The sequence below is a fragment of the Apteryx rowi genome, unplaced genomic scaffold (genome assembly GCF_003343035.1).
Source record: "Apteryx rowi isolate R43461 unplaced genomic scaffold, aptRow1 scaffold_275, whole genome shotgun sequence".
Classification (NCBI taxonomy): domain Eukaryota; kingdom Metazoa; phylum Chordata; class Aves; order Apterygiformes; family Apterygidae; genus Apteryx; species Apteryx rowi.
Genome location: NW_020449141.1, coordinates 1,154,285 through 1,208,505, shown reverse-complemented (window position 1 = coordinate 1,208,505; position 54,221 = coordinate 1,154,285). Strand labels below are relative to the sequence as shown.

Here is a 54,221-nt window from a genome sequence, read left to right as displayed (position 1 = left end):
CACCACATGTTCGTGCTGGAGCAGGAGGAGTACAAGAAGGAAGGAATTGAATGGGAGTTCATAGACTTTGGGATGGATCTGGCTGCCTGCATTGAGCTCATTGAGAAGGTATCACTCTAATTCAAAATGTCTGATATTTTCAAGAATTCATTACTTTTATATATGCATAATGTAGGTCAAAAGCGTACATATACATATGATATTATGAAAGTATTGTTTTAGATTCTTTTACAATTTGCTTTGCTGATCATAAATTGATTCTAGAAGAATCCTGTTTTGAAAAAGACTGAGAGCTTTTATATTGTCCCACTCAGAAAGCTTGTTCTTTGTCTGTGATTCTTTCTGCCTTTTCACCTCTCCTTCCTCCTTTCTTCTTCTCTTCTATGTGCTGCTATTTCTTCCAGCCCATGGGCATCTTTTCCATCCTGGAAGAGGAGTGCATGTTCCCCAAGGCAACTGACACCTCTTTCAAGAACAAGCTCTATGACCAGCATCTGGGCAAGTCCAATAACTTCCAGAAGCCCAAGCCTGCCAAAGGCAAGGCTGAGGCCCACTTCTCCCTGGTGCACTATGCTGGCACAGTGGACTACAACATCACTGGTTGGCTTGAGAAGAACAAGGACCCGCTGAATGAAACTGTTGTGGGGCTGTACCAGAAATCATCCATGAAGACACTGGCTTTACTCTTTGCCTCTGTTGGAGGAGAGGCAGGTCTGTTCTCTAAAATTCATATTTTCATCTTTTTTTTTTTTTTTAATGACTCTTTCAGAGCCATGAATATGAGCTGGAGTAGGTGGTTTCTCAACATGTTCTTAAGAGACTGCATACTGTGAAGAGTCTCAAATAGCTTGAATTTATTAAAAAAGGAAAAGATCAAATGTATCTCAGACCAGTGAGCCATGATAAGTCCTAGGATTCCAGTCAGTGCATACCTTTGAACCTCTGTATCCAGAAAACAAGTTTCTCTCTTCCTTTAGAATGAATGTTGACTCTGTGTCCCACTGCATCCTAGGTTCTTCGCTTAGCATGAGTAATACGTATGAGCAAGCTTCTTACAGTCTCACAGAGAAAAAGTTTGCAACTCAAAGTTGTAATACCATCTGTTTTTGGTATTCTTCAGAGAGTGGTGGCGGTGGCAAGAAGGGGGGCAAGAAGAAAGGTTCTTCTTTCCAAACTGTCTCAGCTCTTTTCAGGGTAAGTTCATTATCCCTCTGTATCCTGTAACAAAAACATCTTTTCAGTTATTCATAAAAGGGATGACTCCAAGTCAGCTGAGGCCAATGAGACGATACCTGTTGACTTAATCTTTCCTTTTTGAAAAGAGCACTTCAGAGTCAGACTCTAGTTTCATTTACTCACAAGTACTTTGGTAGGACCAAGCTCTTGCCCAATTTCCCCCTCCCCTAGGAGGGATCTGGCTGCCTGCCTGAGGGAATATCTAGTCTGGATCTGCACATAAATTTGATATGGAAAGCTAAGCTGATATGGAAACGCCAAGGCCAGCTACCTTCCCACCGATGGACAGGGCTTAAGGCAGATGGAGAAGCATCTGTTTGGGTTCCTGTAGCATCTAGCTACTGCCTGGCATTCTGGACAGGTTTTTAAATTGCATGGAAGGGATACCTCTCTAAACAGCCTTGCCACTGCTCCAAACCAGGGCTAACCCGAGAGCGGTTAGGTCCTACCCAATAAAAGTAACTGTTAAAATCGGTGCTAGTTCCTGGGTTTGCTGTTTAAAAGCACTTCCAGCAAAGTGTGCTCTAGGGCCTACCCCTTGTGCCTTTTCTCTGAGAGCTGTGACCCCCTTTCTCACCCAGCAGTAGCTCTTTCTTGTCTTCCTCTGCTCAGCCTTTGTCATATATATCTTCACAAGTTGCACCTAATTCTATTAAATACCTCTCTCTTGGCCCTCCCTGTAAACTTTGCATTCCTAACAAAATTAAGTATCTCGTGCAGAGTGAGAGTCTGGTGACTGAGGATAATCATCTTCCATTGAGAATTCTGTCTTTTGGTGCCTCAAATCTCTGGTGACCTTTTTCCATGAGAGTCATCTGAGTGGATAGGTCCGTCTGCCTCATGAGAACACATTACACAGTTTCTTTCATGCTCATCTGGTAGTGTAGCTACAGAGGTAACATTTGATAATAATAATAATAAAAAAAAGAAACTTTGCCTATGATCCCACAGGAGAACCTAAACAAGCTGATGACCAATCTACGGAGCACTCACCCCCATTTTGTGCGTTGCATCATCCCCAATGAAACAAAAACACCCGGTAAGAAGACAAAGTAGAGGGAGATCTTGCTGTGATGCAGTCATTATTCTTTGTGCTTTTTAGTAAAGTATCAAATAATTGTCTCATTCTTTTAGGTGCCATGGAGCATGAACTGGTGCTTCACCAGCTGCGTTGTAATGGTGTGCTAGAAGGAATCAGAATTTGCAGGAAGGGATTCCCCAGCAGAATCCTCTATGCAGACTTTAAACAGAGGTCAGAGCCCTTTCTGCTCTCCATCCTGTGTTTACTACATAAGTTACAAATCTTACCTGTTTTAACATTTGTGGCTATTTTATAATTCTGTAATTTTGTAATTAAAACTGAAAGAAGGACCAAATTGCAGGAAGGTATAACCAAAGATAGCATGTGTGGCTGACAAAGGAGAAACTGTTGAGAAATGAAGGGATACGTCAGGTGCCCTCACTAATTTTTGCTCACCACACAACTGAACCTTGCCAATGTCTCTGACTAGGGAAGCACACTGGAGCTACACAAGCCAGTACTTCCAAGATTTAAAAAAAAAGGGGGGAGGGGGGAACCTGAGATATGGCTACAAAAAATCTCATACACAAATTACATACTCAGCTAGAGTGTTCTGTATATGCTGCTAGTGTCAGTGGAAGATCATTTCTTGCTACATGTACAGTGGCAATGTTCCTGTCTAGCAATTTTCTGTTCAAGAATGAAAGCATAGCTTAAGACAAAAAGATATCAGAATGAAATGCCTGGATATCAGTATCATCTTTTCATCTACTATTGTTCAGCTAAACGCAGTGAAAGCTTCCTTAATTTTGTTATTAGAATTCATTTCACTAAGAATGTCATCTATAAACATGGGATGGAAGTCCAAGTTCCTCAGCTTCATGCTGCTGCAAAGAATGCTGCTAATTTCACTAGCTTGTATAAGCTTATGACTTTAGACTTAGTCTCTGTTAATTCATACCTCCTTTCATTCCACAGATACAAGGTGCTTAATGCAAGTGCTATCCCAGAGGGACAGTTCATTGACAGCAAGAAGGCTTCTGAGAAGCTCCTTGGCTCCATTGATGTGGACCACACCCAGTACAAATTTGGTCACACCAAGGTACAATCACTCCTTGACTCACGTACTGTGGGTCTGTGCTTTGCACCACCTGACAGTGACATGCTGTGATATTTCCTTTCTCAAGGTATTCTTCAAAGCTGGGCTGCTGGGACTCCTGGAGGAGATGAGAGATGAGAAGCTGGCACAGCTCATCACTCGCACACAAGCCATTTGCCGGGGGTACCTGATGAGAGTGGAGTTCAAGAAAATGATGGAGAGAAGGTTGATATTTACAGTATTTGGCCTGTTGAGCCAATCCTCATCACACACCAAGGACATGAACAAAAGTGAAGATGAGCTGCTTCTCACTGAACTTCCATTTCTTTCTCATTAACTCAGTTTACCAGTATATGTGTGTTTGGGAGTATAAACTGGCACTAGAAGAAGGAGTATAATACCCTGYTTTAGGAAAAAAGATGGCAATCTTCAACTTATATCTCCTTTTGTGCTACTTTGTGCTAAATTCTGTAAATGGCTAAATTCTTTATATATGTCCAAAAATCAGATACCTAGTCTTAATTATTTTAGACTCCCCTTATAGTCAAAGGGGAGAAATGCACACTTCTGAAACAGAAGTATATCCTCTTCTCTTGGATAACAGCCATGAAATGCACCAAATCACCTTCTGGAGATGTTCCTTTTCTTCAGCCATAAAAGTGAGATAAGACCATCTCTACATCACACTAGGGAGTTCTGTTGAAAGATTTCTTAATAAGTTTTGAAATGCCATGCTCTATTGAGCTTCTCACCTTTTCTGGGAGATGAGCTTGTATTCTCAAGCATTATGCTTTACTAACACAGCTGGACCACTTTTCAGACCTGAGCTACTACATACACTTCATTCATTAGCTCTGTATCAGCTAACCTGCATTCTTTGAAGGAGCCTTCATTATACTGCCTGAACTTGCCTGATAAAGCATCTGTTTCTGCAGATGGTGTACAAACGTGGTGAAAATTTAGTGTAGGATTGAATCTCAAAGAGTTTGATATGCATACTGAGAAGGTTGAAAATATATGTTGACTTTCCTTAAGCTTTCTTAGAACCAATTAGGTTTTGACTCAATAACACTTAGTTTTTATTTAGTATTATATGAGTGAGCCTATTTCATCTCCTGGGGCTACCTGGATAATGAAATTCTGTTAGAAAATTGATAAGATTTATAGAACCTGACATTTGGACTTATCTTTGAAAAAAATCACATAACTGCATACACACATACACACACATATATACATATATGTTCAACTATGTACAACTATTATATATAGAACTGTATATATATATTCATATATATAGTTAAACATATGTTTTAATGTTTCAGGGAGTCCATCTTCTGCATCCAGTACAATGTTCGTTCATTCATGAACGTCAAGCACTGGCCCTGGATGAAGTTGTTCTTCAAAATCAAGCCCTTGCTGAAGAGTGCAGAATCTGAGAAGGAAATGGCCAACATGAAGGAAGAGTTTGAGAAAACCAAAGAAGAGCTTGCAAAGTCTGAGGCAAAGAGGAAGGAGCTGGAGGAGAAAATGGTGTCCCTCCTGCAGGAGAAAAATGATCTGCAGCTCCAAGTGCAGGCTGTAAGCATTGCTAATGTTTTTGACTCATAATGCCCTGTGTAAAATAATCCCAAGTATCCCAATAAGAGATATCTTATCGCAAAAGAATATTTATTTAAACACCATATATATAATTTATAAAATATGACAGAAAACCACACTGAAAAGCCAAGGTGAAATGTATAAATATTAACAAATTTGCAATGAGTTTTAACAGCTAATCCCTTAGGCTTTTAAATCAAGGGTGAGTAATTGATTTCCAGTTAGTAAATTGTACAGCTTACAGTATCATATTTTTAATCATACATGGCAACTTACAGTAGCAACCATGATATCTTTATACAATCTTATTTACTGTATAATTTTGATATATTATCATCTGATCAATGGACATAGTCTGGGGGTCCTATTAACACTTTGATTTAGAGAATCACAAATAAATTCATGCGGAGTAAGAGGGGCTGAGAGTGGGTGCCAGTTCTCTAGCATTTCTTGGGAAGAACAGTGATGAAAGTGGAGGCATCTTCTTTTTCCCTGGAGATAAAATGGGGGCAACAAGGATCCCCTTAGGACTATCCTCACCAGYAAGGATTAGGATTTATCTGACTTGCTTTTGATGCCTGTAATACAAATACCTCCATCTGAGTTAGTAGCCTTAGGTTCTTTTCATATTCAGCAAAAAGAAATGTGACCTTTGAGAATATGATAGAGCTCTTCCAAAAATCTGTTCTTTGCTAAAACCATGTGGAAAGGAACTAGCAGTACGTGGAGAATAATGGTTAGTTCTCCAATTTCAAAGTTTGCATCTTAGGATGTCTGTAAATTCAGTCAATTGATACTGCACTGGTAATACACCAGCCTTCTTTCCAAACTGTTTTTATTCACCAGAAAAGCTATATACCTGTCTGGTCAATGGCTGCCTTTGAAACAGGATCTTAGGGCAACAAACTAGGGTATAAACTAAAGACTTTTATTAAAGATGAGTTCATGCTCAGTAAATCATCCTGTGACAGTTGCAATAAGCATCTCTCAGCAGAATATTGGAATATTTAGCTCTCAGGATTTAGACTTTGGCTGTTAAAAAATCTGCTTACATGGACTTCCAATAACTTCTATGCCAGTCTACAGTCCAGTGAAATCCAACATTAATAAAAAGATGAAAAAATACAAGGCATTGTCTATTTTCAGGCACTGTCTTCAAAGCAAAGTTATTTTTGAGTTGCATGAACAGTGAAAAAGCTTTAAAAAAAAACTGCTCAGAGTCTACATTTACAGTGTGATGCTTAAAAATATATATACCTTTAACTTCAGGCAAGAGGCGTTCCAAGACAAGTAGATACTCCTATGATAAAGAGCTTTAACTAAAAGTGTCATTGCAAAGCTACCTTGAAAATAATAGTTCCTTCTTTGAAAATCAGGAGGAAAAATAATTATGAGGCAGACATAAGAAGAACAGAATTATGTAAAGCATTCTATTAAATGTATCTTGTGTAGGAAGCTGATGGTTTGGCTGATGCTGAGGAACGATGTGACCAGCTGATCAAAACCAAAATCCAGCTCGAAGCCAAAATCAAGGAGCTGACAGAGAGAGCAGAAGATGAAGAAGAGATGAACGCCGAGCTGACAGCCAAGAAGAGGAAACTGGAGGATGAATGCTCAGAGCTGAAGAAAGATATTGATGACCTGGAGTTAACACTGGCTAAGGTTGAGAAGGAAAAGCATGCCACCGAAAACAAGGTACAACAGAGAACTTGTCACTCACACTCCAGAAATCAACRCTGKGCTGGTACAGCACGTTTGTAGCTACTTCCTTTAATTGCCACCTGCTCCCTTCTTCTCACAGGTCAAAAACCTCACTGAGGAGATGGCGGCCCTGGACGAGAACATTGCCAAGCTGACAAAAGAGAAGAAAGCCCTCCAAGAGGCCCACCAGCAGACACTGGATGACCTGCAGGTAGAAGAGGACAAAGTCAATACACTGACCAAAGCTAAAACCAAGCTGGAGCAGCAAGTGGACGATGTAAGCACACACACACACACACACACACACACATTCAACAAGAACAGGACAGTTGTGGAGGTAGACCTGGCAGGCAGAGCATTCATGATCTTCTTCTGTTTAGCTTGAAGGGTCCCTGGAGCAAGAGAAGAAACTGCGCATGGACCTTGAGAGAGCCAAGAGGAAACTCGAGGGAGACCTGAAGCTGGCCCACGACAGCATAATGGATTTGGAAAATGATAAGCAGCAGCTGGATGAGAAACTGAAGAAGTAAGTGTGGTTGTGGGGAACCCTTTGTGCTGTGCATGTTCACACTTGTTTTTCTTTGGGCTCTAACACAGTTTGCTTTGCACAAAGGAAAGACTTTGAAATCAGCCAGATCCAGAGCAAGATYGAGGATGAGCAAGCCCTGGGCATGCAATCCCAGAAGAAGATCAAGGAGCTGCAGGCGAGTCTTTGTTCTGTCCCTTCCCTCATTCTGAAAGAGGTTGGGTAGGAGCAGGGCGTGGGTGTGAATGGTGCCTAATGTTCCCCAGGCCCGTATTGAGGAACTGGAGGAGGAAATCGAGGCMGARCGKRCCTCTCGGGCCAAAGCAGARAAGCAKMGRKCTGACCTCTCCAGGGAGCTAGAGGAGATCAGTGAGCGCCTGGAAGAAGCAGGGGGAGCTACGGCAGCTCAGATTGATATGAACAAGAAGCGTGAGGCAGAATTTCAGAAGATGCGCCGGGACCTCGAGGAGGCCACTCTGCAGCATGAAGCCACAGCTGCCGCCCTGCGGAAGAAGCATGCGGACAGCACGGCCGAGCTTGGGGAGCAAATCGACAACCTTCAGCGCGTCAAGCAGAAGCTGGAGAAGGAGAAGAGTGAGCTGAAGATGGAGATTGACGATTTGGCCAGTAACATGGAGTCCGTCTCCAAAGCCAAGGTACTGCAATATTTCTTCAGAGCAATTTGAACATAATGAAGTATTCATATTTTAATATATTTAAATTAATCACATTTTAAAATAAAAGAGTTACACTTTACAACATTTTTACCTATTTCAGGATTAGTACAATACTATGCGGTTGTGTTTGGTGAGAGCTATATCTGAAGCACCTAGCCTAAGGAACTAAAGGGTTCGCATTGTTTGGTTCAGAATAGTATATTGAAAGATACTGAAGTTATCAGTTTTTTGGTTTATTCTAAAATAGAAATTACTTCAATTATACCCTTTCCTTTTTCCTTCCTATTGTTCTTTTCCTCCTTTAAACACTTTAATGACATAGTCAGTAAGTCCCAAACAGAAATTTTAAAAAATTCCCCATGATACAGCATGTCAGCATCCATGTTCTCTATTTCAAAAACTAGGTATGAACATTAATTAATTATGCAAATATTAAAATTAGGGACTGAAATTTTATAGTAAGACACATCAGTCTTCTGAGACATTTGACTTATATATTCCTAAATCATTGCCTTTTTATTTTCTTCTCATTCTCAGTAACTCCGTGTATTGAAAAAACAATCATTTAGTATTTTTCATTCTGTTCTTCATGCACATAGGCCAATCTGGAGAAGATGTGTCGCACTCTGGAAGATCAGCTAAGTGAGATTAAGACAAAGGAGGAGGAGCACCAGTGCACAATTAATGACATGAGTGCTCAGAGAGCGCGGCTACAAACAGAGGCTGGTAAGATATTTATGTTTTTTAAGAGAACAATGTAAATGACATGGGGCTAAAAAAGACCTGTGATCAAAAAGGGGTCACAAAGACTTGGGGGTCCTGGAGTACAAGTTGAACATGAGCCAGCAGTGTGCCCTTGCAGCGAAAAAAGCCAACAGCATCCTGGACTGCATTAGGAAGAGTGTTGCCAGCAGGCTGAGGGAGGTTATCCTTCCCCTCTACTTGCTGCTGGTGAGACCACAGCTGGAGTGCTGTGTCCAATTCTGAGCGTCCCAGTACAAAAGAGACAAAGATCTACTGGAGTGAGCACAGCACAGGGACACAAAGATGATTAAGGGGTTGGAGCATCTATCCTAATCCCAGCTGAGAGACCTGGGATTGTTTAGGCTAGAGAAAAGAAGACCCAGGAGGGCACCTTAATCAGTGTGTATAAATACATGATGGGAGGGAGTAAAGAAGATAGATAGAGCCAAACTCTTCTCAGTAGTATCCACTGACAGGACAAGAGGCAATGGGCACAAACTGAAATACAGGAAATTCCATTTAAACATAAGAAAAATAAAATTACTGCAAGGGTGGTCAAACACTGGAACAGGTAGCCCACAGAGGTTGTAGAGTCCCTATCCTTGGTGATATTCAAAACACAACTGGGCACAGTCCCGGGCAACCTTCTCTAGATGATCTCCAGAGGTGACTTTCAACCTCAATAGTTCTGTGATTCTATGAAATGCAATACCTGGGGACATGCACCATGTGGTACTCATGCTGTAAGCTCGATGTTTCAGGAAACCACTGGACTTAGTGCAAACATACAGTATGATTGCTCAGATATCAAAGAAGGGGCATGATATTTGTCATTCCCTGCCTCTAAGATGAAATTCTCCACAGTACTTAGAGGATCTCAATGGGTATCACTGACTAAGATTCAATAAAGGAAAGAAAACCTCAAAATACTTTTCATGTGCATTTCGTTATTAGGGTTATCACTTTAAATCGGTCTCATAAAGGTTCTCTTACTTATTTGGACCTTTTCAGGTGAATATTCACGCCAGGTGGAGGAGAAAGATGCTCTGATTTCTCAGCTGTCAAGAGGCAAGCAGGCATTCACCCAACAGATTGAGGAACTCAAGAGGCATTTAGAGGAAGAAATAAAGGTGAGGACGCTTCCCAAAATCTGTCTTTGGGGCACTATTCCTCCTGCCTAAGTGATGCCTCAGCCACTGTAAAATGGAGTTACAGAACCACCACCATGAGAGCCAGGAAAAGCCCCACTTAGGTAATTCAGTGCAAGCCTTCTCATGGTGGCTTTGCTCCCTGTTCCCGCCAGTCTATCCATTAACTCTTTTGCAAGTTCACAGCTCTTCCTTTCCCATCCAGTGGACTGTCCTCATTCCCACAGGAGAATAATCCAGTGCCTGATAACATTTCAGTCAGGGCATTTCCCAGGATACAGCTACTCCTTGTCCCAATCCCATTGTCCCCCCAGGCCAAGAATGCCCTGGCCCACGCCTTGCAATCCGCTCGCCATGACTGTGACTTGCTCCGGGAACAATATGAAGAGGAGCAGGAAGCCAAGGGTGAGCTGCAGCGCGCCCTGTCCAAGGCCAACAGTGAAGTGGCCCAGTGGAGAACCAAATACGAGACGGATGCCATTCAGCGCACGGAGGAACTGGAGGAGGCCAAGTACGTGGGGAAGATGGGGAAGGCTAGCAGAGGCTAACAAGGGAGTCGGAAGAGACCACTGAGATACTGTCAGGAAGAAGCCAGCGCTGTGCTTTGGGGTGGGGTGGCAGGAAGAGGGAAAACACATCCCACAGACGATGTGGGCTGGCAAAAGCAACAAAGCCCATGAGACGGAGGATGGCAGAGAGAGGCCATGCAGGGTGTGCACAGGGGGCAGAGGCATTGCTAGAGCCACTTGGGATTTGGGCCTGGGAATACGATGATTGCCTGGGAGAGGTCCTGTGCTGTGTGTGAAAGGGGATCTCGCATTGCCAAGTGGCCAAGCGTGCTGCTGTGAAAAACACACCCAGCTGCACACCACAGGCTCCCCTGCGCTTCCTCACTGGGAGCTGTGCTTACCATCTCCCAGGAAGAAGCTGGCRCAGCGTCTGCAGGATGCAGAGGAACACGTCGAAGCTGTGAACTCCAAATGTGCTTCCCTGGAAAAGACAAAGCAGCGGCTGCAGAATGAAGTGGAGGACCTGATGATTGATGTGGAAAGRTCRAAYGCTGCCTGYGCAGCTCTGGACAAGAAGCAGAAGAATTTCGACAAGGTAACCTGGGCTCCAGCCTTGTGCTGTGGGGACAGAGCATCCCCTCATGGTTGCCACGTCCATACTCAGGCCCTCTTGCTCTTCAGATCCTGGCAGAGTGGAAGCAGAAGTATGAGGAAACGCAGGCTGAGCTGGAAGCCTCCCAGAAGGAGTCTCGCTCTCTCAGCACGGAGCTGTTTAAGATGAAGAATGCCTACGAGGAGTCCTTGGACCACCTGGAGACGCTGAAGCGGGAGAACAAGAACTTGCAGCGTAAGTCCCGGSCRCTCTGCTCCTCACAGGCCTTTCTTGCAAGCTTCTCTAGCCACCACATCAAATGGCTCCATGCCTGCAGTGCTGCGAGGGTGCGTGTCACCTTCCTGTGGCAGGACGTTTCTGCTGCTGCTCAGTGCCTGACCCTGCCATTTGTCCCTGTCCCTACAGAGGAGATTGCTGACCTGACGGAGCAGATTGCAGAGGGAGGAAAGGCCATTCATGAGCTGGAGAAAGTGAAGAAGCAGATTGAGCAGGAGAAATCTGAAATCCAGGCTGCTCTGGAGGAAGCTGAGGTACACAGCATTATTTATTGATCTCTTAAAAGTCTTGGACCTGTATCTCATTATAAACACTGTGAAATTATTCCCACAGACAAAAGGAAAAGAGATTGTGTAGGAAAGTGTAAAGATATTATCTGAAACACACCACTTCTCTCTACTTGCTGTAATGAAGACTACTCTCTCAATTGCTATGGTATTTAATGTTCAACATCTGTCATGTAACAAATACTGAGTTCTCATTTATTCTTGTTCAGGCCTCCCTGGAACATGAGGAGGGGAAGATCGTTCGCATTCAACTTGAGTTGAACCAGGTGAAGTCTGAAGTTGACAGGAAGATAGCAGAAAAAGATGAGGAAATCGACCAGCTGAAGAGAAACCATCTCCGAGTTGTGGAGTCCATGCAGAGCACCCTGGATGCTGAGATCAGGAGCAGGAATGATGCCCTGAGACTGAAGAAAAAGATGGAGGGAGACCTGAATGAAATAGAGATCCAGCTGAGCCATGCGAATCGCCAGGCAGCAGAGGCACAAAAGAACCTGAGGAACACACAGGCAGTGCTGAAGGTCCATTGAACAAAAGATGCACATGGAGAAATGTCTTAGCTGACATTTTCATTGCAAAAGGGTTCTGAGACAGCTTATAATTTCTCTCACTTGCTCTACAGGATACCCAGATACACTTGGATGATGCTCTCAGGGCACAGGAGGACCTGAAGGAGCAGGTGGCCATGGTGGAGCGCAGAGCAAACATTATGCAGACTGAAATTGAGGAGCTACGGGCAGCCCTGGAACAGACAGAGAGGGGAAGAAAGGTGGCTGAGCAGGAGCTGATGGATGCAAGTGAGCGTGTGCAGCTCCTGCATACCCAGGTGAGGTGACTTGGTGAGAAATGTCAGTACTGGTTAGCAGGAGAACATTTTATATGATTTACTCTAGTCAGTGCTGGAGGCTCAGCTTGTAAGACAAGATTAACCTTTTCTGAAGTAACCATTATGATACTAAAAGAGATGTTTATTGAAAATGTTGGTATCCTGATTCTGTGCTGAATTTGAGCAGTATGATGATGATGAAAGTTGATGACCATCCAAACTAGCAAACACAGGACTGCTTTTGAACTCCCAGGTCTGGGTGTGTGTGCTGCCTATGTTCCCAGGTTGTATTGGATGCAACTCAGGCTTCTATCATCTTTGCATCCTACCTTAATCTCCAGCGACAACACACTTAGTCGCAGGACCAGATTTGATTAGTGGCATCCCCCAAATAGTATGTAATCTGAGCAGTCAGGGACTAAAACTCTGAAAGTACAGCAGCATTCATTCCTTTGTCATTCGAGATGTAACATCAGGGAAGCCTCATATTCCTTTAAAAATGTGCTTCCTTTAAAAATGTGCTCAAGAGAGTGGGGCTGAATTTCTGGATCTATGGTAGCTACATGTCATAACTAACAATCAAGTGCCTACATCTATGGAAAGTGTCTGGTTTTACATAATAAAAACATGCTGGAAGCAAACCATCCCATCTACATTACAAACTTTTTTCAGTGTAATAAGAGTGAGTTAGTGCTTCCTTTTTTATGCTAARGAGAAAGCATTTCTCTAATTTCCCTCACTATTTTTATTCCTTTACTTATCCAGTCTGGGTTGATGAGATTTGTTACAGCTTAAGGGAAAAGTACTCCCTCTCAGATTAATGGCATTAATTGTTCGAGAAATAAAGCATTGCTCCCCAATGATAATAAACTTTACAAAAAAATCTGTGGTATCAATTTTTCACAGAAATATATCTGAAATAACTCAAATTCATGTAATATTCTTAATTTGATGAGCTAACAAACACAAATGTGTGATGCTGTTTGCACAGAACACCAGTTTGATCAACACCAAGAAGAAGCTGGAAATGGACATTTCCCAAATTCAGAGTGAAATGGAGGAGACAATCCAGGAAGCCCGCAATGCTGAAGAGAAGGCCAAGAAGGCCATCACAGATGTGAGYTGTGGGCTCCTTGCATTGCTAGTGGTGGATGGCTGCTACCCCAGCATGTCTCCCATCCCCAAACTGGCGCTGTTCCTTTGYTCTCCAGGCAGCCATGATGGCAGAAGAGCTGAAGAAGGAGCAGGACACCAGTGCCCACCTGGAGAGGATGAAGAAGAACTTGGAGCAGACGGTGAAGGACCTGCAGCACCGTCTGGATGAGGCTGAGCAGCTGGCCCTGAAAGGAGGCAAGAAGCAAATCCAGAAGCTGGAGGCCAGGGTGCGTAGGGCTGGTGTTTGTGCATCAGGGAGCATGTYTCATGGGAAGCCATAGAAAAGCTCCAAGCATGGCCTTCTCATTGCAGGTGCRGGAGCTGGAAGGGGAAGTTGATTCTGAGCAGAAGCGCAGCGCTGAAGCTGTGAAGGGTGTGCGCAAATACGAGAGAAGAGTGAAGGAGCTGACCTACCAGGTAAAGCAGGAATCCGCATCGTACTGATGCCCTTCACAGAGAAAGCCAAAATGTAGCCCTGTGCTTAGGGATTTTTTTCTGTCCTTCTCAATCAGTTACACAGTTAGCAAGTTGACAGTGAGGAATCACGGAACATAAGAAACTGCTTTTCCTGTCATGTTAGGAGGATCCAACTTATCACCTCTGTTCTACTGGGCAGCAATACCCTACAAGGAATTTTACTCTCTATTTCATGTAGAGGGTATTTAAAGAGGAAGGGCACAGAATTGTTTCTCTTGCTTGTCGTTCTCTTTAGTCTGAGGAAGACAGGAAGAATGTTCTCAGGCTCCAGGACCTGGTGGACAAGCTGCAAATGAAAGTGAAGTCCTACAAGAGACAAGCTGAGGAGGCTGTAAGTATCCCTGTGAGCCAGGTCAGCCTTCTTCTGGCAGAGGTGGAATTCTGTGTTGGTGTTTTCCTCTGTCCAGCTCTGTTTGAACCCTCGACTTTTTTGTCATCTTCTGGCTGTGCTTTATGGACCAGCTCAGCAATGTGGAGAATACATTTTCTCTGACCATTGTTGAATCACTGGGAAAAGTAAGGAAGGCTCAGAACAACACCTGTGGGAGCAGGTCTCTTCTTCCTTTCTTTCACTTCCTTTATTTCATATCTATTTTACTCTYAGAGAAAGAACATTGCCTTCAAATATTGTAAAACAATTTTATGACAGTAAATCACTGGGAAGTGATTTAATGGAAATAACTGTAATTAGATATAATTATTGAATATTTTTAAAGAGCTTTAGCACTTTATACTCAGGGGAAGATTCCTGTCAAGTATTGTTAAACGTCTAAACACTTGGTATCTATTTAAGCTATTTGTTTGGATTCCCTCTAGAATTGCTGGAGAGGAGAACCTGCTAACCTGCACTCTGATTTCTTTTTTTCACTATGCAAAGACAAAATACCACAGCATGTCCAGTGAAGCACAAATTATTCAAAAACATTCAGGGGGGTTGGACTAGATGATCTCCAGAGGTCCCTTCCAACCTCAGTGATTCTGTGATTCAAAAACCTATTTGAAATTAGTTTTAATGAGCCTTCTAAAGTAGAAACCAGCAAGGATTTGATCATCTTCGTTTAGTTTCCAGATACACTGAGCATGATAAGTGTCATTCTGCATCTTCACATTCTATTATTAAATCTCATGTACATCAACCTAGTGTAGGATAATTGGTTTTTGGTTTTCATGAATCTCTTCCTATCCCCAGGAGGAGCTGTCCAATGTCAATCTCACAAAGTTTCGCAAGATCCAACACGAGTTGGAGGAAGCTGAGGAGCGGGCTGACATTGCAGAGTCGCAGGTCAACAAGCTCCGAGCAAAAAGCCGGGAAATTGGCAAAAAGACAGAAAGTGAAGAGTAAACGCCTCCAGTAGTGGAAAGTGAATGAGAAATTGCACAAAATGTGAAATTCTATCACTTTGATTTGTAATTACTGTTTAGTCCTTCATCAATCTCTAGATAATTAATGTCTAAATAATAAAAATTGTAGAGATCTTTCCATAGAAATAATGAGAAGTAACTGCTGTATTTTTATCATTATCCTGAATTCTTATTAACATTTACATTTTTTTCCTCCTTATTTAGATTAGTTAAATTAAAAATCTTTCCTCAGATATTTTTAGCATTTGGACCAATGTTTAAGTGGTCTAATCATGCCTCCTGTTTCTTTGGATTCTATCTTTGGGATATCTTTGGGAATCTATGGGATTTCACCTGRGAGTTTCTCAAGGGAGAAAATTGTTATTTCTTTGCAACTGAATGTAATCAACCCTCATAACTTGTGCTTTATGAAGACACTAGATTTTTAACTCAAAAGTTCCAGCTAAAGAATAAGAATTTATTACATTTTTCTAGTAATCCATTCTAAATATTCATTATTCTACTAAATTATGTATCTCATTTGCAATTGGTCTTTTTTCAGGTTAAATGTCTTCAATCCTGTATGCCTTTTTGAAATGGAATTTAGAGGACATTTAACTCTGAAATGAGATCTGCTGCTACTTTTTGTTCAGGAAAGTGATGGGGAAACCAACATTCCAAGTACAGCAAAACCAGTTGTCTCATGTAGTCCTTCATAGCCTATATTCTGTTCCTGAAAGCCCCCTGGATTTTCTAAAATGGGTAGGCAGGCATCTGGCTCCAAGGTAATCCAAAGAATTTTGCCTAGCTTGGCATCACTCAAAATGTGGGTTTTCATCCAGTGCAGACTACAGCACATATCATAGATTCCATGGTAACCTTTCTGAAAAACAAGAACAAAGGAGGTGGAAGTACCCGCCTTCTGTGTTATAATCTAATACTTAGAGCACTTGTCCCTCCACAGTCTGAAGAGATTTGAACACTGAGATACTCTCAGCGGAATGTCATATCCACCTGGCAATAGGATAGTTGGAGGAGCCAAATCATCCACCATTCCTGTTGAAGATGCACTGCTATGCCTTCAGGAATTAAATAAAAAAATAAATAAATATCTACAAAGAAAGATGATAATAGAGAGAATACTCATCTGGGAGAAGGATGACTGCAGTTGATAGACCCCTAAGCACTACTGAATACTGAGCTGGCACTTCACTAGTGTCACCACAGGCCTATCCAAGTCCTTTTTCCTAGTTGTTAGGAACCTGATGGTTTGTCAGTGTTCCAAAGCACCCAAGAAATTCAATTATGATCATTTTGAGCTGGGCCATACTCTAAACCATTCTTCCTCATCTCTCCCACTTTCTCAGGTCTACTGTCATCTTCTTCCTTTCATATTCTAATGTTAATTGAAGAAAGAGGCTGTGGTGTTATCTGCTGTGTGTTCTGATGGAGTCCAGAGCGGAAGGCTATGATAAACAACACAGTGTAGACACTTTCCTCACAAAATGGTTCTGTTTGTAGGTTCTTCATTTGGTTTCTTCTGAGAACATTCATCTTGCCCACAATGTATCTGCCACCTGCCACTGAGACACCACTCACTCAGACCAATTTTATAGCCATTGTACTTCTTAGTGAACACAGGTTAGACTAAACAATGCTTCATGTCTCAGAATATATCATCGTTTATTTTATCCTGAATGGTTTGTCAGTCACTCATAATCCTCCCATTTCCTCTTATAATAAAATAAAGTTTCTTATGGTTAGGAAAACTAAAGCTTTATGGTTAAGAAAGCCAGAATCACAGCTGGTCTTCAGTCCAACGCAGCCACTTGTTTTCCACAGGTCTGATGCTTGCACATGCAAGTGCTGATGTCATGCACATCAAAGAGAGTGTTCAGTGACTGAGAGCTAGCCAGCACTTTTCCCCTCATTTTTCTTTTTACTAAACATCATTCAGACCAAACTTGAGGATGGAAATACTAAATTCTTCATAAGCTTTCCAAGGTCATTAGATACATGCATGTATGTGTGCACACCTATGAAACATCCTCTATATATATTTATAAAAAAGTACATAGTGTATGCAATTTACATATACCTATATATGTATGTAGCCCCCCCACACACACACACACCTATAGATATGTATAAAGCTTCTGAAACCTTTTTTTCAACAGCAACCTGGTAAGATGAAGATGTATGATTATCACCATTTCGTTACTGGTATGTAATAAAGGTCAAAAGTCAATTAAGGCCACTATTTTTAGCGCTCAACTTGAATGTTTTGATAAGGATTTTACAGTTTTAAAGGACAACTTCCACTGACTGCAGTCCTAGCTGAGTGCTCAGCACAGCTCCAGTCCAATCCCAGACTCACATGCCCAACAGCTCAGAAATTAAGCCTGTGTGATTAATCTTGTGGAAAGTACTACTGCCTCTACCTTAAGGAGAAGTTAGTCTATAGCCAAGGTCTTTTTGGAGGAAGAAAAATGATGTGACAAACCAGTATGCAGTCTTGATAGTATGTGGACAGTTCTGTTTCCACATAATCAGCAGAAACAAAAGCAGCAGAAAGTGTCCCTGCTCTGAAATCTGCCAAATGACTGTCCATGATTTTGGGGGGTCCAAAGCTCTTTTGCCTTCCTACCTGCTCACTTTCTATGCAACTTCATGATATGTTTACTCTTCTGAACTTGTCTACACTCTTGGGGAGTGGAAAAACATGGGCAGAGCAGAAATAAGTGGTAATGGCCTCAGAAGGATGACAGAGTAGTATTGTATTTATCTTTAGATAGGTCCAAGCCATGCTTCTAGATACAGTTATTAAAGAAACTGAAGTTTCCTCCAGCTGACCTGCTATATGCAGGAAGCAATGCTCTGGAGGTGTGGTCAGGGTCTCCCTGCCCAGCCTTCCTGAAGAGGTTCAGTCCTGCCTCCTCTCCCTCTAACTCCATCCGTTGACAATTCCAGCAAGGATAGCAAGTTCCTGCATAGCTGTAGTGCTTGGGAAGGCAGTCTTCTCAATAGACTCAGAGACCAGGATGTAGACCAGGATGGGCAAGCAGAGAACTCCCAAAGGGCCTGTAGGTCCTGCTCCAGTCTCCTGGCCTTCTACTCTGGCATTTTCCCATGGAACTAACCAAGAGTCCGTGCACTTCTGCTTGGTTTCCCCAGTCTGGTCAAGAATGCCTTATTCTCCTCATTTCATGAATGATAACACACACAAGCTTTGAACCTAGGAAAGATCCTGTCCTTCAGGTGAAGCAGGCAGGGACAGACAGAGTCTGGACAGACAGAAGGTCCAACAGGCAGAATCAGTGGGTCCCAACAATGGTTCCAGAAAGGCAAAGCCTATCTAGAGTGGACTGACATCATCCAAAGTGCCTGGAATTTGGCCCAATTCCTACCTTGGTACTTATTCAATAGGCATGGGTGTCTACACATCCCACGCAGAGCATATGACCACCCCAAGAGACCAAGAAACAGAGGCTATGCCCTGCATGTACAGGCAACCTCTCTGAAGTACTCATTGCAACAACACTCTGCTGTCTGCTGCACGTCACTCTGCTGTTCTCGCCAGTCCAGATGATGCTACTCTTGTCTCCATGCCACACTGCTATATGAATGCCTTCCTTATCTTTTCTTCAGGGTAGGACCAGGCAAGCTCTTATTATTGGTAGCATCAAGCTGAATGTACGGTAGACTTGATCCACAAGCTCTGGGATCTGTGTCAGCTCATTACAGAAACCCGGACTGACAGTTCAGGCCCATTGTATCAACCTAACAGGGTAGCTCAGCCGTTAGGGAGAGTTTATAAGCTGACTGAAAGTAGCTGTCTGTGAGACAGACACCACCTCATTGCCCACGGACATCAGCTGGTGTGGTCCATGTTGTGCTACATCATGGCAGGTATGGTGAACCTCCTCCAACTGTAGAGCACCACAGGTCATATGTACACTTCAACTTGGCCTATCTGTATGACTGTGAGTAGGCAAACCCTAAAGAACAGGCTGAGTGACAGTTTCCCCCTCTGTTTGCCTGTCACACCAGTACAAGGACAATGGTGAGCTAAGCCAACCAGAGTAGTTGTAATAGATCTGGTCAATTCAGATTCTGTAAGGTATTGGGCCACCCAGTGACACCACTGGCACCAGACAAATAGTGAAAGGTGTCACCTAGTTTATCTGGCATTCACAAATGGCACAGCAACAGTCCAGTGAGGCCTCAGGCGCTATGCTAAAAGCACCCAAAAATATGCCACGTTTGACTCTTCCTTGACCCCCTCCAAGCGCATGTGTAACTCACCCTCTCCCTTCCTCTGCTCTCTCAAAACCATGTGATCTTTACCACAGCAGTGTGTGATCTGCTCTAGCTCCATCCCTTTTTCAGTGCTCACTCACAAAGTGTGTCCACAGGGAAACGCTGCCAATGATAGTTGAGCTCCTACACCCACATCAGACCAGTTCTGCCCTCCTTGTATCAGGGAGATCCTCAAGGCCCACAGACCCAGTCGCCACTATGGGGCCCCACACAAGCCAATACTGGGGTCTGCCCACACCCTCACATYAGGCCCTGATGTGAGTATCCCCAGGAGGATACTGTCTAATACCCCATGAAAAGACCATGCAATGTCCTACCATGCCTGTTACTTGGCCTTGGCCTTGCTGCAGCCAAGTCTTAAAACACAATGACAATAATGAAAAACATCTCTAGTGTGGGCAAGTATTTCCAACATCAAACATTAAACAAGCTGTGTTCCAGTTAGAACTGTTCCCTTACAATTGTCATATCTCAGCTAAGTCTGAAAGAAATCAAAAGCAGTAACTGGAAAATGCTCAGCACTACACATACTTTTAAGAAAAAAGAGAAAATAAGGCTTCAGTCTGGCTCAGCCATGACAATGTCTCTGCCTGGCTGACTTCTGTTGAAACTCTTCAGACGCCAGGCTGCGGCTAAGGTTCTCACCCACGTGGTACCATGGTACCATGGACTGTAGAGACAGGGATTGACTGAGAGGCTGATCACATCTCTGGAATAGCTGACACCAACAAAATCTTGGAGCAGGACAATCACAGGAATGAAGCCAAAAATGTCCTGTTTGCGCCTCTCCAGCTCCCATTGTGCTGCCCTGTTTGGCAGATGCTAAGCTGTTTGCCCAGAGCAAGACCAGCCTGTTTGTAGCCACCATCTGAGTGGACTAGGTTTGCTGAATTGCTGTCACAAGAGCATCCAGGGCACTCTGTCTTCCCGAACTTCTTCAAATGTCCTTGGCTGGGAAGAAGGAGAAGAAAGCTAAAAAGAGTTGGTGCAGGATGTTCCTTGTCAGATATGGGGGAAAAAGGACTACAGAGAGGTTGTTTTTTCCTTTTTAAAATCTAGAGAAATACCACACAGTTGCCAAATATATCATCGTTTTTTATACCCATCCTCCCAGATATTTTTCTATCAAGGAGAGCAAGCAACATTTGAGGTAGCTGGATTCAACCTGTGAGCCAAAAGGATGCCTTGGAGAGTAGCTTTAGACTAGATGACTGGCCAGGGAGTGGTGAATAACTACCAAAAGAGCAGAGTCCTGTGGTTGGGCCAGGCGATATGTGCACTTCTGCAGCTGGCTGCTGTCAAAACCACAGGAGAAAGGTTTAGGCAGCTGTGGGCATGAGGAAGGCAATCATCTGTGTGGGWTGTTGGAAGGTCACTTCTCCATTCAGTCTTTGCTGCTTACTTTGAATGGGAGACAGCACAGCACAATGTTGATGTCCAGATGTAGAACACATTTTACAAGAAGCAGTGGAGTTCCTAGTACTAGGCAAGATCCCTCTGACACTGTGATATCATTCCTCAGTGCATAACTGTCTTAAACTAATGATAGCTGTTTCATAGCCTGCTAGCATTTTTTTTTTAATAGAGAATGATGGCAAGCGTGCATGGGGCATGACCTAGGGAGTGGTATGAAGGTATATCAGGAGTGCGAAGCCACAAGGCTTGTTGACGTGGTATTGGAGGGCTGTGCTGGACCCTAATGCAATCTCATCCATACAGCCTATAAACAGAAGCYGATGGAGTGATCTTTCCCCCAAGATGCTCCTGAGATTTGTTTCAGATTAAGCCAGTTCAACCACTCAGAGATCATTCCCAGAGACACTCATGTTTGCTGTGATGATTAATCTGGCTATCCCCTTCCTAGATCACTTCCAAGAACCATGAAGAAAACACCAGCTGGTTCTCCCCGTCCACATATTTTTTAACAATTCAGACAATTTTGCTATGTTTGTGGGATATGACTTCCATTTACAAAAGCTGTTTTCCTCAGCATGTTATATTTACCTGTGTGTCCTTAAATTCTATTCATTATTACAATTTCTCCTATTTTTCCCAGTATAGACACTAAGTTTATTCGTCCACAGTTCCTTGAAACAGTTTTTAAAAAACTGGCACTCTATTGGCCAACTTCCAGACCTCCAATAGTAAGGAAGTTTTAGTAAGACCTCCACCATCAGTACTTCAGCTGTTTCATCCCTGCACCCTTTTGGAAATCTTGAGTAAATCCCATCTGGTCCTGGCCACCTGTTACTGTTCATTTTGTCTATCGGGCAACAGACAGGACTTAAAACCATCATAATTTTATTAGCTGAGCAATTCTGGCATGGAAATCAAGCCAGTTTGTCCCAACACCATTTTGTTTGTCTGCTGCTGCTAGATAATACCCCAAGCGAACAATATAATTTGCTCACATACAAGGAGACAGTGAGGCCAGCTGTAAGCATGAGCAAGCAAGGATCTCTGTTGTTTCAATTGCTTCTACTTCTGCTTCTGCTTTTGCTGCCAGAGTTGCCCGGGAAAAAAGGCTAAAGGAGTTTGTTACCTTCATAACACCAAGGTACAAATGATGGCCAGGCGATGAGGGAAGTAGAAGACTGGAAGTAGAAGACAGGGCATTCTAGGCGAAGTAGCCCCACAGTGCACAGGGTGGTAAGTAGTTCTTGTCAGTAACTTTAACAGAAGATGGATTAGTGTCAACCTTGTGACTGTTGAAACAGCCTGAAGATATGATTATATCACAGCTTTATACTGGAAAAAGGCAGAGTGGTAAATTTAGGTTAGATACCATATTTCCCCCAAGATGTGGAAAATATATCATCAACCATTTTACGGTGCTCAGCAGTTACCTGAAAGACATCTTTAATGCCCATGCTCCACTATTCCAGCACCAGCTCTTCTAGGCTTAAGATAGTTATGACAGCTGTGAAAAAAGCTTGCAAGTATATTTTTAGAAAGGAATCCCTCAAAGATTATCATTAATTCCATTTGGCCTTGATACAGCATTGAACTCATGCCCAGCAATACAGAAATTCAGCATGAGCTGTCATACACTTTTGACAGGTTTAGATAAACTTTCTTTTCCCTTTGCATAACTTACCTTTATGTTTCATTAAAAAAGAGTTCTATTTAAAGTCAGATTGACAAAGTGAATTGTTAGCACCGCATTTTCAAAGCTCAGTACATTTGCTTCTGTTAAATGCAGGAACCCTTGCTGTGTTCAAAAAACATAACGTGCAGATACATCTTTCCAGGAATTTGCATCTATTCTGCCATCACTGATCATCTGAGCCTAAAAATAATTCTGTCTAATATGTGAAAAGCCTGAGAAGAGCTATAGAGGAATTCTCATTCTTTTGCCCATGGACTGGAAGACTGTGTGAAAAAGCCTACAATAAACAGGACATTACCAAATGAAACTGTGGGGTTACCATGGCATTAAAATTACAGTGAGAGTCATGTCACGGTTCTGCATCCTGGGGATGGTGTTCCTTTTGCTCTTCTTCCCCAGAACTAGTCCCACAGAACTTCGCAACACATTATTTACAGCACCAAGGACAAGGTTTACCCCATAATGAACAATAATAATGTATATTATGAAGCATCTTCCCTGTGGCTTTCAGAGCCCTGCATAAACAATTACAGATACGATCAAAATTTATATAATTACTAGTGCAGATGAATTATTTTAAAGGCCAGGCAAGTTTGCATCACTGAAGATGTAATGGAAGAATCCTACATGAAGGTTGAAGTCATGGGAAAAATATATATTCAGAAGCTGTTTAAATTGTTGGAACACAATGACTAGTTAGTTGCCTCTCCTCTGCTTGCATTCTTTTGGGTGTACTGCAATAACAGCAATACAACAACCTGTTAATATGCAGTGATAAAACATCTGAAATGTGGTTAGCATGAGAAGCAAATATGTATCAGCATAAAAATTCAAGAAATGGGAGTTGAAAAGGAAATGTAAGAACAGCTACACTGGGTCAGACCAAAATGTCCATCTCCCCCACTGGTATCAGACAACTGAAGATATATATCCACCCATTAATCAGTGTTTTGGGACTTAGTATAGGCAGGCTTACTACACAGAGTAACTTGTGGTAGGACAATTATCTTCATAAGCATTCAGTGGAAAAATTACTGGGTAGCTCATACAATCAAAGCTATTTAGTGCTATGAACAGGTGCACCCTGCACTAGTTACAAGGAACTGAGGAGTCCTGCTGGAAGCACAGGGAAGAAGAAAACAAACAATTACTCTTTTATCCAGAAAGAGCGATAAATTCCTAAGATAATCAAATGCACAAATGGTACAGGTACTGTCTGTTGCACAATATCTAACCTGTCAGCTACCAAGACAGCCTTGCATTTACATTTTACTTATTGCTTGACAAAGAAAGAATTATGTGAACTCATAATGATGTTGTCTGCATGGTGATGCCTTGATTGATCAATCTATGTAAATAGTAAACCATGCAGTTGAATCAGCTGGTAAAAGAAAAGTTCAGGAACTGATGCAATAACTGTGTGCGGCACTTTTCTTGACAGAGAAGTTGCTGTAAAAGACTCCAGCCCTACTTATGCTTTTAATGACTTCCGGCATATATCACATGTGAACATAAATACTATGAACCACAACCCACTGCTCAAGATGAACGATAGATTCATCATATCAATATCTTTTTCCTTATGGTGGTGCAACTGCTTATGTAACTTGCTGCATAACTATACTTAGAGAACCTACCTGGTATGTTTACTTGATTTGAATTAAAATGTGCTTTCAAGAAGTCCCTCAAAGACCTGAAAGGTGCAGATCCCATAGCAGGTAGATTTTGCTGAGAGAGCTCACTCTTGTGTGGACTGTTTCAGTATTGTGCTGCTTTGGAAGGACATATCTGAGTTGCTGATAATTTCCACCCCTTTATCTTTTTTAGCATGACAGCTCATCAGGCAGCCTATGAAGTAGCGGCAGTTTAAAAGACTTCTTTAAGTTGCTAGCCTGTATGTTAGCTTGCCCAGGGAAGATCATTTTGTTTACATTACTTTCTGCACATGTTATTTCCAGATGCTCTTGAATTATCCACGTGGGTCCTTCTCCTTGTACCAACCCAATATCATCTATTTGACTTGGGCTTCTTTTACTAGATCAGTGCTGAAAACATAAAATAAAACTGAGCATAAAGCCTTTCTCCAAAATATTTCTACTAGGCAAATCCCTAACTGAATGTCTGGTACTTACCAGTACATATTAATTGTCTTTTAATGATTCATAACCAGTTTTACTCTATATAATATGGCCATGCTAAAAGGCACTTTGTAAGTGAAATTCTTTGAAACATCCTATCAAGTACTTATCTATCTAGCTAATATTATGCTATTAATTATTTTCTTTATTATACTTTATATTCCTTTATTAGCTAATTTTGTCACTGATCTCAAAAATGCTTTTATATTAGGTTCATATGACACACAGGTTTGACTCAGAATTGTCATTAATTCTATATGGATGATGATTGTCTCCCACAATTTGTTTCAGTGCTTGGCAGAGAAAGAATTTAGATGATGTCTCTCTGCTTGGTATTAAAATACAGAAAACAGAAAGAGGTCAAGAACACCTCCACATAGAAATTATGGGTGAGAGCCAAACTGCTTAATTTAGGAAACTTATTTGTGACTAAATTTTTAGATGTCTAATGAAATTGTCTAAAGTAAGTGGCTATGTGTATGTGGCTATGAGAAGGATGTGGCTAGGTAGCAGTGAATAGCAGATAAAGATACAAGAGACAGGGCTTTGGAAGACTTCTAGCTTGACATCTTATTTGCCTAACTTGAGCCTCCCCTTAAAGGCTTTCAAAGACATTCATGCCGGTCTACATAAGGAACTTTCTTTATTAGGACTTCTTTAGTGGATACTTTAATGCAGAAGTTAGGTGTCTAATGCTGATTAGTCCTCTTCTTCCTTTTAGCCATTCTGCATGACCACTGTCTGGATAAATAATATACACTACAAATGCACAGACTCTCTGCAACTTTTTGAATTCCTCCAGAGAAACTCCAGCCATGAGTTCAGATGCAGAGATGGTAATTCTGGAGAGGCTGCTCCCTATCTACAGAAGCCTGAGAAGGAGAGAACTGAAGCCCAGAATCGCCCATTTGGTGCTAAGGCAAACTGCTTTGTAGTGGATGAAAAACGAATGTATGTGAAAGGTATCATCCAGAGTAGAGATGGTGGCAAAGTCACAGTTAAAACATATGATGATACAGTGAGTAATACTAGACTTTACTCATCACATATGCTCATCCAGCTCAGAAAGTTCCCCTACTTCGATTTCTTTTTCTCTTTTTCCTTCTGGTTTTGTCAGRCTGTGACAGTAAAGGATGACAAAGTCTTTCCTATGAACTCACCCAAATTTGATAAAATTGAAGACATGGTAATGATGACCCACCTCCATGAACCTGCTGTGCTGTACAGTCTCAAAGTGCGTTATGCAGCCTGGATGATCTACGTAAGTACAGGCAAAAATCTTCCTGTGGGTAGCTAGGAAAAAACACTATTCTAAGCCAAGTGGAAGCCAGCTTGCTGTCTCCTGTCCTTACAGACATACTCGGGTCTCTTCTGCATCACTGTCAACCCCTATGAGTGGCTGGCTACTGAGCTAAAAAGCGCCAGGAGGCCCCTCCACACATCTTCTCCATCTCTGACAATGCCTATCAGCTCATGTTAACTGGTGAGTCATTTAGCAAGAATAGGGAACCCTAATATATGAGAGCTGGCTGCTTTGTCAAGTGACAGTTGATAGATTAGGCCATATTAGGATTTGCATATCTCTCAGGATGAAGGGAGCCAGAATTGCGGCTGCCTGCTTCAGCAGTAAATGCGCAGAGCACAGTAGTAGTCACTGAGGCAGTTATGACTTTACAGACTCATTCCATCACAGATGAAGGCAGACACACCTACACTTGAGTACCCCGCTACCCAGCTTCCATCTCTCTTAACACTAGTGGAACTCTACTTAAAGATGCAATTTCTTAATACAGAGAAGTCCTGAGCCTCAGTTTCTCTCCAGTTCTCATTTACATAACAGAATTTTTTACCAGAAAAAGAAAGTTAATATAAGATAGCAGAATTTTTCTCAATTATGACTGTCCTTCTGTCTATCTATCTCATTAGTATTCTATGAGGTCTGCCATCCCCACAGCATCTGAGTGGCTGCTAAGTGTAAAGAGATGGTTAGTTCCCAGTGGCACATGATTGTATTACAACTCCTTATTTGACTCCTGTTGGTGGGGGAAATGCAGTGGCTCTGGACTCTAGAATGGTTGCGTTCCTTGCCAACTGTGCTGAAATTAGAGTAATTCTAATTGCATCAGGCAGTGATTTCCACAGACTTATTCTTGTCTGTGGTCCCTCTAACTGCCTTGATGGACAGCATAAGAAAATAGACAGACTTGGGACAGCTGGGACCACTTGCCTGAGGACAACAAAAGTAACCTCAGAAGGGATTCTTTAAAGGAAGAAAGCACATATCCTGATACCCCTTTCTGCTGAGCAGCCCAGCTGCTGCAAACTGAACCCACTGGTGCATTTGCAAGGTGTGGACTTCATTCTATAGCACAGAACAAACAACAAACATGCTCATGGCACAAGTGTCTGTCACCATAGTCTGTGAGAAGGTATGTACATCAAAGATGGTGCTTTTGTCAGCATGTTATTTGAGTATCCAAGGGCAGCGGAACCTAAGGAGATTCCAAGGCTGAAGATTTTTTCACACTCTGAGGCAGCTGTCTTTGACTGATGGGTTGTTATGGAGAAGGCAAGTCCATCACAGGCACCCTTCTCCTTCCATCAGCACCATTTCATAATCTGCTTGGCTCAGCTTTCACCAGCTGCTCACTATGCTAGATCTGATGTCAGCAACATTTTGAGACAGCTGAGAGATGTACTGACCATGTGTGATTAAGGAAAATCACCAGACTCTTAGATGAACAGCAACCTGTTTTATCTTCTTCCRTGTTTATTCATAGAATACTTTATTTCTTTAGTATTCACAATCTCTATAGCAATACTATGTGCCTTTTCATAAGAACACAACATAAAACACCTCAGGTTACAGTTCTGTCTAGCCCAGCATCCTGTCTCAGACACAGGCTGAAAGTAGATGCCAGACAAAAGTATAAGAACAAGGAAGTGTGTTACAGTATGTTCCCAAAACACTTTCTCAGGCTCCAGCAATTTGGGGCTCAGGACTTCCCAACTGATAGGTGACGCCTCTGTATTCTTCTCTGCTTCCTCTGTTGAGATTCAGTTTGATTCTCTCCCATTTTTTTTCCCATCAGTCTTTCTAGACCACTACTTCATCTTGGCATTTGAATCATTCTTGTTTCTTCTATGTCATCTGCTAAATGAGGTAACCCAGCCTGCAGACAAGACTCCAGATATAACACATGTATAGATTTGCCATATCTTCCAGGCTGTTCTCCATTCATGGTGCCTCCTTCTGAGGTCCTTGACCACATCTGCGCACTGAAAGGAGGTTTGGTGGAGTCAGCTGCACTGATACACACATCTCTTCTTAAATGAGGAATTTCATTTAGAAAGCTGAAAAATACATGTGAGATGGCATTACTCTGGGTTTTTTGGTTATGTTTTTTTCAATTTTTATATTGAACTTCATATGCTACTATGTGGTATTTATTTTATAGGGTTCAATCTTCCTCTCTAGACTAATTTAAACCCTTTGCACTACTTGCAGACAATGTAGGGAATCATTCTCCCTTTCCATTCCAAGATGTTAAAGGACACACTGAATAGCATGAACAAAGATGCAATAAGTTGAGGTCTGCTGCTGACCTTTCATATGGATAAAAACTGATAATCTTTCTCTTGTTTTTTGTTTTTCATCTCTGGCTTAGAAACTATCCCTGGCAACACCCTCATGTCCTGACTACTTAGGCTYAGTCATGACTTTGCTAGAAGCCTTTAAAAAAGGTTCACCGTATCATTCCAAAAAAAAGCACATTGTGACTCTGCCTTGTGCAGCCTTCCTGTACTGTAATGCACAGAAAAGAAAAAAAAAAATGCAGAAGCTGCTTTCCTCCCATATTTTTTCAGTTAACAAGGGTGATGCAACATAGGTTTGAGGAACTTTATATGTCCATCTTTCCTTCTGCAGCCATGTATCCAAAAAACTCCAAGCATTGCTGCTCTCTGCTTTTTTCATGTTTGCGATGTGATTTTGAGACTTCATCCATGCGCCAGTCTTCTTTTTAAAACCTCTCTGGGGATGTATTTCTGTATTCTGAAAGGATTCTGTTTGAATGTAACTGCAAAGATTTACATTCTCTCTTGCTAGGTGCTTCTTGCTTAAGGTTGTACCTCTCTCTGAGATTGTCTCGTGCCTGAGGAATCTCCATGAAAATCCCAGAATTTCCATATTTTCTTTTGTTGCCTTTGTGAGCAGCGGAATGGGGATAAGGAAGCTGGTCCCTGATACAGATTTCAAATTCCCTGAACTCCACAGTAATGATTATACATGTAATATACAATATATGCTAGCAGGTACAAGAAGGGAGCAAAATATAGATCTGTCTTTCAGCGTTTCCCCCCCTGAAATCAATGGCTATATAAACAAGTGATGGCCGACGAGTGCTTAAAAACTCTGCTAAATTGAAGGTTGAAATCATGTATGAAGTATAAAAGCGATCTATGTGTAATACGTCCTTTGAAATATTCATTTTTAACCGGTAGTGAGGTTTGATGAGAAGCTTCTCCTGTGACTAGGGAACCCTGGAGAATCAAATCACCCAGGCCAACCCACTGCTCGAGGCCTTTGGCAATGCCAAGACTGTGCGAAATGACGACTCCTGACGCTTTGTGAGTTCATTTCAGATTTGTTGGAATGCAGGCATCTAATATTTCTCATGTCATATTCACTGATCACTATAACCAATGGGTCGATTTGTACTACTTGATAGGGAAAATTAATCCGGATTCACTTTGGAACAACAGGCAAACTGGCTTCCGTGGGCATTGAAACCTGTCGGTTGGAGCAAGTCAGTGCATGTGCTTTGTGCTTTAATGGCCTCAGGTTCCCCAGAAGACGAATGCCATTTCTCTTTTCATTAGACCTTCTGGAGAAATCCAGAGTGACCTTTCAGCTAGCCAGTGAAAGGAGCTATCATATTTTTTACCAGATAATGTGCAGTAAGAAGCCGGAGCTCATTGGTGAGTGCCACTGGTGCGGGACTTAGCAGAGTGCTTTCTGTTTGTGCCGTGACCTGCCCCATGGCTATACTGGTACCAGTAAAGAGCACCGTATACTCGCAGATCTGCTTCTTATACCGACCCTTACAACCTCCCCTATGTAAGTCAAGGAGAAGTCACCGTTGCCAGCATCAACGACAGCGAGGAGCTGCTGGCGACCGATGCGAGCACGGAGGAGTCCCGGCGGGACTAGTGGCCCGGGGCAAGCCTTAGCCCTGCCTGCCTTCGCCTCGGCTCCCGGCGCCTCCTTCCCTTCCCCGCCCGCAGCCCCCGCACCGCGCCGCCACGCGCGGCCTCTGGAGCCCCGCAGCGGCCGCGGCCGCTCACTGCGGGCGGCGCCGCGCCGGAGATGCTCCAGCGGTGACACGCGCTCGGCGTCCTGCAGGCACGCAGAAAGAGAGAGGAGCAGCCTGCCGGAGACAAACCTCGTTTTCCCCTCACAGCACATGCCGGTGCCTGCTATAACTCACTGTTTCAGGCCTTGCACTCCACTACCTTCCCTGACTTCTCTTTTTCTGCCGCAGAGTGCTGTGGACATCCTGTGCCCATCACATATACAAATGCAAATCCAAAGCATATACACCCAAACATCTTCCTTCTGAGAAGCATACAAGTATCTGCTCCCAGCACTATCATTCATGCCCAGGACCCAGTGACTCCATTCAGCTATCCCTCATGCACATTCACCAATTAATATTCATCACATTCACCAATTAATATTAATATTAATATCCATTTGATCCTTTGTTCACATGAGCCTCACCTTTTCTCGCTCACCCTGTTGCTCCACCAGATGGCAGCATCTACAGCCAACACCTTCATTTCCAGTTAGGGCCTGCTGCCATACGTAACCCCCAAAATCCACACTTCTTGCTAAGTGTGCACAGATTTTGTGTCCTATGCAATACAGACTAGTTAGAATCATGATTCTATTTCAGAGGATGGAATCATAAGGATACCTACATTGATCTAGCACTGAAGTTTCTCTTGTAGTGAGAGGAAAGAAGTAAACACTTCTAGGATGCAAATCTTCTGCTTGTAAGGTAGGCAACGCCTGTGTACGATTCTGAGACAACTTGAAAATAGTACAGCTGTTCTGAAGTGCCAAATTATTGCCATTTACACTCCATATAATGTGACAAATAATCTGATCCATCATGAACATCTATTGGAGCCAGCACAGCTGTTGTTGGTTATCAATTATCTATGCACACTCCTGAGGATCCATCAAGCCAAATTCACATTGGCAATTGGAACTTGATGGCTTGTAACAGACAGACACAACAGCATCAGACCTGTGAACAGGGTACTGAAACCCACCTTCTCCATTCCTCTCTTGATTTCACTGTTTTACATTCCAAATGGGGTAAGGCAAAGATGATTAAACCAATTGATTACAGTGCATATAATTAGCCTTTCATTCAATTCAAAGATGCACCTAAACAGTATTGTCCAATTGCCACATTCATGGGTTGTGGCTTGAACAACAGAGATTAGTCACAGTCATTCAGTCTGCTTGATTACTATAGTGACAAGTGACATATTAAGAACCTGTGCAGCACAGACTATAGTCACTGAAACAAACCACAAACCACAGGCACAGTGACATTATATTCACTTTCTCACTCCCCACCACTTCCTTTCTTCATGTATTCTTATTTCTTCCAGCCCATGGGCATCTTCTCCATCCTGGAAGAGGAGTGCATGTTCCCCAAGGCAACTGACACCTCTTTCAAGAACAAGCTCTGTGACCAGCATCTGGGCAAGTCCAACAACTTCCAGAAGCCCAAACCTGTGTCTGCTGTGTTCAGAGTATGTGAGTTTCCTCTTAAAACTTAGTCACACCTTCTTGACTGAATGAAATGATGAACAAAACCTGAATGAAAACACAAAAGCTGTATGGCTCTGAGCTCAAAACCCTACATTTTGCTCTATCACAGGAAAATCTAAACAAGCTGATGACTAACCTGAGAAGCACCCATTCTCACTTTGTGCGTTGCCTGATTGCTAATGAGAGTAAGACACCTGGTAAGTCTGTCATTATACTCTGGAGACAGGGGGCTGACAAGAAATGGGCTGTTTAGCTTCTGCACCAATCTCTTCCAGAACAGTTCCCTTTGCATGGGAAATTCCCCCAGGGTTTGGCCTGTGGGGCAGTGCCCTAGTGAACCTTCTTGTATTGTTCATCCCGGCTGCAAAATTTTGGAACATTACAGAGTCCACAGCACTTACACATTCTACCCAGCCCTCCAACGTGTGTGCAGAGCTGAAGCAGATAAAGATGCTATTGATTAGAGCTGATTAAACAGTCTGTTGTGAGTAATGATCTCATTAAGCTCTTTAGCCTACTTATGAATGTCTAATAAGAACCTATTTTTAAGGACCACTGTGTCATTCAGAACTGTTGGGTTCAGCTCAAGACTTACATTTTCTATGTATTTGTTGTTAGGCTCTGACTCACTGAGATGGATGGCTGTCACAGAAATGATGTTGTATTGTTCATAGCATTCCTTTTATAAGCTGCTGGGTGCTGCTTGAACCTGAAAAGCATTTTGATATAAAGTTAATTTTGTTCCTTTACTTAATTAAACATTAAACTCTCATGAAGACTTTTGTCTCCAAGAAGAGTCAAGTTTTGGAGGGCTTTTATATGGCTGTTAAGTTACACTACCTGGGGAGAGATTTGTCTGTGTAGGTTTTAGGAGTCTAATCATTATGAGGTCTGATATTGGTGGAATGATAAGGCATGGTGAATGTAACAGAAGGACAAGTAAACTAGAGCTTAACATCTATTTAATCTGCTGAGGAAACAAAAGACCTATTTCAGAATGTTTTCTTACTTTCTCACTTATGTCTCCCTGTGTAACCTTGAAGACCACAAGCCAGGATTTAAGCAACACACATGTATCACATTCACATCTCAGCTATTCATCTAAACTTATTTTATATTCAATGGCAAGAAACAGGCATTTTAAAGTATGACTCATCTGGCCCCTTTTACACATCTATCTTAGGATGAGATGAATCACATCCTAGAAGAAACTGTTTCACTCTGGCTGCAAATGAAACTCAAATGGAAATGTCCACTTTGCATATCCCTAAAGTGAAAAGAGAGGAATCCCAATGGGTTCTTGATAGTCGAAAAGGTGTAAGGGAAGAATTAAGGAAACCTCCTCAAATAGACAAGCACATTTGAATGGATGATTTCACCAGATACGGCTGTCATTTTAATGTTCAGGGGTCTGTTTTGACAAAGATGACTCAGAAGGAATCTGACTTTTGCCTTTTAAAAGAAAGTGAAAGTAGCAGTGTGTGAGCAAAGTTAAGGATTGTGAAGTAAAGGAAGAGAACCTGGACATTTTCTGATTTTCGCTGGTTTTAGGCTGTTTATGCTCAGTTTTTCTAACAATTCCTTCAGGTACACATTTGCTGAATAAGCTGAAAAGGTAAAGTTAATGATAAGGGGCCATTCTGCACAAATTAATGTCTCTAGCTGCTGACAGAAATTTCTACATGATAAATTGATTCCAAGAGTATTATATTCTACCAGTTTTACTTTGTTTGCAAAACATGGGATTAAGACTTAGAAATACAGCTATTTTATCCAATGGATATTTCAGGAGGAGAAAGACAATTGTTCCATTTTAATCAGCTGTCTTTTGCATGAAGTTAAAAGGAGAACTTAAAGCAGACATCATCCAGCTCATCCACTCCTGTGTTGAAACCTATTTAGCTATCAAAAGCTAATAAAACTTGAGGCTAGTCAATAAATGCATGGCAGACCCAAAGGTAAAATCTTAGATACCATGAATAGTTGATTGTCTAGATGGTATTATATCCTACCTTGTGCCTCCTCTGCCTACAACCAATGAGAATGCTAAAACTATCAAGGATTTTTCAGTTTGTCTCCTAGAGAACTTTCTTGCCATTTTTGAGTAATGTGGCCCTTTACCTTTGGACATGGGATATTTACAAGCTCTGTCAGTCCATCATTCTGAGTGGTAAAGCTCAACTGGTTGAAGCAGGTCTCTGCAACTTCTTTGAGTAGAAGACATGTCCTGTCTTCACTTTCTGTATTATTTCCAGACAAAATGCTCCATCTTTAATTAAGAGCTGGTTGAATTTCAGCAAAGAGGGAGGTGATTCTTGAATGCCAATACATTTGAGGACTATTTGGCAAAAAAAAAAAAGAGTGAGAGTTATGACAAATATATCTTGTTTAAGATGAAATGGACCATTTCTTGGTGATGCATCAGCTGCAGTGCAATGCGGTTCTAAAAGGCATTTGGATTTGCAGGAAGGGGTTTCCAAGCAGAATCCTGTATGCAGACTTTAAGCAATGGTGGGTATTTAGTTATTATTTTCTGTTACATTAAGGTAAGGTCTCAGGCCACAAGCTAAGACTTCTCTGGTGACACAGTGGAGAGACACCCCCCGAATCAGATTGGTTTAGTGGCATTTGAAGGAACCAGGTCATAAATACTGTCTTAGTTCACTCCAGTCTTCTCCCTCTTTGGTCAGACCAGAGGTTTCGTGTTTCAACAAAATCTGTATAATTTCTAAATGGTAGTCAAATCCTGATGATTCAAAGGGATGCAAAGTGCTTCTAATGTARTATATAAAGTGTCATTATAGATTGCTCTTTGTAAGTCTCACTGAGTATAGATACAAAAATTATACACATGCCAGCATTGCCTTCTTACAGTGCACTAAGCACTCTGAAATCCAAGGCTTTTCTAGTGCTATGACACTGGCCTGCATCTTGTGCCTCGCCTTATCTGTAAAATGGAGATGAAGAAACTGGCTCATATGAGCTCATTTGCTATAAAGTACTGTATCAGAACTGGGTGTTCTTAAATATAACAACAGCATCTTCCACGCTGACTTGACAAAAAAAGCTCTTCCCCAGCAAGAAAACACAGCCTACCTGCTTTCTCCTTTCCTTTTTATTTTAGCAAAAAAACCCCAGTATTATTCATTTTGTGACAAGAGTACTCAGACTTTGAGGAAGGGGATTCTTGGACTCAGGACCTCCCTGAAAATTCCTCTCCACTTGATGTTTAATTCAGCAAGGCATTAGCTGGTCTCAGTTGTTAAATCATAATTTGATATGAGAGGTGAAGGGATCTCTCCATAATGACCATGCTACAGAACCAAGAAATACTTTACAATTCAAAGTAAATGTGCTGAAGTTCAACAGGAACTTCAATGGAAATTTATTATACAGAATAAATTCATTGTGTCATTACAAGTATCTAGATTTTATATATATTCTTTCAATGTAGGTTTAAGGAGAGTAAGAAGTGCTTCAGTATACAAAGTCACCCATGCTCATTGCTGTATCTGACGAAACCCCTTTAGAAGGATTAGATGGTCCTGCGCACGAGACAGGATTACCTTAATCATTATATTACCTTGCAAAATGCTAATATTACTGTTAGCAGTTTCAGAATAATACTATGCCATTTTTAGCTTGAGCTCAAGAATTCAGCTGTAGGACTTGTGGGCAGGCAGTTCTGCAAGATCAGTTGGAATACAGCTGATTTTTGTTGGTTGTTTTAATTCCTCTTCTACTTTAATCTGAGTGGCCTTCCTCTGATCAATGAAACTAGACGAGAAGAAAAGGCTGACATGTTCTCACTATGTTCTTCCTAATTCCTGGACCTGCAAACACTCTTAAGTATGCACATTAAGTTTGTATGTAACAATATACTATGTTATTGCACAGCCAACAGATTCCACTAGAGAGTAGACATGTCCCCTTGTCATCAAATTCTGTTCAGCCAAGACTGTCTGTATTTCAGGAGGCATATTCGGTTGCTTTCAGACAGCTCAGCTTCCCATAGCACTGTGTTATGATATATGCTTGCTGCTATTCTTCTCACCCTGTTTGGAACCAGTGCTTTGCAACCTGTCTTACCAGAGCTACAAGATTCTTAACGCCTCAGCCATTCCAGAAGGCCAATTCCTTGACAGCAAAAAGGCTTTGGAAAAGCTGCTTTCCTCCATTGATGTTGACCACAACCAGTACAGATTTGGCCACACACCCTTTGGAAGAGTGGATATAATTAATGGCAAAAATTACTGTTCACTGAAAGTATTTCTTGCGTATGAAATCAGCCTTCACGATGATTAGGAAACAAAGTACAACACTTGTAAGAAAGAGTATAGAAACCTTGTGTGGCTCTGGGGGTATGTGTGAGGGGTAGCTCTGTCAGCCCTGGGGACACCACACTACCTGAATGATCCAGTGTGGCTGTCTGCTACTAGAACTAGTGCTGGCCATTTCTCCTGCCAGGTGAACTCACTGCATGTTAGGCATGCTCAGACATGAGTCAGGGACTTAGGCACACGTATGTCTAGCTTCCATATCAAAAGTAGTGTTTGATGGGATATTGATTCTTTGATCAGCACAGCTAAGGCAACAGTATCTCTGGATACAAGCCCAAGTGCCAAGAAGCAAGCACTACTATAATGGACATCACCATGTATGGTTCTCCAGTCGTCCATAACTCAGTTCACAGAACAAATCTTGAGACTGAGCATTGAGACACAGAAGGGTAGAGCACAGCAAAGAGACAGTAGTTGTACTATGTTGAAAGTTAACTCCTTGTTTTAATAACTATTGGTGAGACAGAGCTTCCACAACCTACTTTGGAAAAGTCCTCAAGCAACATTGCAGTAGCATGATTACAGCACACATAAAGTGACTTGTCTGAATCAAAGGAACACTGAGGATATGAACAGCAACCCAAAATTTCTCTAGCTGCTAAACCTTTACTCTGCAGGGGATTTTCCACGACTGTCTTGTACTACCCTGCATCAGCTTCCAATGGCTGTGTATCTGCCTAGCCCTCAAACTACTTAAACCTCTTTCATGTTCTAGGTTTTCTTCAAGGCAGGTCTCCCAGGACTCCTAGAACAGATGAGAGATGAGAAGCTTGTAAGCCTCGTCACTCACACACAAACTATGTGCAGAGGGTACCTCATGAGAATTGAATTTAAAAAGATGAATGAAATAAGGTAATATAGGAACATACTAACAGTTGTATTGTGTCACAGGAAAAGTCCAGCAATGCAGTATCCTGTCTCAGGCAAAAAAACTGTCCTTAGGAAAGATCCTTAGAAAGACTATGGGAAACAGGGCAAGTACAAACAAATACTTTACCTAGCTATAGCCTCCCAACTTCTGGAAATGGCAGTTTAGACATTTACTGTTTGGATGCTGCATTTAGATCATGATATTTAACATTTAACAAGGAACTTTTCCTCCAGGAATACACTTAATTCCTTTTAGAACCAGTTTCAGCCTTTAAAGAACCCTGTGACAGTTAACCAGCTGAACAATGTGCTAAGGTTTGTCTGTTTTAAACATGTTGCCTGATAGTTTCATTGGATTAAAATAGTCCATTTTTGTAAGGAATGACATATAATCCCTCTCCCTTCCTGTAATTTTCTTTTACGGCCCCATCATCTAAGATGAACAACTCTAGCTTGTATAGAGAAGGTATTCCATACTTTTGACCATCCTGGATACCCTTCCAATTTCTTTTCTGTTCCTTTGAGATGGGATTATCCATGCAAAATTTAGAGTGTAGGAGTGGCAGCACTGGGCCAGCTCAGCAAACTGACTCCAGCAGTGTCCACAGGTGAAAGCTTTAGGGAGAGCAAGGATGGTATAAACATATAGGATACTCTGCCAGCCAGCTGCTTTTATCTGCAATACCATGCAGTATATACTTAGCTAAGGGGCTTCCTGCACCAGGGATAGTTTCTAAGAATTCAATAACCCTCATTGGATTTCTCTGAAATGAATTTGTCTAATCTCCCCTTGAACTATGGGCATCCACAAAACCCTTTGGCATTCAATAGAATAATAAGATTTCATTTTTGTTTTCAGTTTCCGTCTTAATAATTCCTAATATTATAGTTACTGTTTTGACTGACTCTTAAGCATCAAGCTACTGTTTCCACAGCATTATCTACAGCAGCTCCCAGATATATAATCCCAGCAGCAGTAGTTCAAGAAAATCAGTTTTCACTCTGGTTTTCACCTGAGCACTTGCTCTTTCTTCTCACTGAAGAGATTCCCAGGCAACATGCCACAAATATTTGTCTGTTTTGGAGTATTTCTCCCTCTTATATCCAGATATAGTTATTGTCAGTGCTATGAACCAGTCATTCAGCCCTCAAGGGCTTAGAAGCCACCTTTTTTTAAAAAAGCAAGGGAAATGAGACAAAAAATCACCTGCAAAAATTCCTTAAGCAAAATGCTGATGCTCTGTGGCTGAAAACTAGAGTCTGTTTCCAGCCCAAGCTTCACCAGCCTCATAGACTGTGTCTTAATGTCTTTTCAGAGAATCCACTTATATCATCCAGTACAATATTCGTGCATTTATGAATGTCAAGCACTGGCCCTGGATGAAGCTGTATTTCAAGATGAAGCCCTTGCTGAAGAGTGCAGAATCTGAGAAGAAGATAGCCAGCATGAAGGAGGAGTTTGAGAAAACCAGGGAAGAACTTGAAAAATCTGAGATAAAGAGGAAGGAGCTAGAGGGGAAAAATGGTGACCTTGCTGCAAGAGAAAAATGACCTGCAGCTTCTGATGCAGTCTGTGAGTAATCTCCATTTTCAAATTTACTCTACTTCCACTTCTTCTGCAGCTCTTTCCCTTCTCTTTTCCACTCTCCTATGTAAAGAAACATGTAATGGGGCCAGATTCTCCACTGCTTTGTATCTGGTCTTGTCATTTACACCTAAGCAAAACGAGTACAAAGTAGATATAAAACAATACCACCAGTATGAACAAAGGAAATTCTCTCTGGACTGCACTGTAAACCCACATCACCATTAAGCAATTACCAATGGAAAAATCAAATGTGCCACAGTAGATACAATGTGCTTCTAACTGTAGTCTCAGAATTTGGATAAAATACAGGCTGTTTCCACATCTGCTGACTGTTATAATATGGAACCAGGAGTAGGGCTGTTTTTCTGTCAGCACATCAGCTTAAGCTCAACCAGTTTTCCGAGTTTCTTTGTATCCTTCCTAGTATGTAATGTCCTGTTCTCCAGAGCCCCCTTAGTCAAGGATTATTTCAGGCTTCTTTAATCCCTTCATGGATGATAAGCCAGAAAACCAAGAAGCTCAGGTTTAACTAAGTTAACTAACTTTCAGGTTAGGATACCTTTCAAAGTACTTGATAGTTTCAGATCTTAAAGCATAAAATAACACCAGAGATATGATCACTGCCTTCAGAGCATTGTCAGACTCTTCCTTGATTCCCCGGTTTCTCACTGTTTCAGTGCTGGCAGAGTCCTTCCTGTCTTCTCTCTTTCTTGAAAGTCACATTTTGCTATGGAATTTTCTATCTACCCTGCTGAAGAGTTATTCACTCCTCATCTTCTACATGTTTGTCCTCAGATAATATGCACCCACCAGCCATGGTTTTCACTGCTCTACAGGCTTCATTCAGCACTTGAGAGAGAATTAAACAGATGGTCCTACATTACTGCAGTGATGGCTTTCAGCCACTACTCTTCTGGGAGGCAACAGATACCTTTTCTGGTATTCTGCCCAGAATACATCACGGTAATGTTACTTTGGGCAAAATTGTGTGTGTGTTGATCACATTGCTCAAAATATTAGTTATTGAGGAAGTTGCAGGCTAAATTTAGGTTGCGCAGTCGTGCTTTGCCACTAGCCTGACTCTGTCTTGGCTGAGAGAGAGGTTAGAGAATGATGAGAGCCAGGTCAGTTCCATGTAAATGAAGTGGAAGAGGAGAAATTTGGGGAGATACAGTCTGACCTGTCTCAGTAGAGCTAGAGGAGCTTATTAAAGACACAGAATCATCCAGCACTCTGTGAAAGATGACTTAGAAATGCTATTAGTTTTATAAACCTACCTCTAAGCTCATGCCTCCATGAAGTCCATTGCTCTGCCCACCTACTGTTTAGCTCACTGATTCTCTGCAGGCTCCTTATTATGACTTCACACTCTTGAGTTTTCTACTGCATACTCAAATCCATCTAAACACCTGAAGCATGGGCTTATTGTCCACTTTCCTAAGCCATGACCCAGCAGGGCATTTTCCTCATGAGCACATCCCATGCATTACCATCGTTTGCCTAGAAATTGTGCCCTTAGCTGTGCCATCCATTTCCTGCAGATGGTGCTTTAACAACATATGTTGCCTTTTATCACTTTTATGATAAATATAACATGCCTTCAATATGTTCTGACAGGAGAGTGAAAATCTAGCTGATGCTGAAGAGAGATGTGAAGGACTCATTAAAAGTAAAATCCAGCTGGAAGCTAAAATTAAAGAACTAAGTGAAAGAGTAGAGGTTGAAGAGGAGATGAATGCTGAACTGACAGCAAAGAAGAGGAAACTGGAGGATGAGTGCTCTGAGCTGAAGAAAGATATTGATGATCTTGAACTGACTCTGGCCAAAGTGGAAAAGAAGAAACATGTAACACAGAATAAGGTGACAGAGGAATCAGGGAAGTATTCTTCTCTGGGTTCCCCAGACAGCTTTCAGTTCTGTGAAATGACTCCTAAGTGCTCTGAAAGGAAGTGCCCAAAGGATAGGAAAGACATATTGCCAATTAATTACATGAGATAGATTTTTTTTTGTTAAAATTATAGCTTTCTGATAGGAAAAATATATTTCCTGTGACATATAGTTCAAAAAGAGTTAACAGGTTGTTGAGGTGCTTGATAGAATTTGCCTATTTGACTATTTGCAGCCATAAGGAACCTGTCTCCTGTGGATAATGGAGGACTAGTGTGATTGTGAGTTACTCAGCACAGAATGGCTGTTTTTCCTTCCTCTCTTGCATTAACAAAAACTGATTTTGCAGATGTCAAACAGTTTCTTATGATTCTTTTGTATTTAAGAAGCCCAGGTCTCAACTAGAATGGACACCCTTTCCTTCCATTGACTTGACTATTTGATGGGAGTTCCTTCCCACTTCTCAGGATCAGACTCTTAAGTTTAGGTAGGAGAGTCTAAATCAGATGATCATTAACTCATTTATCTCCCAGTAAAAGCACAGGTCTCTTGTTTAGATATATCTAAACAATCAATATGAAGAGACAGAATTCAAATATATATGTTAGAATTCAAAACCCCAGATCTGTGGTGACAGTGTTCAGTCCTGCCATGGAAAAAACATTAGAAGACATGTAATTATACCTTGAGGTTCCCTTCATTATCATCACTGGGAAAAATACTGAACCCTAAGTTTGTAATCATGGATATGTTGGGTATTTCTATACTGTTTACAGGAAACCTAGTTGGTGCTGGGTGTTAGGATGAGGGAGTGTCTTTTCAGCTATTAGGGCCATAGGGCTAAAGCACATAATAGGGTGGACTTTCCTTATTCACAGTCTCAGGCATTCCCATCCAAACAAGACAAGCAGGAAGCAAGGGTCAGGCAGACTAATGCAGAGAGCCTGATGCGTTTGAGATAAGGCTGCTGGTGTACAATGCTCCATGAAGTACAAGAAATAAGTTCCCAAGATAAAGCCAACAGAGATGCTATGTCCTGCAGCCCAGTTAAGAGTTCTTGCTCTACATTTGTGATTAACCTGTTCCAAGGGCAGAGGCTTCTTTGGCATGTTATCATGTTCCTTCCACTTTTATGAAAACCTTAACATAGCTGTAGCCATGTTTGGCAGTTGATAATATCTTTTGAAACAATCTCACTTGCACAGAGCTCACAGCTGTGTACCTAGCACATATATCACATGCAGAAAATGCATTTTTTGAGCAAGAGCAACCCAGAGGGCTTTAGTGAATCCCACTGTGGAAGAGCTTGCAGCGGCAGGTGCAGATACAGCACACATTCCACTACAGCATCCAGCAGGATAGGACTGGGAATCAAGAACAACTAAAGCAAGAATTCCTACCATTGCAGGACCAGAGAGGTATGACTGTCAGGCATGACACTAGTTGCTACCCTCATGATGAATGATACAGACCTTCTGCAGAAAGTGCTTTGGCTACACCCCATTCTCTGCATCCCTCATAGTATGGATACTGCCTGTCTATTAGGTTAAGAATCTTACTGAAGAGATGGCAGCTCTGGATGAAAATATTTCTAAACTCACCAAGGAGAAAATGGCCCTTCAAGAGGCCCACCAGTGGACACTGGATGACCTGCAAGCTGAGGAGGACAAAGTCAGCACACTCACCAAAACCAAGACCAAACTGGAGCAGCAAGTGGATGATGTCAGAGAAAGTTTTTGGGTGGCGCAGGTGGATGCTCTGACAGATTAGGAGAGACTAGAAACCTGTGGTTGGGAGTGTGAACAACATCTAAAGCAGCTAAGCCAGCTCTAATAATTTCATCCAATAAATCATTTCCATTTGACTGGGTATTGGGGAATACAGTACATCTTTCATCTTTCCCTGGCTATTCAAACTATGGCTGTGCTTCTTCATCAGTGGGTATGTCACCATTCTAACTTTGGTGCCCAGTTTTAACCAATTAGTTGGAGCAGTATGTCTGTGGCAGTTTGAAGCTTGCTGCAGACTGATTCATGGTCTCTTCTTACGCTGCAGTGTGGATATACACTTGGAAGTTAGAGACACTGAGGATTTGTCAGTATTTTGCAGTCTATATGCTATGAACTGCAGCCACTTGAAAATTTTAATTTCTGTATTTTTCAGAAACTTGCACTTGGACTTCACACTGCCAAGCAGTGGCCAGCTTCATATCCAAAACCAAACCATAATGGTGTCTCTGATCCTGCAGCAAGAGGTGACTATTGTGGGGATGGATTGTTTTCCCTGTTTATAAATTTCCAAATCTAGTTAGATTTTTAGATCAAGAATAGTTACTTTCAATATATATTTATGTGGTTTAGCTTGAAGGGTTTCTGGAACAAGAGAAGAAACTGCAAATGGACCTTGAAAGAACAAGGAGAAAACTGGAGAGGGATCTGAAGATGTCTCAGGATTCCATCATGGATCTGGAAAATGATAAGCAACAGATGGATGACAGGCTGAAGAAGTATAGCACTGACTTTTTATGCTCTGAATTCTAAAATTCAGATTTTGTCTTAACCATATTGAATTTTCATTCTTGTTCTTTATTGGAAGGGATTTTGAAATCAGTCAGTTGCAAAGTAAAATTGAGGATAAGCAGGCTCAAAGTTCTCAGCTGCAAAAAAAAATTAAGTAGCTTCAGGCAAAGTCTAAGACTTACTTGTGTTTTTAGTAGACAGGCAAACATTTCTTAGTATTAATGGACATTTATTCTTATAGTGTTCTACAAAAATATTTTGCTACACATGAATGAAACAATTAACATGGACTCTGGGTACAATTCCCACCTCAGGGCAGTTTTTCAGAGGCTCTGGTCTGTGCTGGTCAGTGACTATACAAGAAATCCCTCAAGCTAAGCTCAGCAGGCTTTGAAAATGGATCAGATACTAAGTTATAACAGTAGTGAAGACACTAAGGACAACCTTTCTGAGAAAACAACAGAATGTGACATAATCTCTCATGATTAGAGCAGATATTACCTTTTAAATGCAGATACAGGAAGAGAGTTCCCTTAAGTGCTAAATATTCCATAATTGCTTATTACAAGATTCCTTCCATCTTGTCTGCTGATGGAGACAGAACACTGTTTTATTTTGGCCTGACTTTTTGGATGTTTCTAAGGAACTCACATGACCTTACATTTTCCAGTGCCATATCCCTTATGCCTTTAGAAATGTGCAATACTATACCCTTCATAATATAATAAATCCATTCTGAGACATAACATATACTGAAATATCAGATCATAAATTCTCTGTTGTTCCAAAACTGAATATTGCCTGTCCTAAGACACAGTTCAGTGAAATTTCTCATGGTGCTTTATTCTGTATGCTGATACAAATGGAAGGGAATATTTTCCTGTTTATTCCTTAATGCTAATTTCAAATCTGTCTATTTGGAAGTCCTCATTTAACCAAATAACCTTCATAGGCTCGTATAGAAGAACTGGAGGAAGAAATTGAGGCTGAATGTGCAATCCGTGCAAAGACTGAAAAGCAGCGAGCTGACCTCTCCAGGGAGCTAGAGGAGATCAGTGAGCGCCTGGAAGAAGCAGGGGGAGCTGCAGCAGCTCAGATCGATATGAACAAGAAGCGTGAGGCAGAATTTCAGAAGATGCGCTGGGACCTCGAGGAGGCCACTCTGCAGCATGAAGCCACAGCTGCTGCCCTGCGGAAGAAGCATGCGGACAGCACGGCCGAGCTTGGGGAACAAATTGACAACCTTCAGCGCGTCAGGCAGAAGCTGAAAAAGGAGAAGAGTGAGCTGAAGATAGAGATTGATGACGTGGCCAGTAACATGGAGTCTGTCTCCAAAGCCAAGGTAGAAGGAAGGAAACACTTCTAATAACTACTGTTGCTCTTTTGAACACTTAAAGAAGCTAAAGAATATGCTTTCTATGCCTTAACAGAGCAATCTGGAAAAGATGTGACGAGCTCTCAAAGACCAGTTCAGTGAAATCAGAACCAAAGATGATGAACATATGCAACTAATTAATGATCTGAGCACACAGAAAACTCATCTACAGACTCAGAATGGTGTGTCCCTAGATTAAATGTAATTAATTGTACTGTGCCAAGTTCTTAAATGTGCTGCCTGAATGCCTGTGTATTTTCTAATATATTTGACACTCAGTGATCTGAACAAAACTCAGGCTGTGGAATTTCCTCCTGGTGGCAGTTATGGAAATTCTACCCACTGAAACACAAAAACCAAACTGAAGAAAGCACTGGCAATCAAAATTAATGTGTGGGTTCATGATCAGTGTATCCCCTTTCCTTTGAGGCCAGCACAGCCTTTATCTTCGATAGCTCTTTTTTGTACCTAGTGGGAATGAAATTGTTTCTTTCCCTTCATTTTACCACACTAAATCCAAATTCTTTTAATCTCTTTCCATATGGCCTGCTCTTCTCATTCATATGTTATGTCTAGTGTCTGTCTAAAAAAAGCATTTTCTCATTAGGTGAACTTACTTAGCAACCGGAGGAAAAGGAGTCCTCAATTTCTCAGTTGACAAGAGGCAAACATGCTTTCATTCAGCAGACAGAGGAGTTGAAGAGGCAACTAGAGGAAGAAAATAAGGTGATTTGTTTTAATTGATTAGTCGGCCCAGAAAATTGTAAAATAAATCAATGAGCTAAGACAATAAATGAGAGTTCTCCTCTGAGAAAGGTGGAAACAGTGAAATTTTTCAACTTTGCCTTGGAGTATAATACACAGAAGGGACATTAGAAACAAAGTAAGGAAATAGTTTAAGCCCTTCTTGTCATCCTTTCTGAAGTTCAAATGCAAGAGAGAAGCAAATGAAAATAGCTCTGTATGTATACCTTACTGCTACAGGAAATCCCTGAGGTAAAGAATACAGCAGAAGCCAAAGAAGAAAAAACAGGAGTACAGAAGTGTCCAGGGTTAGATATGACAACATAGTTTAAACTGTCTTCCACTTTCAGATATACACCAAATTCTACATAAAGAGCTTACAGGGAAACTTCCTCTGGAGAGATTATTCCCCCTCTGTTCATTGTTGGATTTCTTGCTTCTTTGCCTGAAGCACTCGGTGCTGCTCTGTTTGAGAGGCAGTATCCCTGACAAGCTGAACAAGCACCTGATCTTTATTGACAATATCAGCTCTGACACACAGAGTCCCAAATGTTATTCACCCTGCTCACCAGTCTTCCCTTACTCTAGCAGTTGTTGCACATGAGCAGCGAGAGGTGGAGTTTGTATCAAAATGCAGTAAAAAAATCCTATCACAAATTGTTAATGTTTTGACAAGTTGCACAATTTTAACTACCCAGGCTAAGATTGGCCCATGCCTTGCAACCTGCTCATCATGACTGTGACTTGCTCCGGAACAATATGAAGAGGAGCAGGAAGCCAAGGGTGAGCTGCAGTGTACCCTGTCCAAGGCCAGTAGTGAAGTGGCCCAGTGGAGAACCAAATACGAGATAGATGCTATTCAGCAGAGGAACTGGCAGAAGCCAAGTAAGTGGAGGGATGTTGCTGGGCAAGTAGAAGGATATTTAGGTATAAATGTAAGAAGGAACTGGAGGAAACCAGAAAATGCTTGTGGTGGGAATGTGCAAAGCAGTGTGCTTTATAATATGTAGAATTGGGACAGAGTGGTGAGGAGCTATGGTGAGGAGCACCTAACAGGACATACAGTAACGATAATGTCGCGATGTTTTAAAAAGCATGAAGTCATCACAAAGGAGATTGCAAGAATCTCTATCTAGTTAAGCAGCACATCTGATCAAGCAGATTAAACCAGTTTTCATACTCAAGCTAACAAGTCCTGCCTTTCGGCTGGTGATAGTCCGCCAGCCTTTCCCCTGTATTCATGGTAGGCATAGCCTCAGACTCTTTACCAGATTCCACCCTTCACTGCCTTTAATAACATTGCTAAAAGAAGCAACGCTTTGCTCAAGTGATATTGCTTAGACATGTGTCTTGGCCTAGCCTTGTGTGTGTGAGTGAAATGTGTGAATGTGCTAAAGAAGAGGCCTCGCAGGGCTGTGGCATCCAACTCAAGAGACAGTTGCTAGAACATGATCTTTCTTAGTGAACTGAGAACAAGACCTGCAATAAAACAAAGACTCATGCAGCCTAATTCAGACTAGCCATATTGTTTCCAGGTATATGTCAAACCAAATTCCTGCTTGGGAGCTTGGGGGCATGCACTAGCACGAGCGGCGGAGGATAATTTAAGTATTTGCCACTGAAACAGCCAGAGCATGAATCACAGTGAATTGACTGTCACAGGCAGAGAACAGCACAGAGCAAAAGCTTGCAGGACAGGCTGTGACTCTCAGGTTCTTGTACCGTATGGGTGCAGGGGCAGAAGTGTTGCTTTTTTTAATGGTCTGATAGCTCCTGTCACCCCAGGTCCTGGCTGAAAGGAAGCAGAAATACCCTGAGAGTCAGGCTGACCTGGAAGCTGCCCAGGAGTCTCACTCCCTTAGCGCTGAAATCTTCTGAATGAAGAATGTCTATGAAGAAGTGCTTGACCAGTCTGAGACTGTCAGATGGGAGAACAAGAACCTCCAGCCTAAGTCCAGATTTCTACCATCAGGGATCCACCATGAGTGCTAAGGTGCTTCCACGTTTCTGAGCTACCAGAACTCTCCTCTTCCTAGGCTTTTGTTCCCTGCGGTTTTCCCACAAAGCTCAGCTTTTGCAAGTTTCTTTCTTGTCTAGCTGATCACAAAGTCATGTGTAAGCACACCCCTATGGCTCATTACAGCATCAGTTAATCATACTTCCTCACGGTTTCTAGTGCCATCTTTGTATCTCCCCCTCCCTCACACCATCAAAATCCCATTCAAGAATAGGGACAAAATTAATTGAATGGACAGAAACAATGATGAAAACACATATTCATCTTTTTCCGATCACTTCAGTCACTACTATTAGAAAAGATCTGGAGGGCTGTTGTCTATCTTGTGATTATTAGAGGACCATGCAGCTTAAATCTTACTTTTTTCCCAGCCACTTCAGATTTTAGCTCCTTCAGCCCCCTCTTGTCTGGGTTCTGTCTTTTCTTCCCTATCCACCCTCACTGTCTCTTGGAAAAGCCTTTATTATTTTTGTATGATCTGATCCTCCACAAAGTGCCTTTGAGAGTGTTTCATGAAGCTGCCCCATGATATAGCTTAAACATGTCACAGAATAACTTAGGTTGGAAAGGATCTCTGGAGGTCTCTAGTACAACCTCCTGCTCAAAACAAGGCTAACTTCAAAGTTACATTAGGTTGTTCAGAGCCTTGTTCAACTGTTTTTTATAATTTCCGAGGATGGAGATTTTATAGCATCTGTGGACAACCTGTTCCAGGGCTGCACCATTCTCATGGTGGAGAATTTTTGTCCTTATATTCAGTCAGGACTTCCCTTCTATCACGTTAGTACTGTTGTCTTTTGTCCTTTTGCTGTCCATCTCCAAGAACAGCCTCACTCCATTTTCTCTATAATTCTCCTTAGATAGAAAAAGATGAAAGAAGCAACTGACACATCCATAATCTTTAGATCTCACTAGATGGCCAGGCAGTAGGAACAAGAGTTTCAGTGGCCATGTGAATCCATCTGCTCTAATTTATGCATCTAAATGTCAGCAGTCTAATCCTGAATCAGTCACCGTAGGCTCCTTCTATAATCAATGGGAAGAAATAAGCATCTCTGGAGGGTCTGCTCTTAAAAGGGATGTCAAAAGTAAGTCAAATGTTTCACTTGCAGGAGATGCTTATTTCTGTCCACTGGTTGTAAAGATCCAGACTCAAGCTCTAACTCCTAGACATCTGAAGCTAGATGATATGAGTATCACAGGAAACAGGATGTATGGAAGGGGAGAATGCCCACACAGACACTGGGGCTTCTAGCCTTGAGTGGCACTAGTGCGGCGTCCCTAAGCAGAATTCAGGACGGAGATGCAAGAGAAAATAAGCTTTTTGTGAGCGTGAAGCTTGGCTGCCCTGTCTATTTTATATTTTCACATGTTTTGTTATCTCTGCAGCGACAACTGTGAGTGCCCACACCTTGTGGTATTGCAGGCATTTTTCTAAGGAGTCTTATTCCTAAATTACTGATTAATATTCAGCTGAGGAATAACGACTCTTGTGTACGGGAAGTATGGGAACAGCATTCTGCTTTTTCAGTGCTGGTCCTTTCCTAAAGGCCCATAGTAAAGCAAACATGCCTGTGTTACTGGCTCCATAGCGTCAAAGTTCTGCATGGGCATTCCCTAGCAATGGGCACTCCAGAGACAAATGATATTATTTCAACATTACTAAGGCTCTTTAGAACATGAAGAGGGAAAAATCTTGCATGTTCAGCTGGAGCTGAACCAGGTGAAGTTAGATGTTGACAAAAGGAGTGCAGAGAAAAACGAAGAAATTCAACAGCTGAAGAGGAATAACCAGAGGGTATTAGAGTCTATGCAGATCATGCTGAGATCAGAAGCAGAAATGATGCTTTGAGACTAAAGAAGAAGATGGAGGGAGATCTGAATAAAATGGAGATCCAGCTGAGCCATGCTAACTGCCAGGCTACAGAGACACACAAGCACCTCAAAGGTATGCAGGGGCAACTCAAGGTAGAGACCACAAAGACTGCTGTCCTACAAGGCTTTTGTCTCTCATTCTGCTCAGCTCTGAGTTTCATTGTGCTTTCACCTTCAAAGGATTCCCAGCTCCATTTGGATGATGTTTTGAGAGAGAATGATGACCTGAAGGAGCAGCTTGCGATGGTAGAGCATAGGAACAATCTGATGGCAACAGAACTACAGGAGATGCGAGCTGCCCTGGAGCAGACAGAGCGAGCCCAGAAAGTGTCTGAGCAGGAGCTGATGGATGACAGTGAGTGAGCACAGCTTCTCCACTCGCAGGTATTTGGTATCTCTTTTATAATGGGCATTTTGGAGTGTCATGAAATGGGGTGGGAATGACTGTCTTTGGAATGTTCCAACAGAACACAACCCTTCTCAACACAAAGAAGAGACTGGAAGTAGACATTACTTATTTACAGAACGAAGCTGAAGATAGCATTTAGGAAGACAGAAATGCAGAGGAGAAGGCCAAGAAAGCAGTCACAGATGTGAGTTCTCTTGCTTGTCTCCCTTCTATTTTTTGCTACTGCAGTCACTTCTATGCCTTAGGAAGGCAGCAACCAGGTGGAGAAGAATTAATTCTTCATCTTAGGAACAGAAAATATCAGTCACACAATCCCTTCCACACAGAACCAGCACAACCTCTTCCTCACCGCTTGGCATGGAAGAACACTTCAGTCTAAGTCCTCAACCTATTAGCAGTCTGCATTGAAGAGACATCCTGCCTCCTCTTTGCCATGTCCACATTCACTGTTGCTTCCAGAATAAATGTAATGGATAGGATAGAACACAGGGTGGCAAAAATGCAGTAGGAAATGTCCAAGACTACTCTGAACCAACTCTTGTTTAGACACAGCACAGAAAAACAGAAAATGAGACTGATACATGCTTCTATACAAATGCTAGAGATCTAAGAAATAAAAAGCTTTACCACATGGAAAAAAGACAATCAGTAGGACATTATAATACCACAGTATATAATGATGCACTCTGAATGGGCTATTACTGTTCAGTTTTAGTACACTATCTATGTTAATGTATCTATGAAAACAGTCTTCTGGTGTTCCATGGCATCAGAAGAAACAAATTTTAGGACTCTAGGAAAAGAATGTGAAAATGAAAGCATTGTTAAACTATTGTATAAAGTCATGGTGCACCTGGGAGTACATAGCTCTGGTCCCTTTCCAGCAACAGTGCTCCATGTTCCACTCTGCCCTCTCTATCGCTTTTTTATGAAACAGAGGTGACAGCTATTCCTCCCGCACTCTGAAGAGCTCAGCAGGCACTAGCTCTTCCTTGCAGTTCAAGAGACACTCTGTGGTCCTTTCACTGGTAAAGACTGCTCAGGAGCCTGGCTTTCAGGCAAATTTAGGCACCAAAATGGCCAGCTATTCAAAATCATCCGGGAGCCTAAAGATGCAGATGGCTAGTTGGTGATATTTCCAGATGCCCCTAACTTCTACTGATTCTTTTGAAAAATGGAAGTTTGGTTCTTAAGTCTTTTGGGTACTTTATTTTATTTATTTATGTTTTCTTGTCATCAACCTGCTCATTCTTTAAAGCAGTGTAGCTTTTGAAATACAGATACTGAGAAATAGTGAACTTTTTTACATCACAGACCCTTAGCATGGTTAAGGACACTGACTGAGGATGTGGAGAGCCATACACTAATGTGAAGCTGGGCTTTGTTCCCAGAGAGAGTCAGAATTACCAGTGATGTGGAGACATAATACTCATTCATAACATAACTGTGCACTATGTTAGGCAGCCATGATGGCAGAAGAGCTGAAGAAGGAGCAAGACACCAACACCCACCTGGAGAGGATGAAGAAGAACTTGGCATAGACAGTGAAGGACCCGCAGCACCATCTGGATGAGGCCGGGCAGCTGGCACTAAAGGGTGGAAAGAAGCAACTCCAGAAACTGGAGGAGAGGGTATGATAAAGACTGGGGACTAAGGTCAAGTTTCCAAGTGGGACCTTGGTTTCTGGAACCTCTTGGTGGGAAGGTTACAACAGGGAAAACCCCAGGTTTCTGCAGTAGGTTTGACAAGAGTTAAACTGAGTAGTTGAATGATGCACTGCAGGTGAGGAACTTGAGAATGTCCTCAAAAAACTGAGTGACCGGGCAAAAATGATGGCAGATGGGCATCAGTGTAGACATATAAGGTAATGTATCTAGAAGAAAATAATTTAAACCATACTTTCATAGGGATGAACTTGGAACCGGCAGTTACAGTTCAGCAAGGAGAGATCTCAGAGTCACTGACGACAGTTCCCAGAAACTGCTGAAAGCGCAAGAGAAGCAAAAAAGCACACACACACACMCCCCCAAAAAAGGGTTTCATAAGGTATGGCATTGAGAACAAGACAGAGAGCATCATTTACCACTATATTAAACCTACTATGTGCAGTTCTGATCTCTGCATCTCAAAAAGGATCTAACAGTTAGAGAAGCACTCAGAGAATGGCAACTGAGGTGTTGGAGCTTTATAAGGAGAGACTAACATGGCTAGGACTCTTCAGTTTGAAGAGGGGATGGCTGAGGGAGTTGTGATCAAGGTTTACAGAATCATGAAAACAGTAAACAAGGTGCATTCTGAATGGTTATTCATCAAAATACACAATACTAGAACAAGGGACACATGATGAAGATCAGGAGATCGTCATGTGGAGATCAGTTTAAAACAGATAAAAGAAAGTACTTTATACAGTAGGCAGTGAAATGCTGGAACCTGCTGCCATGGTAGTTTGTAGAGGCAGATGGAAGAAGGTTCAAAAAGGAATTAGATAAACTCATGGACAACAGGTCTGTAAATAGATACCCAAGGGAACAGGCACAGATATGCCTCCTAACACCCCTAATCCAATGTCTGTGAAAGCTGGGCAAGTATGAGCAGAATAGATAATGGCCAGGTCTCCTTGCTGTCCCTAAATAGCATCTGCTATTTCCAGTGCTAGAGACAGAGTACTGGGCTAGCTGGACAATTTGCCTGACCCATTTATTACACTCTTAAACTATCTGTGCTCCAAAGTACAGCACAACTGACCAGGAGTCAGGTGCTCTTGGCTGTGAGAGGAAATATCCACACAAAGAGAAAAAAATTGGTGTCCAGGCTTGTCTCTCATACTAGTATGTAACAGAACAGCAGTGGAGCTATGGGAGGCCTCATAAGACAAGCTATTATGGAATAGTCATGAAGATGAGCTGGACTTGAAGTTTAAAAATGAAACAGATATTTCCCATTTACCTGAATAACTCTGACAGAACCTGATTGAAACTACCATCTTTATAATTCCTCCCTTCCCTGTTTCAATTTCATCTTCTTTGACAGATTTAGGCCTGATTTTGATTGTAAATGCCCCAGCATGTACAGGTAAGTGTTTTGTATAAATGCCACACACACCACATCACTGTTAATACAGCATGGTGAGTAAGCTTTATATAGCCTAACCCCAAAAAGCAGCTGCAGGAAGCTGCCCAGCACTCCCACTTTCTCTGCCRTCCACAGAACTCTGGATCCCAGGATCTTAACAGCAGTATTGGCAGCCATTCTCGGCAGCTTGCTGTCTTCACCATGCTACTGTGTTTCAGATTCATGAGTTAGAAAATGAGCTTGATGAAACAAGGAACAGAGTCACTGAAAGGTGTCCGCAAGTATGAATGAAGGCTGAAAGACCTCACTTACCAGGTATTTCCAATCTTTTGCTCTCTTTTGTATCTTCTTTTTATTCTAAGTGCATCACCCGGGTCCATGTTCCCAGGCTGATTCTGGTTTGTTTCCACTTCCCACAGTCTGAAGAGGATAAGAAAAATATTCTCTGTCTCCAGGACTTGGTGGACAAGCTGCAGATAAAAGTGAAAGCATATAAGAAACAGGCTGAGGAACGTGGAACTCTCTTTAAGTCTTTGTGTGCCACTGAGTGCAGTTTTCCAAAAAGTTTGGGCTCCCAATTCTGTTAAAATCATTGATTACTCAGTTTGGTAGGGCAGCTGTTGCAATTGCCTTTGAATATTCCTTAACTCTTAAAGACTTATGGCTGTATTTATCCTGGAATTGTTACACTTTTAGAGCCATGCTAGCCAATTTTCCCAGCTGGAACTGAGCAGGACTGATTGTTCTGTCCCCAGCAGAGTGCTCAAGTTGTTGATTGTACTATGTGGGAATGCACTGAGTGCTGGCAATGCAGGATATAGTTGTGTGGCTGACTGTGGTAGGTGATGTTATTATGGTGCAGGCATTTGGTTAGCAGTAACATGGCAATGTGTGTTTCTGTGCACGTCTCTGATGGCACTGCATGACTTTCAGGAAGAACAGGCACACACTAATCTCTTACGGTGCTGCAAGACCCAGCATGAGCTGCAAGAAGCTCAAGAACAAGTTGATATTGCTGAATGCCAGGTCAACAAATTGCAAGTCAGAAGTCGTGACAGGTGAGTTGGTGATCTCCAGAGAAGAACCCTTCCTACGCAGCAGGTGACACAAAAATCACTACCCCAAACATCCACATGGCAGCCACAGTTGTATTCTTCCTACTTTTGCATCTCATCATGAAGAAAGACCAGAAGTTGGTGCGTATTCAAAATCAGTGGTTTCTGAAAGTCCTTTTGATGCCTCCTGAGTTAAGATACCAGATATGATCTACCCTCAGGATCTCCTAATACTGTTTCAGCAGTATTAGGAGATACTGTTTTTTTGTCATTGCATAACATATGCTATAGCCACACACCTGAAGTAATCCCACAAATAATTTTATTGCCCCAGTAACATCTACATTATCTTCCTTTTTTATATTTAGAAATCAGTGGAATGAGGTTCCTGACCACAGTTGTAGAAGGCTCCCTTACAATATAGACTTCTGTGCATCTACCCAAGATATCCATTACCTGCTTCAAATAAACAGATGTGCATGTAACTTTGCACTTTGACTTGATCATAGTCAACCCTAAGTAGGAGCTGTAAGAAATAAAAATAAACCTGGGCATCTGTGAACAGATGTAGTGGGTACGGCAGCAATTCCCAAAGCGTGGGTTATGCCCTGCTCAGGAAGAAAAAGGGATTCCCAGGGGAATGGGAACAGACACCTCATTTGTTCTCCAGGGTTTCGGCTGTCATGTTTTACATAAATTAACATAGTTAAATAGGAAAAATACAGCAAAAGCATCTCCAAAAGGCTGTAACAATACCTACGGACAGGAGCTGCTCCGTTCTTCTCTCTGCCATAGCAATCCATGACACAGTCGGGGGG

At 42.0% G+C, this 54,221-nt stretch overlaps 1 protein-coding gene and 1 pseudogene across 1 annotated transcript; both read left to right on the top strand.

Annotated features, from left to right (window-relative positions):
• The first annotated feature begins 6 nt into the window (after positions 1-6).
• On the top strand, positions 7-15,236 carry LOC112967416 (myosin-1B). Its single transcript, XM_026068554.1, has 26 exons — positions 7-108; positions 405-711; positions 1,121-1,194; positions 2,188-2,275; positions 2,371-2,488; positions 3,236-3,359; positions 3,445-3,581; positions 4,682-4,937; positions 6,411-6,653; positions 6,760-6,936; positions 7,040-7,185; positions 7,273-7,363; positions 7,452-7,841; positions 8,462-8,588; positions 9,618-9,736; positions 10,069-10,265; positions 10,675-10,858; positions 10,945-11,110; positions 11,282-11,406; positions 11,649-11,957; positions 12,059-12,262; positions 13,254-13,379; positions 13,474-13,644; positions 13,730-13,834; positions 14,130-14,225; positions 15,084-15,236. The coding sequence occupies exons 1-26, from the start codon at positions 7-9 to the stop codon at positions 15,234-15,236; spliced, it is 4,335 nt and encodes a 1,444-aa protein (XP_025924339.1).
• A 10,381-nt stretch (positions 15,237-25,617) lies between these two features.
• On the top strand, positions 25,618-52,935 carry LOC112967413 (annotated as a pseudogene).
• Positions 52,936-54,221: the final 1,286 nt, after the last annotated feature.